General features: G+C 41.6%; 2 protein-coding genes and 1 long non-coding RNA gene across 4 annotated transcripts in view; all 3 read left to right on the forward strand.

Annotated features, from left to right (window-relative positions):
- The first annotated feature begins 21,199 nt into the window (after positions 1-21,199).
- LOC133907742 (uncharacterized) lies at positions 21,200-36,403 on the forward strand. Its single transcript, XM_062349822.1, has 3 exons — positions 21,200-21,774; positions 21,842-21,951; positions 35,913-36,403. The coding sequence occupies exons 1-3, from the start codon at positions 21,501-21,503 to the stop codon at positions 36,090-36,092; spliced, it is 564 nt and encodes a 187-aa protein (XP_062205806.1). The 5' UTR covers positions 21,200-21,500; the 3' UTR covers positions 36,093-36,403.
- An 801-nt stretch (positions 36,404-37,204) lies between these two features.
- On the forward strand, positions 37,205-39,758 carry LOC133907660 (uncharacterized). Its single transcript, XR_009907997.1, has 2 exons — positions 37,205-37,952; positions 39,496-39,758. It is a non-coding gene; the product is annotated as an uncharacterized LOC133907660 (long non-coding RNA).
- Positions 39,759-70,030: 30,272 nt separating this feature from the next.
- The window catches only part of LOC133907438 (F-box/kelch-repeat protein SKIP30-like), a 3,915-nt gene continuing 1,856 nt past the window's right edge, over positions 70,031-72,089 (forward strand). Inside the window, exon 1 of one of the 2 annotated variants that reach the window (XM_062349485.1) lies at positions 70,031-70,349. The gene's annotated coding sequence lies outside the window, so the exon portion shown is untranslated. Of the gene's footprint in view, positions 70,350-70,372; positions 70,817-72,089 lie in introns of those variants that run through there. The other variant, XM_062349486.1, reaches the window with a different exon arrangement.

Raw genomic sequence — 72,089 nt, forward strand, 5'->3', positions numbered from 1 at the left:
TCAACTCATTTAATGGAGCAGTAATGGTGCTGAAATCCCGCACAAATCGCCGATAGAAACTCGCAAGACCATTAAGGCTTCTCACTTGAGTAACAGTCTCAGCGGTTGGCTAGCTCTTTATGGCTTCTATTTTTGCTTCATCCACTTCTATTCCCTGTGGAATAACAACATAGCCAAGAAAAGAAACCCGATCCGTGCAAAAGATGCACTTTTTAAGCTTACCAAACAAATGTGCATCTCTCAAAACGTTAAAAATAGCACGTAAGTGATCAAAGTGTAGTTCATATGACTTACTGTAAATCAAGATGTCATCAAAGTAAACCACTACAAATCTCCCCATGAAAGCATGTAAAACTTCGTTCATTAATCGTATAAAAGTACTAGGTGCATTAGTTAACCCAAAAGATATTACTAACCACTCATACAAGCCAAACTTAGTTTTGAAAGCAGTTTTCCATTCATCTCCAAGTTTCATTCTAATTTGACGGTATCCACTTCGCAAGTCAATTTTAGTGAAAATTATAGAACCACTCAACTCATCAAGCATATCATCTAACCTAGCAATAGGGTGACGATATCTTATAGTAATATTATTGATGGCTCTACAATCAACACACATACGCCAACTACTGCCTTTCTTAGAAACCAAAAGAACAGGAACAACACAAGAGCTAAGACTTCCTCGTACATTCCCGCAGTCCAAAAGGTCTTGGACTTCTCGCTAAATTTTCTTAGTCTCTTCCGGGTTGGTCCTATATGCAGCACGGTTTGGCAAAGTTGCTTCCAAAATCAATCAAATCAATTTGATGTTCAATCCCTTGAATAGGTGGTAATCTTGGGGGTACTTCAACTGGAAATACATCCACAAACTCCTACAAAAGGTTAGCAACAACAAGAGGTAAAGAGCTAGATATATTCTCGAGTGAAACTAAAGCATCTTTGCATATCAAAGCATAGCATGATAGCTCATTATCACAAATTTTAGCAAGATCAGATTTAGTAGTAAACATAACATACCCTTTTAGTCTAATTCCATCGGACTTAGAAGTTGTTGTTGCTTTCTCCTTTTTGGGTGGAAAAACTTTTTCCGCTACTTGCAGATTTTTAGATTCATTCTCAAACTATTTTCTCTTATTTTCAACTATCTCTTATTCACATTTTACAATTTCACCAGGAGTTAAAGGTAGAAAAGTTATTTTCCTTTCTTTATGCATAAGAGTGTACTTATTACTTCTACCATGATGGTTTGTATCAGTATCAAACTCTCATGGTGATCCTAACAAAAGAGAGCATGCTTGCATGGGAACTACATCGAAATCAGGACAATCATGGTGTGAACCAATAGGAAAATGCATCCTAACTGTTTGTATTACCTTCAACTTACTACTGTTGTTGAACCATTGAATATGATACGGGTGAGGATGATTTCTTGTCTGCAAGGTAAGCTTCTTGATCATATCTGAACTTACCAAGTTGTTGCAGCTTTCTCCATCAATAATGACTTGAACACAATAATCTTTGACTATGAGGAACATCTGAAACAAATTGTGGTGTTGTAACTGTTTCACTTACTTCATTTGAGTGCTTAACACTCGCTGCACAATGAGGGTCCGATAATCCTTTGTGGCAATGGCATCGAACATTTCCTCATGGTCGATATCTGTCTCACAACCATCCTCATCACCTGCATGATTAGCTGCAAGAGCATATTCATCATCAACATCACTAGCACTTACATATCAGCCATCTTCTGTTACAATATACGCTCACTGACTTGGACAATCCTTCATAACGTGGCCTATTCCCTTGCATCGGTGGCATACAATTCCGGTCAATCGGGCTGTTGAAGCAACCAAAGAAGAGTTCTCGGTTGGACCCTACACACTTATGGATTTGCTTATCTCGGGAGAGTGCGACAGTGTCGAAGGTACCGTGAATGCGCCCTACTCGAGAAGGGGACAGCAGACTGTGTAGCTGAATGTTGGGCTATTTTAACTTGTCCCAGTGTTGATTTTGAAGTGGTCGTGCTTCCAAAATTGCTTCTTGGCCTCTGTTGACGTCCCTGCAATTCTTTTTCTACCAGACATGCAAATTGGAACAATCTAGGAACACTATTGTATTCTTTGTAATCAACTATGTCCTGAATTTCATGCCTTAACCCTCCATAAAACTATACCATTGTAGTCTCTTCATCCTCAATAATATCACAACGCAACATACTAATTTGTAGCTCCTGATAATATTTTTCTACGGATCTATCACCTTAGTTTAAGCGCTGCAATTTCTTACGCAAATCACGTTTAAAAGAGGGTGGAACAAATCTGTTACGCATAGCAACCTTTAAAGCATTCCATGTGGTAGACGCTAATCCGTCAATGCATACCCTATTCCACCAGATGATTGCAAAAATTTTAAATTCACTAGTGGCTTGCCTAACTCTATACACTTCAGGAACTAAATGAGCATTAAATTTCTATTCTACCATCATCTCCCAATATAAATACCTTTCAACATCATAAGCACCCTCAAAAGATGGTATAGTAAACTTAACCTTAGCAAATAGATCATCATTAATACGTGGATTATGTTGCTGAAAATTATTACCTCTCATACCTTGATGGTTGAAGTTCAATCATTTCCTTTGTCGTTCATCAAAGGCGTCACGTTCTTATCTCAAAATTTCATCATCCGCAATGGACTCCTCTTGTTCATAGGCTGCACCTTGAGGATCCACTCGACCATTGTTTGGTGGTGGATTAACCAATCGATCAAAGTGTGTATTGAGCATTGCAATGCTTTCATTGAGTTGTTGCAATGCGGTATTGGTTCCCGCAAGCTTCTTGTCAATGTTGTCATTAATAGTTTGTCGATGGTCATCCAACAACATTGTGAGTTCTTCCCTCAAAACACATTCTTTCTCATCTGATGCTTCTCCTGCTATAGTTAGTCGAAGATAGAAAATAACGAAAGATAAATTATCCCTATCGACTACTAGATGGTGGAGGTGGAGTCACATACTCTCAAGCATCTTACCACGCTCTTGCAAGTGTTCTTACCAAACACTGTAGTTGGCACAACTGGTAGCTGGTTCGTGATACCTTATCGAGTGTTAGTGAGGTAGTTGCAAGGGGAAAAACTATTCTGATCGAGAGAAGGTGTAGCTTGGACAGATAATATTTAGTATAAAGGAATGACAATAGTTGAAATCAGATTAGCAAAGCTGAATAAAAGTCCACATGTTCTTAGAACTAGCTCAAGCAAGCCAAAACTATAATAGACACAAGCACAATGGAACAAAATTCGCAATGCAAAATGATTATCTTTTTTTAATTCTCTCTCTTTTTTTGCACTCTTTGCTCTCTTTTTTTTCACTCTTTGCTTCTTTTTTTGGTGCTATTTGCTTCTTGCTTGCTTTTCTTTTCCTTTTTTTTCTTTTTTTTTACGAATGTGACACGAACTCAAAACCTCTTCTACCACCTTTTCTAAGACCAGTGAGCTATGTGGATCACAAATTTTTTCCGGATAGCAGGGGTATAAAGGTAATAAAAAGATACTCTCTCTCTATGAATTTTTGTGGGGCAATTTTCTGGACTCTAGGTAATAGAAAACGATGAAACAAAGGGGATAATTGAGATTACCTAACGGGCAACTGAGGATCTAATACCACTTGATACATGTTTGGCCGATCTTCTGAAAGGTAATATGATAAGTCGATTGGTGTAGCTTTGATGTTGATGATCCAAAGGCTCCGAACAGAAAAAATTAAGAACCCTCGCAACCACTACACCATTACTCTGTGGTTATCAACCGTGTCAAGACGCGGTTGACCTTGCCAAAAAAGGCTTTTTCTGCAAGCGAATCGAGAACACAGCAAGAGCAGGTACATGCAATCTGAATATTGCTAATTACCAATGGAGTTCTCGAGTTGGGGTTCAACAAACCGATAAATGACGAAACTATCTAAAACAGAATAATCTAAGCTAAACCAGAGCCTAAACTATGATGGCTACTACGTATATATAGGGGGACATGAGGCGGTTGACCTAGGGTTATGCAGCCGTAGAAAGAGATATGCACAACCTGGACTCCGACTCTGACACGATTACAAGACCCAACTAGGTTCAAAATGGTGGCGTGGCACCTTATTTCTTTGACTCTGACTAAACTATAAGGAATATTTTGTCGAGCTCATATCCATTTGAAAGGGCTCATCGTAAGCTTTACAGAATATCCAAGATTGCCTAAAACCGACTTCGTATGAGAGAGTTATGCCTATTTTACTGTCGTGCTATCCTGGGACTCGACCATGACCACAACTTCGACCACGACTAGAGCTCAGCCTCGAGTCCGAGTAGACTTGGTCTTCGAGGGGTGATATTTGGGTAAGGTTGTGGTGCTTCTCCCACGTTTCTAAGTAATAAAACATCACAAGAATTTAGTAGTAATCCATCCAAGGAAGCATGAACAGCAAGGAACGAGTTCACCTGGTGGTCTAATTGTCGTGCACGTGCCCTTGTAATTTGACATTGTATGATTTGAGGATTATTAGCGGTATTGATCATATCCTAAAGATCAAATCTCCTCAAGTTGAATTATACGTTGACAAGGATGAAACCTCGAGAAGACAGGATGACCTCAATGTTCTCAAGAAAAAAAGGACACAAGTATTGATAAGATCATCACGGTACCAGCAAGCTCTCTGATGCTACCATGACCAAAACATCCGCAAAAGATCTTTTAAACCTAGGGATCTGGTTCAATGACTTGTACAAAGATAAAAAAAATAGCAACAAGCTATCTCCGAAGTGGTAAGGTCCCTATAGGGTGGTTGAATCCAACCAACCAAGGTCGTATAGGTTAGCTATAGAGGATGGTCAAGTCCTTAAAAACTCTTGGAATATTGACCAGCTTCACAAGTTCTATGTGTAGGTATTTATGATATATTTTGTAAATATTAGATGACATATTATCAATATATGGCTTTTACCTAATTTGAGACAATACCTTTAAAAAGGGAGAGCTGAGATAAGCTGCACTCGGATTTATAAGACTGCCAATCTAGAAATCCTTCCCCAATAACCAGTCAGAGGCTTCATGTACACTAGGACAAAACTTGTCGTGCACACCATATTTCCGACAAGAAGGAAAAGTGTTGAGACCGGTTTAAGGAAACAAACCAATCTCTTCTATGTGTTGAGCCCAGGAATCAATCTCAACACATAGTGACTTCATTTATGATAACCATTATTACAATATCCATACATTAATCGAATGAAACTGCCTTACACAAATGACCTTTGAGAGTCAAAGAATCAAATAAACTGCAGCGAAACTACACAAACTATAATTACTCCAATCCTTTAATACTCTTCCACAGCCATTATCAACATAGAAAGCATCTTAGAATGATCCACCTTCAGCGTACTCCTCGATACCTTCTCCAACTGAGTGTTTGGTGATAGCAAGAGTGAGCACATGTCGTACTCAGAAAGTTGTGAAGAAAATAGTATGGATATGAAGGCTTTAACAATAATATGGCTAAATGGCTCTTTTGCATAAAATAGCATTTAAGTAAAGATATTAAAAAAGTGATAACAATTAAGTGAATAACAACCATCTCAGGATTTCATCCACCTTCACTTAACCAACAACTGGCCACCTCAACCAAAGTTCCATCCACTAAAGTTGAACATCCCAATCATAGTTTACTATGATTGATCACCCTCAACTATGATTCCCCCATCATAGTTGACCAACTAACCAAAACATCAAGTTCTAATCACGGTAGGTTTTCAATGCCGCTCGTGACCATGAGCACGGCTGAATATTTAGTTTTAACATTCGGCAGAGGTTGTACTTTACCCACAAGACGTTTCTCCCATTTTGCCAAGCATCCTTTGGCCGACGAAAAACTATTACATCATATTTTATCATATTTTATTACATCATATTTTATCTTCGTTGCATAGGACTATTATCAATTTTGTAGAGAAATTATCAAGACTACCATCCCAAGTTAAGGCTAAGCATCATCTACCCTTCCATAACCCAAAACCATACTATAGCAACAGGGATGATAAGGGAAAACTAGGGTAAACCCAAACTTTTGGGATTCTCAACATATTATTAGCATGCATCTTTGTAAAACAAAAGATTTGTAAAATTAGGATAAATATATTTAAGAACACAACTTGCCTTCACTGAACTCAGTTGGGTCTTCAAATTCTTGATCCTGCAGACCTTCTAACTCCTTCAAAATGTTGGCGTCTACCCGCAACATATGCGGAAAAACAACAACACACAACCACCAAGATCCAAAAAAAAAAAACACACAACAAACATCATCAGATACAAGATCACACTTTTTCGAACAATCTGTGAAAGAACAGGTCAAAACGAAGTTACAATTTACAATTATGATTTTCTAAAGATTAAAACAGGACTAAAAAAATTATCTACAGATGAAATTATTTTTCTAGGAGTTTCTAGAATTTTTTTAAAGCCATATATGATTTTCTAGGATTTTTGGAATTTTCTAGCATTTATTTGAATTATAAAACTATTTAAAACTATTAAACAAAATTAAATAAACCTAATAAACATTATTAAACATTATCAAAAATTAATTTCCTAGTTATTATTATTTTTGGAATTATTTTTACACTGAAAATCCATTTATTGTGCAATATATACTAATTATGACATCAGCATAGAATTAAAATAATTAATAAGAAAAACAACAGTGACTGGGCTGCTCACTCGGCTCTCTATGCTGAGGTAGTGCGACATGTTGGATTCATGCACCTACGTGGCTACCACGTCATCTCTGACTGGGATTAAAAACCGAAGGGGTATAGGCTATCTGATCTCGATCGTTCATCTAGATTGGACGGTTCACATGCGCCGGCACTCGGCTCCATTGAAATAGAGGGTAGCTGCGACCTACCCACAATGGCACGCGATTGAAAACTCACCGGCGAGGCATTCCCACGGTCCAACAACTCCAACGAGCGGTGGAAAAGCATCAGGGAGGCATAGGGAACTCACCTAGGGCACACATCAGCGTCGGCGATGCTCCAAAGGGGTGGGTGACGGCTTTGGGCAGCTTGAAGCTTTGGCTCTCGTCAAAATAGGGCTCCGATCGATGATTTTGCCTCATCGGCAAAAGTTACGGGATGCTCTGAGGAGGGCGTAGGGGCGCATATTTATAGGCGAGCGGCTCTCCTATCTCCAATTCTACTCGGATTTGAAAAGAGAGGTGGTGGTGGGTCCAAACGCGATTCCAGCGATTCAAACAAGCTCAGGCTCCTATCTCTTGTGCAAAAGCTCGCGTAAGCTCCCCGGATTCTTCATCCTTTTACTTCATAGCTTACCTCCAACGCAATCTCACGAATTTGATTGAAATACTATGCGGCTAGCGGACTCCTCGTGAGTTCTTCATGAGTTTGGCTCGAGCTTCGGCAAACCGGCATGGGCTTGTGATTCTAGAAGTCCTTGCAAGTTCATTTTGCTAGTTGGCGCTTGCTCTTCATCTCAGACACGGCAACGTTTACGCGGCGGCGGCCGGCTACTACTGCTGTGCTGCCAAGCAGAGAAGAGAGGGAGATAAGGGATAGCGGGCTAGGCTGGATTAATGAGAAAGAGAGGAGAAAAGAGATGGGTTGGGTTGTCAAGCTGGGCTGGGCTGAAACAGAGAGAAGAGAAGAGAGGAGAGATGGGCTTCGAACTATTTAACTCAAAAAGCTTCTCTATTTCTTTTCCTATTTTCTCTCATGTATATACATATGTATATTTATACATACATCATATATCGGACATATATATATATATATATATATATATATATATATATATATATATTATATTGGCTCACAAAATCAACTAACCAATCAAGCAAACAAATAAACACACATACACACTTAGGATTATTTAGTTTTGCAAAACTCTTTTATTTTCTTTGGATTTTTTTTTAATTTTCTTGGTTCTGAGAATTTGGGCTATTACAAAACCTACCCCCCTTAAGTGAATCTCATTCCTGAGATTCGGACTGATCTTCAAACAGGTGAGGGTACTCTACATTTAGCTCTTCTTCTTTTTCACGGGTTGCTTTATCTTCAGTATAGTGACTCCATTGTACTTTACACATATATATGACCTTTCTCTGAGTCACTCGCTTTGTTGTTTCCAGAATCTTGACCGAGTATTCTGAATAAGTCAAATCCTCTTGTGGGTCCACTTCTTCCAAGGGTAATTGTTCCCCCGGTACTCACAAACACTTCTTTAGTTGCGATATGTGAAATACATTGTGCACGTCTTCCAGCTTGGGTGGCAATTCCAACTGGTAAGCCACTTCTTCACATCTGGCACTCACTTTAAATGGTCAAATGTACCTGGGTGCCAACTTGCCTCTAACCTTAAAACGACGAAGTCCTCTTAGAGGTGAGACCTTGATATACACATAATCTCCTACCTTGAAAGTTAACTCTCGGCATCGGTTATCTACATAGTTCTTTTGTCGTGATTGAGTTGTCTTTAACTTTTCTCGTATTTCCTTGACTTATTCATTTGCTTCCTTGAGTATTTTTTGTCCAAACACTTGACCTTCTCGAGTCTCACTCTAATGCAGAGGTGTTCTACACTTCCTTCCATATAATGCCTCGAATGGGGTCATCTGTGAACTGGACTGATAACTATTGTTGTATAAAAACTCTGCATACAGTAAATTCTTATCCCAACTGTTGTGATTTTGAAGAGCACATGCTCGTAGCATATCCTCAAGTATCTAGTTTATTCTTTCTGTCAGTCCATCTATTTGTGGGTGATATGTCGAGATAAAATTCAACTTTGTGTCCAACGATTCATGAAGTTGCTGCCAAAATCTTGAAGTAAATTGGGTCCTTCGATCTGACACTATTCTCTTTGGAACTTTATGTAAGCATACAATCCTAGATATGTATAGTTCTACTAACTTATCTCCTTTATAGGTTGTTTTAACTGGAATAAAATGAGCTACTTTCATAGACGATCCACAATGACACATATTGAATCAAAGCTTGATTGGGTACTAGGTAACACGATTGTGAAATCTATCCCAATTTCTTCCCACTTCCATTTTGGTATCTTAAGAGGCTATAGCAATCATGCTGGTTTCTGATATTCTGCTTTCACAGCTGACAAACATCACACACTTCCATATACTTGGATATTTCTCGCTTCATACCAGGTCACCAATAGTGGTCCTTCAGATCCTGGTACATCTTGGTACTACCTAGGTGAATAGAATAGGCTGACTCATGAGCTTCCCTTAAGATTATCTCCTTGAGCTCTTTCTGGTCTAGTACACAGATGTGCATGCCAAACCACACTATGCTTTTTTCGTCCTTCGAGAATTTTGGGGTTTTTCCTGCTTTCATATTTTCTTTAATCTCTTTGATGTTTTCCATCTTCTACCTGTCATTTCTAGATGTCCTCAAACAGAGTAGGTTCCACTTCCATGGTTACTGCCTCTAAATCGGCAACAAAACCTAGGTTAAGGCGCCAAAACTCTTCACACAAAGTTGGTTGAGCTTCTTGTAACATAGCCATGGTACTGTATACTTCCCGACTTAACGTGTCTGCAACCACGTTTGCTTTTCCTATGTCTGCAACCACGTTTGCTTTTCCTAGGTGGTAATGGATTCTCACATCGTAATCCTTGATCAATTCTAGCCATCTTTATTGCCTCAAGTTAAGATCTGTTTGTGTGAATATATACTTCAAGCTTTTATGATCCGTATATATCTCACATCTTTTCCCTAGAAGATAATGCCTCTATATTTTTAAAGCATGTGCCACTGTTGCTAATTCCAAATCATGAGTTGAATAATTCTTCTCATGAGTTCTCAATTGAATCGAAGCATAAGCTACCACTTGTCCTTCTTGCATCAAAACACATCCAAGACCTTGTCAAAACACATCACAATATATGTCAAAGTTCTTTTGGATATCCGACAACACTAGCACTAGGGCTGTACTTAACTTTTTCTTAAGCTCATTGAAACTTGCTTCACAAGCGCTTGTCCATTCTTACCACTTTTCCTTCTTTAGCAACTCTATGAGTGGCTTGGCTATCTTCGAGAATCCTTCTATGAAACGACGGTAGCCTGCTAGACAAAGAAAACATCTTACTTCTATAATGTAGGTAGGTGGTTTCCAATTCAACACATCTTTCACCTTACTTGGGTCTACTGTGACTTCTCCGGCAGATACTATATGTCCAAGAAATTACACCTCTGTTAACTAGAACTCACACTTCTTGAGCTTAGCATATAGCTGATGTTCTCTAAGCTTTCCCAAGATTTCTCTTAGATGCTCTTCATGTTCTTTTTCACTCTTAGAGTAAACCAGTATGTCATCGATAAACACCACGACAAACTTATCTAGATACTCCATGAAAACTTTATTCATGAGGTACATGAAGAAGTCGGGGTGTTAGTTAATTCGAATGACATAACCGTAAACTCATATAATTCGTACCAGGTGATGAATGTTGTCTTGGGTATATCCGATTTTCGAATCTTTAGCTGATTATATCCTAACCTTAAGTCTATCTTTGAAAACATTTGAGCTCTGGTAAGTTGGTCGAATAGATCTTCGATTCTGGGTAAGGGATACTAATTCTTTATTGTGACATCATTAAGTGCTCAGTAATCTATGCACATCCTTTAGCTTCCATCTTTCTTTTGCACAAAGAGCACGGGTGCTCCCCATGGTGAGGAACTAGTGCGGACATAACCCTTCTCTAGAAACTCTTGAATTTGCTTCTTTAATTCGGCTAAGTCATTAGCAGGCATCCTATAGGGTCTCTTAGCTATAGGCACAGTTCCAAGCACAAGATCAATTATAACTCAATGTCTTGATCTAGTGACATACCTGGCAATTCATCTGGAAAGACGTCTAGAAACTCACAGACTCCGTATTTGATTCACTGTCGATCCTTCAATATAGTTCACCTTGCATTCCTTTGCTGACGGTGTGTGTCTACCACGAACTCTACCTTGTTGCCTTCTTCGTTTTCCAAAGTGACTGCCCTTCTGGCACACTCTATCACTCCTTTGAACTTTGCTAACCAATTCATTCCAAGAATCACATCAATCCCATCTGATTCTAGGACAATGAGGTTGGCTGGGAACTCTACCCCCCCCCCCCTTAATTTAAGGTTTAACTTAGGGCAGAGAAGATTAACTCTCATTTCTTCACCACGTGAGATAATTAGCATCTTACGTTTCAAAGTTGTTACTGGCAAACTATGCTTGGCCACATACTTAGATGTAATGAACAAATGCGATGCTCTGGAATAAAAAAAAAGATGCAAGGGCTAAGTTGAGAAGGAACATACCAAGTATGACGTCAGGTGCATCCTGAGCTTGTTCTGTAGAGACGTGGTTCACGTGTCCCTTCACGTGGTTCTGCTAGGCTCTATTGGGTAGTGTAGGTGTCTGATACTGATTGCAGTTCTAAGCTGGAGCAGTTCCCTCCTCTTAGGACATTGATTAGCATAGTGTCCAATCTCATGACAGTTGAAACATGTGCATCATGTTGTAGCCTATGGGTTAAGGTTCTTGGTCGAGGCTGGTGTGTTGTGGCTTGTGTTGGAGCGAAGTTGTTGATTCATGGGATGAGGTTTTGCTGCTTGAGTTCTAAACCAAGTGGACAACTGTTGTTGTCCCTGGTGTGGCATGGTGTGTGTGTGAGAGTTACTGCCTGAGTGTTGTCCTTATGAGGCCATTCTTCTCTTGCGAACTTCATCGAGTATATGGCATTTGTCTTTCAATACTAGTACCTTGTTTACCAAATGCTAAAAATCTAGGTAGTCATGGGTGCTTAACTGAGCTTGCATTCCATAAACCAACCCATCCAAGAAACGTCCTATTTCTTCTCATCTGTGTCTACATCCTCTGGTGCATACCTTGAAAGTTGAGTGAACCTGTTGACGTACTCATTCACTGACGTAGACCTTTGCTTTAGGTTGCAAAACTCCTTCATCATAACGATAGTGCCTACCGACGCATGATGGTGACGAAAAGCTTTCTTGAATTCTGTCCAAGTAACTGACTCGTGATCCTCATGGGTGTTATAGAAAGCATCCCACCAGTCAGCGGCAGGATTGATGAGTTGATGTGCACCGTACATAACCTTCTCACGATCATTGAATTTGGCGATCAACAATTTCTTCTTAATTATCTTAAGCCAATCATCTACAACAAGTAGCTCGGTGGTGTGAGAGAATGTAGGTGGCTTGGTCCTCATAAATTCCCCAACTTGGACTGGTTGTGGTAGTGAGGCTGTGGTGGTAGCTGAGTTTGAGTAGTCTGTTGCATGCTCACCATTGTCTAAACCATCCCTTGCAAGATCTGGGTTTGCATAACCATAAGCTGCTCCATGGTCATCGGAGGTGGTGGTGGAGGCGGGGTTTCTGTGCGGTTGTCACTACTTCCAAGGTTGCTCCTGGTGTTTACCATCTGGCAGAGTAGAGTGTAGATAAGATGATAGCACAAGATTCTCATAAGGGGTCTATGTTGTAGAGACTGATTTTACTAGAAAAACTCTTATTATATTTATTAATATCATCAAACCTTACTTCTAGGATGTGGGTGCAGACAGGGTACCTAAGGGAGATACTGCAACTCACATCTGACACTCACAAGCAAAAAGATCCATAAGAACCAAAAACTCTAGAACAACCTAAACGATACTACTAATCGATCTCTATTATTCTAATAGGCGACTCCCTATTTGGTAGGCATGATGGGGTTGTAGGTTCTCCATTCGAGTCACTGTCTGGGTACTCTGATCCTGAGCTAGAGAGAGGTTTGGAGCGAGCTATCTTGCTTGGGGGTGCCACTAGTGTAGGAGTAAAGTCGCGCAAGTGGTGCAGAGTATCATGTTGTCCTCTTTAGCTTCTTCCAAACGATGGTGAACTGCATTCAGTTCTTGCATGGTGCTATCATAGAGTCGATCCAGGGCAACAGTGAGTTGAACTTAAGTTTGGAGTGTGGTATTCTCTTCATCGTAGTAGCATCAAACTCCAGTATTTGGGCTTGAGTTGCCTCGAACAGGGACATAGCAGTATAGTGAATCCTTGGTTATTGCTCCATAGTTCAGGCACACGCGGTAGAGGGCTCAACGGGTGGCGTCTCGTATGCCTTCTTCGAAGCTGTACATCCTTGTCTCCGTAGTGTAGGTGCGTGCAACTTTGAATTCTCCCTTGTGTGTGTGGCGTCCATAGATGAAGACGGTGACGGACAATTCCATGTCATTGGCTTGCCTCGTTCCTTCATACATTGACTTCTTCTGGTGTCCCATGTCGATAAGTAAGGCCCATAATATACTTGGTAAAATTCCTTGGCGTAATTCGTTGGAATGGCGAACTTCGTTGAGATTCGACTCCATCTATAGGTTGAAGCACAAGGGGGGGGGGGGGAGGGGGAGGGTAACTAAACCATACTAGAAGAGAGGAAGGCAAGGGTCTTTGAGCATATATATATAAGTTATGCCCCTATCTAAGGCTGCGTTCTAGTTCGATATGGCTCTAATACTACCTCTGTCGAGACATGTTTAAGGAAACGAACCAATCTTTTCTATGTGCTGAGCCCAAGAATTAATCACAACACATAGTGACTTCATTGATAATAACCATTACAATATCCATACCTTAATCGAATTAAACTATCTTACACAAATGACCTTTGAAGGTCGAAGAACCAAATAAACTGCAGCAAAACTAAATGAACTATAACTACTCTAATACTTTACAACTCTTCCATAGGCATTATTGACGTAGAAAGCATCTTATAACGATTCACCTTCAGCGTACTCCTCGATACCTTCTCCAACCGAGTGTTTGCTGATAGCAAAAGTGAGCACATGTCGGACTCAGCAGGTTGTGAAGGAAATAGTATGCATATGAAGGCTTTAAAAAGAATATGGCTAAATGGCTCTTTTGCATAAAACAACATTTAAGTAAAAACATTCGAAAAGCAATAACAATTAAGTGAATAACAACTAACCACCTCAACCAAAGTTCCATCCACTAAAGTTGAACACCTCAATCATAGTTCTCACCTCTATGATTGATCACTCTCAACTATGATTCCCTCATAACAGTTGACCAACTAACCAAAACATCAAGTTCTAATCATGGTAAATTTTCAATGCCACTCGTGACCGTGGGCACGGCTGAATATTCAGTTTTAACACTCTACAGAGGTCGTACTTTACCCATAAGACGTTTCTTCCCATTTTGCTGAGCATCTGTTAGCCGACAAAAAACTCTTACATACTACCGAAATGTGTGTTAGAAATCCACTACAAAACTATTACAATGCCCCTCTTAGCACTTGTCTACCCGCTAAGGTTTCACTGTCGCGTGACTCCACCTCAACAACGGATGCCCCCTCTTGCGCCTTTCGGATCTAAGGAAGTACATCCTTCCATTCCCCATTCATCTGCTTGGTCTACACTATGCTGAGACTAAAGTAAATTACTTAGCTAGGTTCGTCCCATACAGGCTTGTGGTTGTACTATAAACACAGAAAGGTCACCCCATGAACCGGTACTTAGATTTAAGCAAGACTACCACATTCTCATCCTTACATCTCATATCAGTCTCATCATAACACATGCTCAAATCCCTATGCCATGTTTCTACAAACATTATTCCATCATGTTTTATCATCATTGCATAGGATCATTATCAATTTCGTAGAGCAATTATCATGACTGCCATCATAAGGCAAGGCTAAGCATCATCTACCCTTCTATAACCTAAAACCATACTATAGCGACAGGGATGATAAGGGGAAATTAGGGTAAACCCTAACTTTTGGGATTCTCAACATATTATTAGTATGCATGTTTGTAAAACAAAACATTTGTAAAATTAGGATAAATATGTTTAAGACCACAACCTGCCTTCACTAAACTTAGTTGGGTCTTAAAATCCCAATCCTACAGACCTTCTTGCTCCTCCGAAATGTTGGCGTCTACTCACAACATACGCAAAAATACAACAACACATAAGTATCAAGATCAAAAAATTATATAACAAACATCATCACATACAAGATCACACTTTTTCGAACAATCTAGTCAAAGAATGGGTCAAAACGGAGCTACAATTTACAAATTATGATTTTTAAAGATTAAAATAAGACTAAAAGACTATCTACAGATGAAATTATATTGCTAGGAATTTTCAAGAATTTTTCTAAAGCCATCTATAATTTTCTGGGATTTTTTGGAATTTTCTAGCATTTATTTGAATTATAAAATGATTTAAAACTATAAAACAAAAATTAAATAAACCTAATAAACATTATTAAAAATTAATTTTCTAACTATTAATATTATAGAAATTATTTTTACACTGGAAATCTATCTATTGTGCAATATATATTAATTATAACGTCAGCATAGAATTAAAACAATTAAAAAGAAAAAACGTTGACTGGGCTACTGACTCAAATCTCTAAGCTGAGGTAGCGCGACGTCGGACTCATGCGCCTACATGGCTACCACGTCATCGCTGATTAGGATTCAAAACCAAAGGGGTATGGGCTATCTAATCTCGAACGTTCATCTAGATCGGATGGCTCACACGCTCTGGCACTCTGCTCTGGTGAAATAGAGGGCAACAACAACCTTCCCGTGGCGGGGTGGGACTGAAAACTCACGAGCGAGGCGTTCCTATGGTGGAACAACTCCAGCGAGCGGTGGAAAAGCATCTGGGAGGCACGGGGAACTCACCTAGGGCACACGTCGATGTCGGTGATGCTCTAGAGAGGCAAACGATGGTGTTGGGCGGCTTGAAGCTTCGGCTCTCGTTGGAATAGGGCTCCAGTCAACGATTTTGCCTCGGCTTGATGGGCAAAAGTTGCGGACGCTCTGTGGAGGGCATAGGGGCGCATATTTATAGACGAGCGACTCCCCTCTATATAATTCTACTCAGATTCGAAAAGAAAGGCGGCGGTGGGTCCAAACGCGATTCCGATGATTCAGATGAGCTCGGGATCCTATCTCTTGGGCAAAAGCTTGTGTAAGCTCCCTGGATTCTTCCTCCTTTTACTTCATAGCTTATCTCCACCACAATCTCACAAATTTGATTGAGATACCGTGCGACTGGCAGACCCCTCACGAGTTCTTCATGGGTTTGGCTCGGGCTTCGGCAAAACCGGCGTGGGCTTGAGCTTCTAGAAGTCCTGGCGAGTTCGTTTTGGTAGTTGGTGCTTGCTCTCCGTCTCGAACATGGTGATGTCTATGCGGTGGTGGCTGGTTGTTGTTGTTGTGCTACCGAGCAGAGAAGAGAGGGAGAGAAGGGATAGCAGGCTGGGCTGGATCAGCGAGAAAGAGAGGAGAAAGGAAACAGGCCGGGTTATCAAGGTGGGCTGGGCCAAACAGAGAGAAGAGAAGCGAGGAGAGATGGGCTTCCCTATTTCTTTTCCTATTTTCTCTCATGTATATACACATGTATATTTATATATATAGCATATATACCACATATATATATATATATATATTATATTGGCTCACAAAATCAACCAACCAACCAATCAAACAAACAAATAAAAACATATACACACTTAGGATTATTTAGTTTTGCAAAACTCTTTTTATTTCCTTTGAAAATGTTTTAAATTTTCTTGGTTCTGAGAATTTGGGGTTGTTACACAAAGAATGTCTTTTGGAACCACAGAAAACCTTATCGTTTCCTCGAGGTGCTTAAGAGCTAAAACGTTTTTCACTCGGAGTCTGACATAAGTGATCGCGATGAATATTCCGATAAGAAACCCCAAAAGCTCCCTACTTCCCCTGTATTTGGTAGATCCAGGACATTATATACTCGAAAGAAACAAAAGTCAAACACTTGTTTAATATTTTCCTTGTATTCACGAGAAGATTCACATAAGGCATTGTAGTAGAAATAGGAATATCTCATTTAACAAGATTTTGAGTTCTTTTACAGATAAACTAAGAGAAAGATGATTACAAGTCCTAAGAAATCTACTCGAGGAAGAGATAGGAGAGTTTTCAACCAGCGAAGCTTCATCGACTCAGCAAGAGGAAGGAGAGACTCCCTTGTCTCTCTCCAACCACTAGTGCCAACGGAGGAGACTAGGTTGTCGATGTTCTAGCCCCATGCCAAACTCGCTTGTGTCGTCGCCTGATCATCGACATCTCCTACAACATAGGGTTTGGTAGAGGCATTGCCTCTCAACCCTCATCATCAGTGTCACTGCTCTGACTACTCCCTCCATTCGTCCTTGCCGGAATAACATAGGGACGAAGAGGATGAAGTAGTTGGCATCTTGCTGTCTTTAACCAAGATGCCGCCGGACACCTCCCTCTTATCTTCTTCTACCGCCGCTTTTTCCTCCTTTATTTTCGTCTCCAAAAGGTCCCAGTCCACCTCATCTTGGACCTGAGACGCTCAGGGCTTGCCATCTTTAACAGGGATAACGTGAGTCACCACCCTCTCTTCAGCTTTCTCATCGGAGGAGATGTCGATTACTTCCACCACTGAATTAGATTCGGTGGGAGACAACGACAGAGTAAGGGGTGTGTACTCGGGGAGGAGGGAGCATAGTTAGGAGATGAAGGAGTGTATTCAGGCGAAGGAGGAGGATCCATAGTCGAGTTTGATGAAGCTAAGCTCTAGCACTCGAGGGTTTATATAGGCTAATGGGTCAAGGGACGCATCGCTTCATTTGCCAAATAGTAAAGGCTACACCTTATAGGTCATGGGCGCCCATGCAACGCGGAGTTATAAAGGCTACACCTTTTCAGCTGACTCACATAGACAAAGAGGCGGTCACTGGTGCACCTGTTTATCCACTAGATTTTTCAGTGCTAGGGGTGTAGTCGAAAAAGATGGAACAACAACCTTTTTGTGCTCGTGATAGGGAATCTCTTCACCACTCCGCTGCAATAGTTCAATTTTTGAGCCTGGCCACCAATGAGTCTTACCTCCCTCGTACCTTTGCTGGGACATGATGATTCTTTATATACCGACTAGAAAATCTACCTGGATGGAACACCTTTTTAAGAACTCTCTTAGGGACTCAAAGACGTTCGGAATCCTGAGTAGAAAATCAGAAAACCCAGTTAGATGTTTTACCCTACTCAGAGACTCGAGTCCTACTTAATGATCTGGTCGGATAAAAAGCTTATCTTTACTGGCCATATACTTGATCCATTCGAGCCTTATTTTAAGTACTGATGAGGGGCTTGATGATGAATAATGGACAGTTACCATATTCAATTATCTTAGGGTTTTTTCTGTAATTTTTGGGACATGTCTTTATCTCTAGGAAGTGAATCCTTGGAAGAAAGGAACCACCCATAGATATCCAAAACGTCCCGTAAACAGGAAAGTTTATCTTCAAAGATAGGAAGGAGGAGTCCAGAAAACATACGGCACCCTCATATATATATATATAGAGCCAAGGGGGCCCTCTAGAGAACAAGACCAAACAAGTCAAAACAAGCAACAAAAATCATTAGAAGCTACTATAAGCCAACGTAAGCCAAGAAGGAAGTCGTTGACTAGATTTAGATCCATCTATGTTAGACACACCCCCTTGTAATAGACTCAGATCAATACAAGACAAATTTGACATAGGATTATGCTCAGGAAGATCTGAACCTGTCTAAAAACTTTTGTATGTTCCCTTGTGATTCGTCTACTTCAAGCATCCTCTATATGTTTGTTAGATCGGTGGTTCACCAATCGTCGACACGAGGTATCTCCATCTATTCTATAAATTCGTAAGATCGATGGTTCACCAATCGACACAATCCTATAGGTTGCTGTAGAGGGTGACCATTTGGGTATGTTAAGCCATGCATATATGCAGGTTATTCGTCCCTTTAGTCCCATCTTTGTCGAGACATGCTCTGGAAGGTGTGGCGTGAATTTTATTCATATGTGACTCTTGTATTATATATTTAGGCCCTCTCGAAATCTGTTATGTGGATCCAAAGATCTTTTAGGCGAATTTAATACTTATAGTTGCTTTGAAAGTGTGGTTCGACAGGGTTTGCAACCCTACCAGCGTTGTATACTGTGATCAGCTATTAAAATCCTATGAATCGCTCTATAGAAGCTAGTAACAGCTGAAAAATGTTCAGAACCAAACCAACAGCGACTATGCTTTGCCCGATCCCTTCTCTAGGTATCGTAACAAAGGGAGCTCTATTTCATTTGTGACTGTGACTTCCTTGAATCATGGATACCCCTCAACTTTAAACAGAGGCCGCACTAAAAAAATTTAACAACAAATCTATCAACTTAGGACCTATAAGCCAACCAAAATATGGCTTTGAATTCAAACCGTGGACTATAGTTGAACCGTCGATTTTACAAATTTGTAGAAATAGTAGAGTATGTTTCGAGTAAATGAATCACAGAACACACAGAGAGTTTTTATACAGATTCTGGCCACCCTTAAGATAATAGCTCTACATCTTGTTTCTTTTGCATTATTCTCTAATACTGTTATATACAAAGGGATGTATGGCTATCATAGATGTATCTAAACCTAGTCAGATGACTCCCTTACGTGTAGTCGGGGAGAGATGCTAATACAGATCTAATTGCAAAAAACTTAGAGGGTCAGGGCTTCCGTAGTCTTTAGTGGTATGTATGGACTTCTATATGCTTGAGTCAACTTGTCCTCCGCAGGGTCCACTAACTCTGTATATATAGAGGGGTCTTCGTACGGCCTCTGAAGAAGGAATAAAGTCCTTCATTCTTGTTTTTAAAGATAAACCTACCTATTTACGAGAATCTTAGTATTTGCAAGTAGTTTTCACGTATATAGAGATTTTCTTTGTGAGGATAGAGATATTCCCCAACAAAGACGGAAAACCCTAAGATATCCAGATATGATAATTCTATACTACTCATCATCACAAACAAATCGTAACTTTGAACATCTAATTCTCACTTTGTAACCTCAAAATCTCAACTCAACTAAAAGACAGTGGGGGATTTGGACACAAAGTTATCAACCTTGAACTCCAACACTCAACTCTGAACTGCAGCAAAACGGGACTTACCATGCAATTGTGACCTTTTTTACACAAAATTTATACATTGAAACATCGATTTGCCTTCCATTTGATGCCTTTTAAAGGCAAGGATTTTGGTGGAATAAATTGGACGGCCCCTTCGGCTACATACATTTCTTCCATTAGCAATGGGTACCCAAATGTATGAGCGAAATTGATCTCTAAAATATTCTTACGCTGCTGTCCTTGGATCAAAAGGCAGCGAAAACCAGTTGAAATTGAAGGTGTTTCCATTCCTTGCACGCGAAAAACACAGATTTGTTCTCTCGCATAACGCTGTCCAAAGTGATTTGTTGGGAAAAAGTACTAAGGATCATAACTAGGCAGTTGAGACTATAGCTTTGTTTGGCACAACTTCAGATTCAAAGAATTTTTTAGCTGATCAAACATAACTCTAAGAAATCTTATATCTAGAGCTTTAGATGGATTAAAGGTATTTAGTTGAGCCATCTAATTTTTATTTTTAAACTAAAAATAAAAATTTAAACCATTTTATTTTATCATACACATATCAGCTGTTTTCCGGTTGGAAAGTGCTGCCGGTACCACGCCACTGAAGTGATTTACACGAACGCACGCTGGCCGACAGTTGCATCATGTCCGAATGCTGACAAATTCATAGATATATAGATAACGCATATCCATCCATGGGACCTTATCGCCATGTTTGGGTTGCGAGCCACATTTTGAGGCTCGGCAGGTGGACGGTAAGCGCATCCAGCATCCCTCTATGCAAGCGAAGGGCCAGACCAATTCCCAACTACCGCGAAGGCGTCTCAAGTGAGAGCAATCACACAACTACCGCAAGGAGAACACGCCGTTAATTGATACAGAAATGTGCTCGAGAGCATGTGCGATGTAGTGAAAGGTCTGGGTCCTTTGGGACGTGCATTGTCGTCATGGCAAAAACAAATTGTGTAGTGATGCATGCATGATTCAGATCGCCGGTCGGTGAGGATCGAGCCCTGGAAGGATAGGATTGTGTTTTTCAGTGAAACTCTGAAATCTCAATATGCCTTGCCTCACCCGAGAGTGAATCCGGACCGTCTCTTCCGTTTGATTGCTTTTATTTATTTGTAGCAGAGCATGTCTCACCGGCAAGCTACATATGCTGCCGTAGATGATCGAGCAACTGCCCAGCCCACGATGAGATGCGCGTGGCCGGCCTCGTAACACGTGCCCCAGAATTTAAAGCTATCGCCGTCGTCCTACCCCTACCTCTCGAGTCTCGCTTAGCTGCTTCTTCACCGGCCCGCGCTCTCATGTCTCGCGTATAAAAAAATCACTGTTCCATTCGTCCCGCCACGAGCACTCGCCGACCTCCCTCCTCCGGCCATCCATCTTCTCGAGCGAGCGAGCGATAGATAGCTACACCGGCCGGCGGGCCGACCATGGGTAACTGCCAGGCGGCCGAGGCGGCGGCCGTGGTGATTCAGCACCCACCCGGCGCAGGGGCGGGCGCCGGCCGCGTCGAGCGCGCGCACGGCGCGATCTCCGTGGCCGCCGTCATGGCCGCCAATCCCGGCCACTACGTCGCTGCGGCCATCCCCGCCTCGTCCGCCGCGCTGCCACAGCTGGCGGCGAAGGCGAAGCCGCCGCTGAAGCTGCTCCGGCCCGACGACAGGCTTGCTCTCGGCGGCGTGTACCGCCTCGTCAGCTTCGAAGGTACATGCAAATATATATCACCATCAATGATTCGAGGAATTAATATGGATCAACGGCGGTCGCGCAGAGGTGCTGAGGGAGTTCGTGTCCAAGCGGCACCCCACGCTGAGCCGCGTGGTCGTCGCCACCGACGACGATGGTGCTCGCCGGCGGGATCGGGACTGCTCACTTGCCAAGGTACGTGTATGGCTCTCTCCATTACTACAGATGAATGGATGGATTGCACCTGCCGAACCAAACTCGCGCTACTTCCTCTGGGACCGTATTCATTATACGCGCGAGTTGGCGACATGAGCATGTCTTGTTTACCTTTTCATGATGACGACATATCAGACTGCAGGACTGCACGTAGTATTACACGTCACTAGGAGCATTTTAGGGGTCCTTTATAGAGGAAAGGGGACTAGCCCGACTTATATTGAATGCCAAGTCCTTCCAGGAGTTTAGACAAGAACAAAGGCACCCATTTTAGGTAGGACTGTTCATTCGGATTCTTCGTTTTTTTTAGGGAAGTACGGCATATCGGTAAATAGGGGTGCTTCTTTAATGTATGGTGTTGTTTTGGTTAATACCAATTTAGTTTGGTACGGTTTTAGAAAATACCATATTTATTAAATTTGAAACGAATTGTAAACACGACACATCATAAGATAGCGATACCAAGACACTAGTTACCAATATCCACTTAAAAGGCTGGTGTCCTTGGCATGGGAACAACAGTTGCTAGTCCGAGCGAACAAAAGGCCAGCTGCAGGCCAAGGGCCCAAACGCAGAAGGCAGCAAGGGTTAGGCCCATCTTGGAAAAAAATTCAAAATCAGACAACATATGTAGTCGTATTTATTAAAATAAATAGTATATCATCATATTTATAATTTTAGCATCCGTATTCGATCCTTTATTTACGAAAAATTAACTTTTAGTACACCTTACGTCGAAAAAACGCTAGTCCGGCCATATTCGGCACCTCATATACCGAATATCAGGTGTATTCGGCATATGAGGTGCCGAATATGGGCTACAGTGCCATATTCGGCACACGAGGTGCCGAATATGGCATGTACCGACTGTGGGCACTTTGATGCTATCATTTTATGCCGGGAAGTGCTGCGTCACGTAACACTTCGTGTTTGTTATTTTATGTCGGGATCGGCTACGTCATGTAACATCCGTCGACAGAGACCGAAACGGGCGTGTTGTCATTTCATGTTTGAAGCTCTGTCATGTGGTCACTTCGTGTATAAAGATAGAGTCAGGATAGAGATGTTGTCATTTTATGCTTAAAGCTCTGATCATTTTTTGTCTAAAGGCTGAGTCAAAATATAGGTATGAACATATGTCATAGTTTGTACCTAAGCACATTAATGTTATCAATTGCTAACTATCGACAAAATTAGAAATTATTTGCTAATTTAAATGTACATTTCAAAATTCCTAATTCACCATGTAGTCTCAAAGACTATGAGCAACCTTAACACTTAACTATGTTTAAAGATGCATAATTTAAAATGTAGTAGTGACAATATTCCCATTGTATCATTAATCTCAAGATGCATAGTGCATAGATGTTGATTATCTAGACCTCTCAAGATAGCGGTGGAAAGTGGCGACGTAAATTAGTGAAAGATTGCCAGTTGTATCAGTTCATGCTATCAGGGTAAGATGGTTGTCGTCGCCGAGTAGGTGATTGGAAGTTGTAAGGATGGGTAGAAGCAAATCCACCATAATCTTCAGGGTCCTCAGTGTCCTCCGGAGATGGAGACCTCAGAGGGAGGGGTCATTGTGGCATGAAATCATTGTCCTCGTCATCATCTTGAGCTATCACGATAGGAGCACGGCCTATTTCCTTGTTGGTTGTACGTCATATCGATGTGGTGCATGAACGTACTCTTGCAGTGTTCTTTGAACATTCTCCTATATTGCTGTTGGAATGTCAAGGTATTGGTAGTATGAAACCATCATCCTCATAGGCCTCGTCATTTTCTGGTTGAATAGTAGAGGGCACCCTTGTACCCCTTAGGTTCGCTGATCTTCATCGTCTTCTACGCGAGCAAGGCATCACACCCCCGCAAAAGAGCATATAAATCACCAAGAAGTTTGAGATTTCTTTCCTGATCAACTCAGCGTCTTCCGAGAACGCCTAACGCAAAAGAGAAGCATTCGAATCAATAGAAAAAAAGATAAGCAGGATGACCAAATAGAAAATGACGAACTTGGATGTGGGATGCATATTGGTTGGGCAACATCGTCATCCTTCTTTGCCTTAGAGAAACCTAGCACAGAAAGATGGTCAGCTAGTTCGCACACAATGAGATACATTTGACATCGCTCATGCAAGAGGGCCCAAAGGTCATCGGTGGTTACATGGTGGAATGGAGCGGTTAATGTGGAACAAAAGGGTCTTGCATGCAATTTAGACACGGCTTGGATTAGGTTGTTCTCCTTGAAGGGATCATCCTTCCCTCCAAGCACAACCTGCAATGAGGCATTTAATGCTATATCGATCGTTATAGTTATCCATGAAAAGCATGTACTAGAAAGTCCCATCATAGATTTATTGCTCCTTGACTACAATGTTTTGGCTCTACACCAAAGCACGAATCCTTCATTATTTAAAAAACATTATATAATTATTAAATATAATAATTAATATGTAACAATGCGTCATAAATAAGTAATAAATAAAGTTATGTGTCATAATTATTTGACAAACATTAAATAAATTAAAAATAATTACATTAACAATACAATGAATAAGACATAATAGAGATGACTACGAAAATAAAGTGAATAATACATGTGTCATGAATAAGTACAAGTGCATTGCCTACTCAATGACGATGATGCCGCACGCAATCCCTAGGAGCGTAAGTGTCTAGCGGGTGTGTGGCCCTCATCCCAGCAGCATGTGTTGCCCCCTGCCACGTGTGCCCTTATTCGTCATCGTCATCGTCCTGTCCTGTTGGACTCTCACTGAATGTGTATCCAAACCCGCTAACTCAGCCCTACATGTAACATGATGAAGGATCCTCATGCAGAAGTGTGGACGCCTGTAGTACGTGCTCCGATGGAATCCGGTGTGCCAAAGTCTCACCATGCTGGTACCACTGTTAACTCCTAGGTGTATCAGGATATTGGGGGTACTGGCTGCTTAGAAGCTCAGCAAAACTACCGGACTGCATTGCAGCAGCCCAATCAAAATCATGTGGGCTGCTCCAGTTAGGCGTCTGCTGTGTGGAGTCAATGATGTCCTTGTGATGAGTCGATGCTACAGACAGAGATGTCATCGTAGTCTGAGGAGGTTATGTCCACTGCGGGGGCTGCGAACCCAGTGTACACTGCTCAGGCTCAGGAGCCTCCGTGCACTCCTCGGCTTCAGCACCAGAACGTGACACATGATGCTCCGTAGCTGAAGGTGCCTCTCATGAATGTGCCCGAAAGGGTTCCTCACATGCATTGGACGAGCGCCTGCTGTGGGAGGCACGGGACATGTCCATAGCTGGTAGGTCGTACCCCCTTGAACACAAGGCAGAACCATCTAGACTACGTAACGCAGACAGCAAGCGAGACTCTCTCGTCCTCATGTAGTCCCGAAGAGGGTTCCAATCTCTTCGTGTTGATGACCCGCTTGCTTCCCCACAAGCTTGCTCCGCTTGCATATGCATTTTGTATGCCGCTTCGGTCTGTATAAGATGAGGGTCACCTTTTTTGCTCTAAGGTAAGGTCCTTCAAGAACAGCATTGCAGTCGCAACAAGATGTCAGTAATACGTAGGTTTAACTAATGAAAATCGTTAGAAGTATCATATCACTTACCACAACATGAAGAAGGCGGGCACAATCCTCGTGGAAGGGTCTAGGGGGTAGGCTCTACAAGTCCGCTGAGTAAGGTGGCACGCGTGTGGGAATGGTACCACGAAAGGTACTCCCAGTACATGCCATTGTCGTATTGTCCAGTATGAATGATGACATCCACCACGGCTGACTTCGTCCACCTGTTTATGTGCTCGGCATTAATAGATGACCAGTCCTGCATGTTTGTTGTCCCTTGTGCACTCTTCCTGTACATGACATAAACAATTATAATTTCTTAACATGTATCACTTAAGGTAATAATGGTACGTACAATAACACACTTACTCGTGCGCCCATCTAGCATCTCATGGGGGAGGTACTGGAACCAACTATAGGTACCTGAAATGCCTCTATACACGCTCAGGAGAATAAACTTCCATGTTGTTCATATACAACAAAAATCATATGGTCATCCATAAGTGTGAGTCACACAAACAAGAGGATGCGATGAGGCCACTAGTCGCAATTTCGGCCACTCGTGCCATACGCTATAGATCCCACTCCACGATAACGGCGCTGAGGATGTCTAGATCACTGATTACCCGAGAGTAGTTACCATGGTCTTGCTACTGACTCCATCTCAGTCTGGTATGAATCCACCGATACCCCATCATAGGCCTCATATCGTCTACAACGCTATCGAAGATGGGGACATGATAATAGCTCTTGCTCACCTAAGGTCCAAAAATCAGGAGGTATTCCCAGCTCCATAGCTGTAACAGGTGTAGGCAGCCTGAAACAAATCCCTTCTCCTTTGACCGCTGGGTTGCGACACACAATCCTTTATACGTAGCAGCTAGCACAGCCGATCCCCAACTGTAAGATGTTGGCTCATAAGGATGTAACGCGAGCTGACGTGCTAACCATATAATAGAGGGATGACATAATCGTCTGTCGTGTTACAGTACATGATACCTCCCAGCAAGACGTACAAGTACACCTCATAATGCTGTATAACTGTAGCATCGTCCATATTCTGTGGGCATGGACCAAACTATAGCATACCCTGAATCCAGGACATGGAGAAGCCAACATCCTTTATGTCGTATTACACACCAAACCTATAAAATGCAGAGGGTCAGTGAAGCATGAATAGCACTAGAACATATGAAGTGCATTACATAAAAAATAATTACCTGCCCTGAACGTAAGTCTTTCACTGCTCCTTTATTGGTCACAAAACTACTAACGGGGCACCCCTGATCAGCAGCCCGGTCAACATGGCCACGTCCCTCAATGTTACAGTCATCTCGCCAAAAGGAAAGTGGAACGCGTGTGTCTCAGGATGCCACCGATCCACGAGAGCTATGAGCAGTGACTCCTATATCGGCGGGAGAGGTGTCCTGCCACCACCCACCATGGCAGCTCCAGCCATCATGAGAGTGAACAGTAGTAGTCCTACTCGTGCGAGTGGCTCGTGGAATCGAGGGTCTAACTCCTTAATCGTGTGCACACTTCTGGCACGCAACGAAACCAACTGCAAAGGTATCAAATACATGTACTGAGTAAGTAACTAGTTATCATGGCAATTCAAAAGCACATATAATCGTTGTACCTACTGCCTTGTGAAAATCATCAATGGTTCTCGTCATACCGCAGCTGAAGAAGCTTGGGAAGATAACTGTGAGCCATGCCAATGATTTCAAGCTCCATGGTTTAATAAAAAAACAACATTAGACAACAACTATTATGTGAATAACAATAATACCAATACCATATAATATATTACATGAACACGTATGTAATGCCAATACCATTATAATATATTATAAAATAGGTAGTACAATTAATAGGTGAATGACAATTTAGAATACAAACCATGTCTACGATCAACTTCATAAAACAAACTAAATTGTAACAACTCTAATACAATACAGTTTAATCGTGGCTTGATAGTTTACTGCCGGGTCGGGCAAGTTCTCCTGTCATGGCCAGGTTATTTGTAAATTTTGCACCTGCGTAGGCCGTCAACAACATCTGTTGCATTCATATCACCTTGCAGTCTCGTGGCTCTAGGCCTTCTAGGATCCGTGCGTCGTGCTCGGGGATAAGGTACCCACTTAGGCCCCTCGATCGCTTTGTAGTTGCTTCCGATGTTGAAGGAACACATCTTTGGAAGCTATGTGCTCCTCACTGCATCGATCGTGAAGTATGGTGATACATACTGTGGCTGACTAGCAACGTGGTTATCCAACTTCACTGCCTCATCTATTTCTGCGTATGAAATCCTTCGTTACTGATCATATCCCTGCAAGCGGCGAAGGAATAGGAGCATGGGATATGGTGCAGTTATGGATTATTGCATGTGCACTTCACCTCGTGATGACCAATTTGACATTGTTGCATGGTGTCCCCCGCACTATACCCTGAAGCATAGCTGTGGCGGCACATGACCTCAAATTCATTGTTGGCTAGGTCGTAGATCCTAGTCCGATGAAACTGTATCTTGTTCCACCTTAGGTGCAAACCGTGTGCTGCACTCCATAGCAGCTATACCATGATCTTGAAAGTAGTCTGCCGTTCTATAGAATGTGAGCTCAATGATGGCACACAATGGGAGACCACGTACACCCTTTAGGACATTGTTGACCGCCTCTGCTATGTTCATTGTCATGATGGTGTACCTAACATGGGAGACAATAATTTTACAAGGGATATTTGCATAACAAGGGGTAAAATACGATCATTAAAATGTTATGCGCTAACTTGGCACCGAGAGTGTCATGGATTAGGACCCAACGCTCCGCCGGCTTTCCCGCTACCCACTGGCTAAATGTAGCACGTGAACAACTAACAATAGTTTGGCCCCCCACCATTTGTGTCCGCAGATAGTCCTCCTGTGCTTCCTGCTCTGCCATCATCTTGCGAGTAGTCTCATTTAACTCTCTCCATATCTCGTTAAACTTCGCCTGCTGGTTCTGAAGACACAACCCTTTGAACCTCTTTACAAGAGCCTTATTGTGGTACCTTGTATACAGGTTTACGCCCAAGTGTCATATGCACCACATTCTCTCCACATCAGGCCATGCAATGGAGTAGTTTGTGCTATCATGCAGCACGTCCAATGCATGCAGAAGGCACTTGTTGCAGTCTGAGATGATGTAAACACGTTCCCTATTGATCACGACACGTGTTCTCACTAAGGTGAGGAACCACAGCCAGTTATCATTGTTCTCACTCTCAATCATTGCAAACGCGGGAGAAATGATCTGATTGTTTGCATCCGCCGCTATTGCTGTCATAAGGTTACCATGATACTTGCCGCTAAGAAATGTGGCATCCATGCATAAAATCAGCTTGCAAAGTCTGAAACCTTTGATGCACTATCCAAAGGATCAGAAAAATCTAATGAGGTATTGGTCAGTGGTGTTGTATGACCCATCCTCCAGCTTGATCGGCTCATCAGTCATGTACCACTGAGTCCCTGGATTCATCATGGCAATCTTTTATAGCAGCCTCAGAGCATAGTTGTAAGACTCTTTGAAGCTTCCAAACAACATCTTCAACACCTTCTGCTTTTCTCGCCACGCGGAGTGGTAATTGATCAGCATACCCATCTTAGTCTACACCTCCTGCATAATAGATTTTAGCGATAAACATTTGTTCATGCCAACAAGGGTGATGAGGAGTTAGGTTATGAACCTTGCATCAATGGTGTGGCTCACATTCCTAATAGTCTCTTCGTTGCGTGTATGTGGGGTGTGCCTACTAAGCACAAAAAGTTCTCATATTTTGGCTTATGTGCTCGTACGAAGTAAGGATAATTCGGGTGCTTGATACACTTGACCTCATACTCTATAGGGTTAGACTGGCCACACGTGTGGTCCCTTCTTGTAGTTACATCATAGTTGCTAATAAAGTGGATGATCTCCTCCTTGTTACGAAACCGTTGTCCGACCTAGATGTCGCTATTCTAGTATCCCCAGTTGGACAGAGTGTTATACTCAACGACGGTACAATTCAGTAGCCTAGCACCACGAAAGTACTGGATCGCCAACGTCGGATCATCATTGTCAGTAGCTTCTTCATCCCCGCTACCACCGGATTCATCATCCATGCATCATGCATCTACCTCAAAAGGGTTCACTCCAGCTCCCTCTGTATCGGAACTGCCCTCCCCGACATACCCTCCCTCCTCTTCATGCATCACATGCTGGCCTGAACCTTCCACGCTAGTCACTGTATCACCTTGCACCAGTCGTGACACTATGTTTATATACACCCCCATTTCAAAGTTTTCCTCCAATGCCATGAGTACAAAGCCCATACATTGTTCCTTCTCATCTCGATCAACGTATGGACAACGATCGAGCTGTTTAGAACAAGTCGTGGCCGTACACCCTCAACGACAACATTATAGGACTGTTGGTTCATACATATAAGGCTCATAACATGTGATTTTAGACCATCTAGATCAATAGGTACCTCAACCATACTCTCTATATACTGACAGTTCTAAATTTATACGAGCCTCCCATGCAAAACAGCGGGACATTCTCCATAATAAATATGGATAGTCATAGCGTATCTACTAAACAAACGTACATGTAATAAATATGGACGTTCTATTCTATTAATGTTTAGTAGATATTGGTGTAATTTATCCGTACAAATAGTTGATCTTAGAATTTTGTACCGAGGGATTGGCTCAGATTACTATTGCAGTTGCTCTTAAATGTGTTTTTTTTTACGGTGAAACTATGGGGAATGACCCCACAACAAGCTCTTAACTATGTTATAAGAAATATGTGACCTTCATGGATTGAAATTCTGATTCTCTCTAAGGTTTCATCATTTGGGGATTGGGGCCAATGTTGGGAGCACTGCGAAGACTAGTACGTAAGTGGCAACGGTTTAAGGTAGCAGTTTGCATGCCGCTAACCTTATTCGAGTTGAATAATTATTTGGACGTGAACTATCAAATATTAGGACGTGAACTAATTACTCCGATTAATTATATAACTCTAATAACTCTGATTAAATTATGTAAATACTCTAATTATACTGTTTAATGACACGCATACAATTATACTAATGAAATAATCTAATTACACTGATTAAACTAAGTCAATAATATATTTACACTGACTAATTAAATTCATATAATCAAACTGTTTAAATAATCTAAATACTCTAATTTATCAACTTAATATAACTTAACAAATGTAATTTAACAAATTAATCAATCTACTTACTCCAATTACTATTACTAATCTAAGTATTAATTACATACATAATATAAGTAATCTAATTTATCAACTTAATATAATTTATCAAATCTAATTAATCGGCTTAAACAATCTACTTACTCTAATTATTATTACTAATATATATTAATTACCTACATAATCTAAGTACTTATTATAATTGATCTCATGTTGCTGCTTCTCCTCTCCTTGCGTTGCGCTGCTACTCCTCCTCGCCTTGCGCTGTGCTGCTGCTCCTCACCTCGCGCTCTGCTGCTGCTCCTCTGCTGCTCCTCCTCACTTCTCATTTTGTAGCGGGCTGCAGGCGACGCACTGAAAGCACCGACAGCAACAAAACGATGCACCAACGCGCAAAAGAAAGCAACATGCATGTATGCTGTCCATTCGCGCCGAAAGCAAAGTACCAAAGCTACGACGACACGACAAAAGTAGAACGTGACCGTATGCACTGAAGTGACATGCCATATTCAACACATGAGGTGCCAAATAAGGTGCCGAATATACCTGATATTGGGGATATGAGGTGTTGAATATGAGCTACAGTGTTATATTTAGCACCTCGTGTGCCGAATATGACCGAGCCTGTATTTTTTTGTATACGGTGTACCAAAAGTCAGGTTTTGGTAAATGAGGTGCCGAATACGGATGCTAAAATTCTAAATACGATGATATGTTGTCTATTTCGGCAAATACGAGCGTGTATGTTGTCTAATTTTGGATTTTTTCCGCCCATCTTTGTGTCCCAACCTCTGTTCACTCGCACCGAGACTAGGCTGGTGCAGGACTCCCGCTCTATCGGTTAGATCTGTAAATATGGTTTACATCAGTTTTACTGAAAAGACCGAACTACAAAAATCCCATTTTTTTTAGAACCGAACCATACACTGAAAACCGGTCAAATCGAGTTGACCAGTTCGATTCGGCTTTTTCGGATCGGTTTTTTGGTTCGATGTCGAAAATGCACTATCCTAATTTTAGGGTGCTTTTCCAACCGATTTCTCCATTCCCATGCGCCACTACCCGCCACTCTCCGCCATACCTCCTTCGTTGACTTTGGCGAGCTTCTCCACCGCCATCTCTCCCTCGCCCGCCCTACTTCCTCCTCTCTCGTGGCTCTCGCCTTCGGAACTGCCGTTGTCTTCCTTCACCCCATCCTTGATAGCCGAGCGATTAGTCAACCATGCCCTGACCCTAGACCCGAGCTGTCCTCTACCACACCCGGTGCAAGAGTCCCCACCGCCTCTCCCACCAACCTTTGCTAGCACCCTGCAGGCCTACTTCCACAAGCATCTCTAGCTATAAGCCCACCAGCCTTTAGTGACCCCAACCACAAAACCTAAAGGCATTGCTTGAGATAGGAAAGAAGGAGGACCGGCTAGAAACACGAACGGAGGAGCACACCACATGGACAATAAAAAATCGACTGTTCATACCCTCATGAAACACTAGAGTAAGATTTAGGAAGTATGTAATTGCATTTTAAAGTATTATGAAAGGATATCATGTTTTAGTTAGTAGAAGTAGTCTTATATATGATCCTACTATGGTATTGCAATGGCCAAGTTGCACACTCGTTACTTGCACTACTACAGAATATGCTATCAGTGGTGGTTCAAATTCGCCATCAGTGGCAGGTATTAAACCATCACTAATTACTTAGCACTGATAAGCAGTGACTATCAGTGCTGATTCTGGAACCGACACAGAAACTCACCATCACTGCTGGTTCGAGCCATAAACCGGCAATGATAGGTGGATCGGGAGCCAAAAAAAGGAAACGAGCCTGCTCGAGCTGGCTCACCTACCAGTACTGCCTATGCGCACAATCAAATCAACTCACCTCATCTATATACTCATCTCAAACATAAGCACACAATCAAATTGACTCATCTCATCCATATACGAACACAAGAATACTACACTGCAGTGGCTGCTTGCACAGTCGCACTAACTCAACACAACAAAACCGAATGGGAAGAATACCAAGGCCAGTTAACCCAATCAATTTTGGAAACTTCACAAGCACTCCATTCACTCGACGAAATGCCACCTAGCCAACTTGGGAGACATTACCACTACCACCAATCGAACCACGCAATCATCTACACACCGGCATCCAGACTGCATGAAGTGGAGAGAGCGACGCGAAGTTCGCTCACCTGCCCGACAACGATGACCAAGGGGAAGTACTCCCTCCTGTACCTACACCTTGCGCCGCTCTTTGCGATGGGGATGGCACATTGGTGGAGTTAAGGACCTTGGAGGCCGCCGAGGCTATGGCCACGAGGCGGGCCTCTCTCCTCCGGGTAGCGTGGGGCAGAAGGGAGATGGTAGTGGAGGCCCACATCCCGCCGCTCAGAGGCCGCACCCATGCCACGCGCCGCTTGAAGGTCAGCCCCGCACCCGCACTGCTTAGAGGCCCTGCCATGGTAGACCTCACCTGCGTTGCTCGGAGGCCACGGCACCCCGCGCCGCTCAGAGGCCGTGCCCACCCCGCGCGCTGCTTAGTGTCCGCTTGTGGAGGAAAGGAAAGAGATAAGGGAGAGAGAGAGAGGCACTTAAGAGCACCTAGAAGAGATACGTATGTATCTGTGAGTTGAGCCGGACGTTTGGACCGAGAACCAAAGTTGCATTGAAAATAAAATTCGGGTTCGGTACTGTAACAACCATCAGTGGCAGTTCGTGCCTAAAACTGGCACTTATAGTCGGTATCAGTACCGGTTCTTAGCAATTCCACAATGATTCGAGCGTGGGAGATTAAGAACATCAATGACATATTTGCACTACCGGTTCTTGCACAAGTGCAGTGAGGAGTTGTCATTTATGGCAGTTCTATAGTAGTGTTAAACTATTGCAGATTGTGCAATGGAACCCTCAATGTCTTCTCCTGCGATCAGTTCATTTAAATCAGATTTGTTGATTTGAGTTCCTCTACTGCTTGATTTTATCAATTGATATAGTTTTACACAATAGGCATAGAGAAACTAGAGATATGTTTCATTACTGAATAGCGAAAACTACATATAAATTATCCGAAGTTACTATAGTGAAGATACGTTATAGTCATCTAAGAACGGGCCAGTGGTAGTATGTTGGTGAAATGGCCCTTCCCCATTGGATCCGCCACTATCAGTGAGTTAAGATCAATCTACAAAGGGTCTCAACAAGTGTCACACATTTGGAGTGTCCTTCCAAGCGATCAATTTTCTCATTAAAAAAAGGCTTTTACATATTGCATATATGCGAAAACTAGAATTCCTATCTCGATACGTAGGGTTGGGATAGTTTAATTAAGACCAATTTTACGATGGTGTCAGAATAATTTGGGCTATCCATTTTTTTATCGGATGGTCCAGATCAGTTAGAATATTTTTATTGTCCAGATGTAGTATAGATAGTATATAGAAGTAGTATAAAGAGTATAAAGATATTTTTGAGAAAATATGGGAGCAGTATAGGAAGTATATGAGAGTTGTTCGCCATGCCGACCATTGAGAACTGGCCATTCCCGCCGAAATCCGGTGGGATGATCCCGAAGAAGAGGTTGTCGAAGGCGATGAGCCCGAGGAGCTTCGGCAGCCGGGCGAGTCCGGCCAGCAGATCACCCTCCAGCATGTTGGTGCTTATGGACAGCTTCTGCAGCGCCGTCAAGTTCCTGAACTCGTCGGGCAGCTGGGCGGTGAGCTTATTGTCATACAGCCGCCGCGTCTTGAGGCTTGTGAGGTTGCCGATCGCGCGGGGGATGGCACCGGAGAGCTCGTTCTCGGCGAGGTCCAAGAGCTTGAGGTTTGCCAGCATTCTGATAACCGGCGGGATCACGTCGAAGAGGTTGTTGGTCGCCAAGGAGAGGAACTCTAGCCTCGACGCCATGCCAACTTCCATGGGGATCTCGCCGGTGAAACGGTTGCTGTCTTCCTGAAACACCTCAAGATTGGTCCAGGCGGTGAAGTAATCCGGCAAGATCTCCCTGGAGAGCATGTTCTTGGAGACGTTGAACTCCCATACTTTCGTCAGCCTCGCCAGCGCCACTGGCAATTTCCCGGTGAGCTTGTTTCCGGCGAGGCCGATAAGATGCAGTAACCAAAGCCAGAAATAAAGAATAAAGCAATGTTTGCGTTTTTCTTTCTAAAATGAGAAAATAGGGGGGCGGGGGGATCTCCTATCCTACCTACAGGTGGTATGAAGCACCGTACGTAAAAATTCTCTTAATTAAAGGTCTCGTGTCTTGCTGAATAAACAGAGGGAAGACCTTCATAGAAGGGGAGAGATAGCGAAAGCCAAACGTCGTTTAGGTTTAAAAGCAGTAGATGGGCGATTCTCCATCACCAGCAAAAGATGGAGATGGGTCACTTAAATATGTTTTTTAGAATTGATCACTTAAACATTAAACATAGGAGTTTGCAGAGCACAAGCAAGATAGGGAGCGAGCCTTGCTTGAAGGTGAGCTATATTGCCTTCAGCTAGCTTAATCACACAGTGCTATCTATGCAAAATCATGCTTCTTTGCAAACACAACTCGTTAACATGGCTAGTCGATGATTTAGTCGTGAGACTTGACAAACATATGCTAAATCATGACTCCAGCACAAAGGATAGGCCCGAATAAGGAAGTAGAGGAGCGTAGCGAAAAGGCGAGAATATCGATATGAAATAATACAATAGGCTAATCCCATTAGAGAAATTAATAAAATAATAATGTAAAGAAGCAATTTTCTTTTTCAGTCGCTAGTGCTGTTGGTAAGGCACCGAGGGTGAGCCTATCGGTTAGGGATTCGAACCCTGACACCCACACACCTTTAATAAAGACATATTTTTATTTAATAAAAAATGCAATACAGATAAATATAGCCAGATGTCACAATCAAATGGTGCGTAAAACCCACAATTAGTCTGTCAAGAAAAGTGAAAAGTACTAAAAAAATATATACTGTAACATCTATCGTGCTGGTCTATCAGTCAAAATTGCCGACATGAAAAAAAGAACTAAAACAACTCAAGATTCATCATGAAACCATCCCTTAATCCAGAGCTGCGTTCGTATGATCTGTCCATTTCTAATTTAACTCGCAATCATTTTCAGGCCCCGCTGCCCCGCCCTGCCCAGGAGGAGCCCGCATCCGATTCCGATGCGACCACAGGTCCAGAGCCAGACTTCGGCGCGGCAGCCATGATGCTCGGCGGGCAGCTCGGCCTCGCACGGCCGCACGGGCAGTGGCGCCCTGCGCTGCCGAGCATTGCAGAAGGGCGTGTCCTGTGCTGAGGGCTTGGCTGATTAATCTTGGTGATGTGATGTTACCAGTGACCGCGTTCTAATTTGAAGGGCTCTTTGTGCTCGTGGTGACCTTTGTGCTTGGATGTCATGTGAGGACGACTTCTATAGTAGTATATTTTCCATCTCAAGGCATGTCTACATGAACGGATCGCTCTGGGAATATTTGGGATTTAGTTGAAGCTTAAACTAAATTCTAAGGATTTGGATCCTGTGTATTGAGGCAAAGACATTAAACCATTAATTCGTTATTGAAATCAGACCCAGACGTTGTAAGTGGCATAATTGGATTTCAACAAGTAAACGGGACAATGCTTGGTTAATCAAGTAAAACGGGTGATTTATGGCGAAAACGCCCGATTATCCAAGGTACATCCCCTCTGACTAGACTATACGCAATGATTTACCTGTTTCCAACGAACAATTCAACCTAAATTACTATTTTTCCTTGGTAACACTCCTAATCCAAATGTAGCTAGGTCATAATTGTCTGAGCTAACCCTAAACCCTAAACCCTAAATTCAGCCTAGTTTATAACAAACCAAACCTCCCCATGAAAAAAAGTAAATAATGAAAAATTATTGGTTTCATATAAGTTTAACAGAAATTGCTTCTAAAGTCACTAGTGAGTGATATTTTGTCACAGCCCAATTTTTTAAGTTATGTCACTAAGCATGCATGAGCATCATGGGCATCATGCTTGAATTTTTTTAGCATCATTTGAATGCATTTGAATTTGAATTAAAATTGAAGAATTATGTGAGTAATAATGCATTGTGAAGCAACTCTAAAATTTATCATACAACTTAGGTCTGGGAACAATTTTAGAAATTACTAGAACCATAAATTATTATGGTGAATCTTTCTAGATTTTTGGGAATTGTTTGAAGGCATTAAAATTCAGGGAAAGTTTAAAGAAATCAACTTTGATAAATTTTTATTTAAAATATATACAACATATTTTTGAGTGAAACCAGTTAAAATGAGTCCTTATGAATGGTTCTATCAGCACAAGATTTGGCAAAAGCTTTGAGACCTTGTAGAAGCCCTAGATCAACAGAATAAGAGAGGGGAGATAAATGGGCTGATTTCTTTATTCCCACGGGTCCCATTTGTCATCGGCTTCCTCTGCCTCCTTCCTCTCGATTGAGTAACTGGGACGGTGCTCTCCACATCGCTGCCGCCGATTGCCGGGCATGGGCGGCCGCACCAGCAGCTAGCTCCTCGGCCATAGCCCTTCCCCTGCCCCTCTCCTGCTCTCCTTCTCTCCCTGATTTCTTCACTCAGCCACAAGGAGCAGCAGGCTCCTTTTCCCCCTCAGGTTTTCCTCTCTGAACAACACAGCAGCAGCAGCCAATCCGCCCAAATCCATCACCCAGGTGAGCCCTATCTCGATTACTTTGCCAAGGTGTTCTTCATCTCTTGTGATCCTTTGTGACCTTTTCTTGGCGTGAATACGCAGCCTCACTAGACGGATTTGAAGCTTTTCCCGCCGCTGGTCTCCATTGCCACTGCCGAGGATCTCTCCATCGACCACCTCGTCCAACCCTCCTCCACTCAGAAGAGCAGCGAGAAGAGCTTCAGAACGTGAAGGTGAATCTCCCCGGCCCCTTCAGCTGCCTCACTCTCTCTGCGCCACGCGCAGCCGAGCGCCGCCGCCGCCATGGATGCCGCTGGCCGCGTTCCAGCCACTGCATGCTACCGCAGTTGCTTCAAACCGACTCTCTGCGCCATGCTGCAGCTCCCTAGACCCTCCTACCGCCGATCCCCGCAGCCGTTCACCGCCGGTAAAGCTCGCCAATGCCGCCACCACGCCATGGCTGGCAAGCTTTAGGGATCAAAAACGGAACGGTAAAATTCCTAACAGACAGATATCGTTTTCTGGATTTTCCCGATTGTTTTCAACTTCTCTAGAACTTATATAAATTTGGATCAATTCCGAACCGACGAATATGAAAATAAAATAAAAACAATCTAGCTTCATTCTGATCGTATTTTTAAAATACCATATTCCAGAAATTTTCAAATAAATTCCGAATAATTTCTGTTTTTTCAGACTCAGATCGTTCTAATTTTTATAGGCCTCGACTCTATACAGGTAAAAGGCGTTAAAATAGTAAGATGTCTAACTACACCCTAGTCATTTTATAATTTTTTACATAATAGATGGGTTTTTTATAATTTTTATGTTGTAGTACATTTTGCGATACTTATGGAGTAGTTTTGCATTATGGCATCAATATATTGAATGGATTATAAATTATTTAATGTGAATATATTGTATTTTATATGATCAAGTTAAGATTTATTCGAGTACTCAAGTTAAGACTAGTGTCGTATGATCGAATTAAGATTTAAATATATTTCGACAATTTATTAGACACTTGTCCTTTGAGTTATGTTCTACTGGGCAGTGTTTTTATTTAAACTATCGGTTCTTAACCATAATCGACATGTTTACATTTTGATGGCTTTATTTTCGAAATTTTCAATGTCATAATTATTTCCAATTTCAATTTCGACAACAAATATGAAAGTGAAAGAGATTTAGAACATTTTCCGATCATCCCTAACCGTTTTCATCCCTACCAAGCTTGAGTCATCATGGTCAACTGACTTGAGTCAATGTGGGTCCGAGATCCACCTACATGACTGTGGGCCTGTGGCTGGATATATCTTAGTATAAATAGGATTTAGTATATTTAGGGTTTTCAGGAAACACAGAAAAATGAGAAAAGAGTTATTGTTTAACTATTAAACAGGCTGATTGTTGTAAAATGCATAGAACATTGAATGTTGCTACAAAAATTCTGAGACCAACTTTGTTAGTTTTGTAATGTTGTTCTCTATAGGTTAAAAATATGTTCACTTTTGAAAGTACTGATGGAATTTGTTTATTTAGTTAAATGTGTTGTAAATGGTTAAATTCATAAATAAATCATGATTTTCCAAAAATTGTGAAATCATTTTTTTAGTTTCCTTATGACATAATACTTTCTCATATGAAAATCGTGTTTAACATGCCTTTTCATACAATACTTAGGGATGGTCTTGAAACTTGCAAAATTTCTACAGAAATCAATAAAAATCCAATTAAAATAAAATCACTTCTAAAAATCTTTTTTATCTACACCATATACATTAAAAATAATCACAAGCATGAAAAAGTTTTTCTTAATCCAAGCTTTTTTTCTCATTTAAGCTATAAGCAACCTTCTGGACATACATGCACTAAAAAGTTTATACCATGATGTACGGACTCCAAATTTAGTAATTATTTTTTACTGTGTTCATTACTCACTTTAGTTCATCTCCAACGATTTTCATGCATTTTGGAGCATTTTTAATAATATTTCATTCATACTCATTGTAATACATGTGTTTCATTATTTAGAAAACAAAGAGTCGAAGAGCAACATGGGTGTGATCAAGGGTGAACTTGAGCTTGTGATTGAGGAGGAAGAATCAGTGACTCAAGGCAAGCATCATCATATTACACACTATTTTTGAATGAATTGTTGATGAATCAAATGACTATTATTTGTATGAGTAGCATGCATATAGTTATGTCTATGTATACCGTTATGGTCATAGCTCCTAATTGTTGCATTTACCATTTATTGATATTTGTATACCTTGTTCCTTGACACCTACCAATTGGGGCATTTTCATATCATTGGTTGTGATTAAATTGCTTAGCCATGTTTATTTCCTAATAGAAGTGGAATGATGGAAGGGCACCATCATTTGCGAGCTTTAGGGTTGGTTGGGATTTAGGATATATCCGGTTATAGTAAATGGTATTAATGATGTTAAAATGTGAATGTGAGACTTGGGCTGGTGATAGGTGTGCTAGCTCCACTTGAGTCGATTAAGCATCGATCGTTGATGTCGTTATCTTAAGCACTTTCCGTACTTCCTCATATTCAAACATGGTACGAATGAGACAATTATATCATGTTATACCGGTGTTTGACTCATGACTCTATGGTGTGTGTGTGTGTGAAAAAGTGTTGTGTGGTGAAATTGTGGAGGCGATGAGCTTAGTGGGTGCCCTGAGGGGAGCTAGGTGATCCTCGGCATCATGGGGATGGTGAAGGTGCATCTAGCGTTTAAGTGTGTTTTTGTTAATTTATGATAATACCTATGGACTAACAATTATATTGAGAATTGTTTGTAGATTGTTCTATAGATCATGCATGAATAATAAAGTATGGATTCATTGAGGAATGCTATGTGATCAAAAGAGATGTATCAAAATAAATGAGTTCTAAGTGGTGATCAGGTAAGTAATGATAGTACCTATGAACTAACAATTATGTTAAGAACTATTAGTAGGTTATTTCATAGATGATGCATAAGTGATAAAACATGAATTCGCTAAGGAGTGCTATGAGATCAAAAAGATATATTGAAGTCATTGAGCTCTAAGTGACGCTCATGTGATGAAGAAGAAGCTAAAGTGAAAGGAGACCTTAGAGATTGAGAGTGGACTCAAGAAGATTGACGATACGCATGAAGGCTAAGTCTCTACTATATAAAGCAAGAGTTAGTTCATGCGTCACCCCTCCCACCTCCCATTCCCCACTCCACCCAATAAAAAATAGGGAAAAACCCCACAAAACCGCGTCTGTCTCCTTTTCGAACCACCCAAAAAACTGCAAAACTGCCCCCGGCATCCTTCTCCAACCACCCGCCCTCCACGCCCCATTTGTTATGTTATCCATCCATCTCCCTCGCTACTCGCCGCATATCTTCCTCTCCTCTCCTCGCCCCCACGCACGTGTGCATGCACGTCGATGAGGCTAGCAGCTGCATAGGCCATAGAGTCGAGCCTTCCGAGGGATCCATTGAAGCCCATCACTCTTCCACGTCTGTCAAATAGAAGCAAAAAATTACGTTGGCTTTTGCGATTCCAGAAAAAAGGAAATCAATAAGTGGGAGACTCAAGACCGTGGAGGTGACAGCGATGTGGAGGGAAAGGAGTGAAGCGGAGTCAGAGCAGTAATGCGCCCAACAAGGAGGCGCCGGAGAATACACTATATCCAATTGCGCGCATGCAATCAACAATGACCGAGTGGGTCAAAGTAGGCAACAGGGGGAGGGAGTAGTTGGGGAGGTAGCGAACGAACAGCCCGCACGTTGCTAGCGCACCCTACGGTGACAATGCGGGAACGAACAAGTGACGTGGGGCGGCGGCAATGAAAGGAGAGGGTCGCATACGGCGTGAAGCTATGAGCGGCCAGAGACGCTGTGACAAGGCATGGCCATGCAGACATCAGTGGCTGGGCATGTGGGTCCTGCCCGGTCCCTGCAAGGCAGGACCCCGCTCTATCAAGGGGTTCTTTTCAGGTTAGGTCAGGTGGAACCGTGGACAGTCTTGGCTGACTCTTGAGGCAAAGCAGAGCGGCATTTCAGGTTGACAGGTTGGAGGCGGAAGGGACCTGCTGCTGATGTCTTGGTGCATGGCATGAATTTTCCTTTTGTTTTTGTCATGGATGTTGTGGTGGCGTTAGGTGAAGATGTGTGCAGCTGATTCAAGATACAAACAGAGCATGTGTACAATGACAGAGAAAGGGAATGTGATGCAGAGGGAGGGAGGAGGAGGGCAGTTTGATCTGAAGACCGCCTCTCGTCAGTTGAGAGTACAACGTGGCCAGTGAATGGTCACATGGGGCAAGCATTGAACAACAACAGTGCATGGGACTTTTTTTTCTCTCTTGTTCCTTCTTTCCTGATGGAAGGATCAATGCGAGCATTTTGAGTTTAGAGAGAAATGCTGGCTGCTCCAGGAGGCATGTTTTTTACACATTTGAAGTCATCACAGCTCATATGCATATGACGCACGTTCAAGTAGGATTTGCTCCCAGTAGCGATTAATACCACAGACCCTGGATTGGTTATTCTTATAAAGGCCTGATAGGAGAAAGTAACATAAATTGTAAAATATGTCGTTCGACTTCTGCGTTACTGGAAACATTATGGATATTCAGTCATATAGTATCTTCCATAAATGCATTGATGTTTTGATTGTTCCAATTCTGATCTTCATGTTTATTAAGAGAAGATTGTACCATAATGCAAACCATTGTAATATAATTTCACTAATGCAAACAGAAAGGATGTATGTCATGTCTCATTGATTTTATTTCACTATCATCTGTCATGTATTAGGTGGATGTGTAATTCTTAGGAACATGCATTTAATAAACTAAATATATAATTTCAATTTTCGTTGAGGTTCAAGTCTCGTAGATGTGTTTTGTAATAGTACGATACGTCACTTTGTTATTTGGGGTGAAATAATTGATAATATCGCTATGATTTATTATCATTAACTAAGGTATATTTGCACACCACTTTCTTTTGTTCAAGTGATATATGCTATTGTAATAGTAGGAGATGCGTTCGACATATTTTGATACCACTGCAACGTACAGCCACTTGCTTAACACCGAGTTTGTTTTACTCTTATAAAATGAAAATTTGACACTTGGCACACAAGGAGTATTGAGGTTTGAGAAACTAGGAGGACCAATATGTTGTAAACTGCCAATTCTTACTGGTTGAAGCTCCTTTCCAGTAGATACAAAAGATTACTTCCCCCTTGAAATTTTCCCTGGATGACTGATGTGCCCAGCTCTATGCTTCTGCAGATCTTATGCTTCAGTTTGATTGTCTTCATCGGTTAGTGAAGAGCCATGGTTCTTGTGCTCTGGCTGCAAGCCCCTTTGAGATTGCTGGGGTGGAAGGTATAAATACATCTTTTGCTTGGATCCCAACAATTGATATATGTAGCTATTGAGGTTATTTGCAATGCTCTAGGATTTTGTGCTTCACAGATAGTCATCTGCCTATTGAGCTCCTCTCTGCTGCTGCCTTCAGTTTTTTTGTTTCCCTTTATTTTCATATTGCATTCTTTATTCTCATTACTGATGTCCATCCAAGAGACATGTCTACTCTGAAGCCAATGTTAATTCTACTATACATGATTTTTGGTACACATATCTCATCACGTTATATTCTCGTTGCTCACCTTTTTCATAGATCTGACTTTATTGCTTGCTTTTATGCTAGCTATATCTTCACATAATGATAGAATAGGAAGAGTTCTAATTAGACTAGGATTTGCCAAAATGTGCCTTATTATGTGATGTTGAATAGCCAAATCGACACTTCTATTGTTGTAAAAATTGCCCTTGCAATAAAGAAGTTAGTAAAAGTTCATATCTCTAAAACTACAAGCTATGAAGCTTGCAAATTTTGGTCTCTATATTCCAATTAGGATCATAAGATGTGAACAACTCTTCTATGTCATGTAGGGGCTAATTCAAGCAACTAGGGTGCTCGCACAAATAAACTTTAAGATCTTTACTTAATCATATTGACACAAATTACATATAGTTAACGTTGATTAATTTGGCATGGAGGCATTTTTGATTTTCCCTAGGACAGTTGGAGGGATCGGTGACGTACTAGAGGGGTTAATTAGGACACATAAAGTTAATTGGTTTCAAATACTTCACAAGATAAATATATATCAATTACTATCTAAATCTGCTCTATCCTTATCTAGTATGTATACTCTACTGCTTAAAAGGATTTGCAACTTATAGCCAATCCTAACAAACTACTATAGAAAGGTAAATTGCAAGTATGTAAATGCAGAAACGTAAATGAGATAGAGAGTGCTAACTCGGTACAAGGCTCCACCAAGGATATGCTCTTGGTCGCCAAGGCTCTTCCGGTCATAGCTCTTGAGCCACTAAGTCACAAAGGCAAGACTCACATCAAGCTTCTTTTCCGGTCACTTGTCATCATCTTTACTTCGGAGCTTGAGCCACTAAGGCAAGGATCTCCGCATCCCCTTACAAGCTTCTTACCACCGCTCCACACCAAGTTCGAGGATCAACAAGTTTGAGCCACCAAGGCTCAAATTACTGGTAAGTCACCAAGACTCCAAAGTGTCTGCGTACCACTTGGTACATATAGGATCACTCATTGATCCACTCTCTAACTAGCAACAACTCTCTTTAGGTCTATTAGCACTAATCACTCACTGCTTAATCATCTTGTATGATAACTTTAAGCACTTTGTTGGCTTAGATATCTTCTCAAGTGTTTATGAGCTTCACTGGACTACAACACACTCAAATGGCCGAGTGAGGGGGTATTTATAGACTCAACCCCACAAACTAGCCGTTTCCCTAATGGTTCAAACAAATTATGAACATCGGATGATCGGTGATAAAAGCAGTACAAAACTGGTCCATCTGGTATAAACAACAGTACAAACTAGCCGTTGGAACCCTACTCAAACTCGTTTGTGAACACCGGATGTTCCGGTATATTTTTGGACTCTATCACCGGACTATCCGGTGTGTTGACTTGAGCCAAACCGAACCACTTCACTTTGTACAAAACACTCCGGTGTGTACAACTCATTTTCTTTGAAGATTTGCACAAGTCTTGGAAAACACTCTAGTGTGACATTATCAAAAACAAATCTTCAACACTATATACTCTATAGTTAGATATTTCTCATGTGTATATATACTATAGTTAGATATTTGATAGTAGCCCCCTAACTCTACTCAGCAGGGAGGATTTCTGCAAGCGCCTACTCGAATACTGCCAAGTCTTAACTTGTTCAAGTAAGGGTAGATCAACTCGTAGTCGAAAGAATTGAGTAAGAAGATGCCCTGTTCCGAGTATCAAGTGGAAATGCTTTTGGGTTGGGCTCCCTGCCGTTATCTGCACTCGAGACTCGAGAAAGGCTTAAAGATTTGACTTCTTGACATCCGTCTCTGAGTAGAGTTAAAAAGATCTCCGAAATTTGAAACGTTGGGTATAGGCGCATTTAATGCATTCAGATGGGCGTGCAGCGATTCACATGACGCCATCATCATGTCTTTCATGTCGAATGAGGCACCACCGTTTGCATCTGAGTTTTACACTGAGGCAAAGCCTATTTATTCATCTAAGGAGAGAACTCCATAGTCCTATCCTTGTTGCCTCCGCTGCAAACCTGTCCTTCAAATTTATCCACTATGACGTTTTCCCAACAGCATTGCTCGCGTTCTATAAAAAACTTCATCTTTCATCTCAGATCTCATGGCGGAAACTCCCAACTGGGTGACTTTGCCTTTAGTGGTGCTCGACATCATCTCCAACAAGCTACCACATCTAGAGGATTTCACCTTCTTCCGCTGTGTCAGCACCTTATGAAGTGAAGTGCGTAGGACGGTGGAATTCACACCTTGGATCCTAAAAGGGCCGTTCGTGCAGGAGGATGGTATGGTGGAGGTACATTGCTCGGGGAGTGAAGCGATTTTTGACCTTTGCTTTCGACGTTTAGTTGGGGATGGCTGGGAGATGATTTGGGCCTCGAGCGGGCTATTGGTAGTTGTTGAGCGAGGATGTTAGATCTCTAGGATAATCAACTCAGTCACAGGATGGTTTTCTGACCTTCCCCTGCTTTCTTATGATGCATTCTGGGTAAATCTGGAAGGATGCGTGGTGCGAAGGAATGAGATGCTGTTCATCATTGTTGTTCTGAGGATGCCATGCTTTCATCTTCAGATGACAAAGGGAGTGCACGTTTGACTCATCAATGGACCATTGCGGTGGTTCCAGATTTCTAGTAGCAAGTTCTGGTGGCGCGTCGTGGATTTTCTAGATGGAATTGCCTCAGTAGATCCATCGGGAGCTATAGCAGCATCGGAACAATCAATGCCTGAATTCGAGATCTGGCAACTTGGTTTGGGGGGTTCTCGATTGCTTTTGGATGAGACTCACGCTTTTTTCCTAAAATTGGCAACCATATTAACGATCTAGTTGAACACAATGCATTGATGTCAGTTTCCCTTCACGCATTTGGCGATGATATTTGAGAACCACTAGAATGGGAGGCCGTCCCTTGGGTGAAGGAAAAATCAATTCTGCTAGGCATGACATCTGAAGCGGTAGCACTAGTACCCGAAGTTACTAGCCGTGGCCAAATTTTTAGCTTTCGTCAAATGAATTCTGCCTGCGACTAGGATGACTATGAAGTGCTTGAAGTTTCCTATTATGATGAAGTTTACATAACTACAAAATCCTTTGAGGGGAATTTTAAGTGGCGTTCTTATAAATGGATATCACCGAAGCTTTCTCCTTAGTCGAGTAGTAGGCTTCTTGGTAGGCTTTTTATCTGGTGGTGAAAGTGTTACTGATATTTTTCTTGTCTAATATGCAATTACCACTATTTCCTTGTCGATGAGATAGTGTTAGCATGAGTAGATGCAATCTTGACCAAAAGATGTTTGGACTATCCTCGAGACTTCCTATTTGAATATCCATTGATTTATGAAAACTCAACTAGATAGATGATTAGATGCATTGACCCTTGAGTAATCACTCGAAGCAACCATAATAATAAGAAAAAGACTAGTATAAAACTAGAAACAAGAATAACGTGATAATCTTTTTGCAATTTTTTTGCCAGCTTGCGCATTTGACTGGCATGTGAGCATGAACTTGACAGAGAACACACATGGGATCGATTAGAACTTCAGAACCTTGTTAGCCATTAGGCGTGAGATGTCTGACAATCTCTTGTGCCCCTATGCCTTGTTAGTTACAGTTGTCTGTCATCGACCTAACACATGCCTCTGCTGGTTCTATCTAAAGCAGTTGACGCAAAGACAGATAAACTTTTGCAAAAAGTACATATTTACAGAAAACCATTATTGCTACGCAGCCCCTGACTCTCTGGCCAAGGGAAAAGAATTTCATCATCGGTGAATATTAATGAAACATACATGTACCATAAAAAATATATGATGTAGCCCCCAACTCTCTGTTCGATGACTAGATCGAGTGGAGCGTAAAGCCGTAGCATCGAAACTATGTGATGTAGCCCCCGACTCTCTATTTGATGTGACAATCAAAACAGAGAGTAGAGCATTTGCACCAAAATATACCCGACGTGGTCCCTGATTCTTCGCTCAATAATTATGTTCAAGTAGAAAGCAGAGCATAAGTACTGACATTAAACGATGTAACTCCCAGCTCTCTGGTTAACAAGATGGCTACAGAAAGTGAAGCATAAGCATCGAAAATATATGATGTAGTCCCCGACTCTCTATTCGATGACTGGATTGAGTGGAGGGTAGAGCATAAGCATCGACTCATTACCCTCAACCACATGCCCGATGGTGGCAGCCTCGAGAACATGGCTGTGATTTCACCATAGTCATCAAGTGAATTCGAACCATTGGCTAGGTGAGCATTAAAAACCCACTCCAATTCGTGCTTATTTTCACCGCAAGCTTTGACATGATGCGTCATAATGACATAGAATCCCTCTTTGCAGTGAATGGTCATGTCATACTCGCTGACGCCTCAGCTTCCGCCAAACGCACCACGCGATTGAGGCTACCTCGTTATTGGATCTTGACAATTCTGTCTCCACAGTAGGACCCATTTCCATAGCTATAAATAACGAAATTTGAGGTCGTCTGTTCTCACGTTGTCTCCCTCTTTTCTTCATGCACATTGCCTAGTAGAACTCGTAGAGCTTGAAACCATGGCCTCCACTCCATCATCATCTCCCGAGCCAAGTCCAGAAATTGGAGGAGTAGGATCTCTCGCCGCAAGGCCCCTCACCATGGTTCCTCCCGGTGTTATCATCGTTTCCTCCTTCGACGAGGAATCGAGTGAGAGGCCTAAAGGGTAGTGTGCAAAGTGTTCATCGGAGGTCACCGTCCCTTCACTTGACACATCTGACGCTCCTTTGACATCGACGCCACAAGGCGCGCTGCGCAAGAGGAAAATGAAGATGATGATGATCTTGACGAGATCATCGACCCGGTCACCGATGAGGTTTTAGGCGATGAAGCCCCTGAATCTCCAACGGTGAAGAGAGCACGATCATCTTCTCTGTTAACAACCACCAAATCATCTCCGTGCCCCGTAGAGAACCACTCGGCATCACTGGCGTCAGCCAGCAGCTCTAGTAGGGTTTCCGCGTCGGCCACTCTCCCTCGTCCTTATACTGGTCGGTGGCTTGTTCCTGCGGCGATCAACTGCCATCCCAAAGAGGAGCAGAAAAGGTTCCTCGACTTGTTCAAGGGCAAATAGGGGTCCACATACTTCTAAACTCTTAGAGGTGGTAGATCTTCACTATTTGCAAGAGCTAAGTGGATCCTTCCTGTCAACTTTGCTCTAGCTATGCATGTCAGAGGGAAAAGAAAATGTATGTAATTGAGTAGCTAGTCGAACCAAATGTAATCTACCTACCTTTGATTTACCTTGTTTATGAATGAAACTTTCGGAGTTGATCAATGTTCCACAAGTGTTCAAGTATCTCACTGTTTGAAGTAGATAACTATACCGATATAGGTTGAGTAACTTCGACTACTATATAGGGTCCTCCTCACTTAGGTGATAACTTATGGTGCTAGGCCTATTTTTGCACCTTCTGTAGAACAAGGTCCCTAGTATCCTGGGTTGGATTTTCTGACTATGGTATCTACACAATGCTTGCTGATACTTTGCTGCTCGAATGGATGCTTGATCTCGGTACTCCTCGAGTAGATTGATGTCGTTCGCTCATAACTGCTCTTGTCCCTCTTCTGAGTAACTTTCCACTTGTGGTGATCCAAACCATAATTCAGTCGGAAGCACTGCTTCTGCCCTGTAGACTAAAAAGAATGGAGTTTCACCGGTGGCCCTGTTAGTTGAGGTACAAACGAACCATACTACCGAGGGAAGATCTTTTACTCAGCATTTTGAGTAAGCTTTTAGCCTGTTGAAAACCATAGTTTTGATACCCTGCAAGACTATACCATTGGCGCGCTCAACCTGACCGTTACTTTGAGGGTGAGCGAGTGAGGCGAAACAAGTTTTGATGCCATATTTTTTGCATAACACAGTAAAGGTCTCACTTCTGAACTATATACCGTTATCAGTAATTACCTGATACAGAATGCCGAATCAAGTAATTACGCTCCTCATGAAATTCCTAGCCACTTCTGCGGTTATCTTTCAAATGGGTTCGTCCTCTATCCACTTGATGAACGTGTCGATAGGCACAAATAGAATTTTGAAACCACCGTGGGCCCTTGAGAACGGTCCCAGGATATCCAAGCCCCAAACGAAGAAAGACTAAGAAAGAGAAATTATTTGCAGAGGTTGGGATGGTCGAGTGGTCTGCCTTCTGAAAAATTGGCAGCTCTCGCACTTTTTGACCAGCTCGAAAGCATCTTGGAGGGCAGCCGGCCAATAGAATCCCTGGCGAAAAACTTTCCCGACCAAGGTGCGATAAGACGCATGATTACCAAACATGCCTCCATAGATATTAAGAAATATTTTATTGCTCTCTTCCTGATTGATGCACTTCATCAAGATTCCCTTACTCTCTTTTTGGTAGAGCTTGCTGTTTACCAAAGCGTAGAGCTTGGATTTACGAGCAATTTTCTCTACCAACGCATCATCGTCAGGGATGTCTCAACCTTCGAGATATGCTTGGTATGGAGTCATCCAAGTCAGTTCACATTTGAGTAGTGCAACATCTATGTCTGCGAGTTCTGCCACGTTGATTGGACCAAACTGCTGGTCAAGTTGGGTAGCATCCGTTCGCTGAATTATCGGGATAGATGATTTAAGGAGTTTCTCAACAAAGGCTCCTGTGGGTGTCAGTGAATGAGAAGAAGCGAGTCTAGAGTTATCGCTCCTTCTTATGTGTGTGACTTCTAGCCCTTCGACCTTTTCCTCGAGCTTACACACCTCATTTAGATAAGCTGTGATATTCTCGTCTAAGCACTGATACTCCTTTTGCACTTGATTTACGACTAGCTATGAGTCCCCTTTCACGAGTAATCACCTGATTCTAAGCGATATAGCTATGCAGAGCCCATTTTTCAGTCCTTCATATTCTGCAACATTGTTAGAAGCTTTAATTTTCTAATTGAATAGCGTACATGAGTTCATCACCCATTGGAGATTTGTGCATAATACCAGTCCCGGAGCCTTGAAGTGTGAGCGATCTATTAAAGAAAAGTGTCTAGTGGTTCTCGATCATGTTTTGCTTGGTTTCCTCAACATTTGTCCACTCGACGATGAATTCTACTAGAATCCCTAACTTAACGCTGGTGCATGGTGTGTAGTTCATGTCGAAGTCGTTGAGCTCGACCGCCCATTGGGAAATTCATCCAGTAGACTCCCTATTGCGTATAACATCCTTCAACGGATATGTCGTTACAATGGTGATCTTGTGCGCTTGGAAGTAATGTCGTAGCTTTTGGGAAATCATCAGGATTGCGTAAAGCAACTTCTGCACTTGTGGGTATCATAATTTAGCATCATGTAAGACCTCGCTCACGTAGTAAATTGGCTTATGAATCTTGGCCTTCTTCTTGGGACATTCCCTTTCGACCACTAGGACCGTGCTTATAATTTATGGGATAACTGTAATATACAACAAGAACTAACGGAGACAATAAATACATTTTTAAGTCTTGAAAGGCATGCTCCGTTTCTTTCGTCCATTCGAACCGGTCGTGCTTCTTTAACAACTTGAAGAAAGACATCCCTCGCTCACCCATCCTAGATATGAATCGACTAAGGGCTGCTATGGACCCCGTTAGTTTTTGAACCTCCTTTAGTGTTTGAGGTGACAGCATCTGGCCAAGAGCCTCAATTTTGCCCGGATTGGCCTCAATGTCACGACTAGGCACTAGGAACCCGAGAAGCTTGCTAGACGGAACACTGAATGTGCACTTCTCAGGATTAAGCATCATACGATACTTTCTAAGATTGTCGAATGTTTCCTTGAGGGCAGCAATTAATGCATCCTTGGTTCTAGATTTGACTACAATATCATCGACATAGGCTTTAACGTTGCCCTCAATTTTGGGATGTAAACAGTTTTGAATACACCATTGATAAGTAGCACCAGCATTCTTTAAATCGAAAGGCATCTTTACATAGCAAAATACATCGAAAGGAGTGGTAAAAGCAGTTTTTCCCTCATCCTCTATTCTCATGCTAATTTGGTGATACCCCAAATAGGCATCTAGAAAATACAATAACTCACAACCTATTGTAGAGTCAACAATTTGGTTGATGCGAGGAAGAGGAAAAGGATCTTTGGGACAATCTTTGTTTAGGTCAGTGAAATCGACACACATTCTCCATCTGTCGTTGGATTTCTTTACAAGGACAAGGTTTGTGAGCCACGTGCGATGATGAACCTCTCGAATGAAGCCCACCTTTAGGAGTTTACTGACCTCCTCTTGGATGGCTTGCTTTCTATCCGCCGTAAATCTTTGCTGCTTCTGCACCACAGGTTGGGCATCGAGTTTTATAGCCAGTCGATGCTCGATCACTTCCCTAGGGACTCCGGGCATATCAGACGGTTGTCACGCAAACACATCTTGGTTCACCCAGAGGAAAGTGATGAGCTCGAGTTCCTATTTGGGATCAAGGTTGACCCCTATCTTGACCGTCTTGGCCGGTTCATATAGGTCAAGGGGCACTACCTTGATTCCACCACCACCAGCCTTCTTGTCCTCAGCATCATCATTGTTTTTACTCTTAGCGATGTCGTTGGACTTGAAGGTGTCTACAAGGCTCACATGCTTGAAATCCTTGACCTTGGTGGCAGCTTGATGTTTTTGGTGCTTGGACTCCATGTCCCTCGAGGTAGCTACTTCTTGGAAGAAGTGTTCAACCATGTCTAGGCTCTGCTTGTCACACTTGACCACGACACATTGATCTCCCTTGATGGTTATGACCCCCTTGGGGCCTGTGATCTTGAGTGTCTGGTATGCATAGTGCACTCGGCCATGAACCTATCGAGCATTGGGTGGCCTAGGATCACATTATAAGCTGTCATGAAGTCTGCAACATCGAAGGTTAGCTTTTCTATGCGGAAGTTGTTAGGCTCGCCAAACGTGATCGGAAACTCGATCTAGCCAAGGGGCATGGTCAATGAGTCCGTAGTTATACTGTGGAAAGGCTCGACTCCTATTTTGAGCTCTGAACTTTTGATCCCCATCTTATCTAGTGTCTTGGCAAAGATGAGGTTGAGCGTGCTACCCCCGTCAACCAAGGTTCGAGAAACTTTGATGTTGATGATGGTTGGCTAGACCACAACTAGATATCGACCCGGGTGTGGAACTGCAGCTGGATGGTCAGTTTTATCAAAGGTGATCTTAACCTCCGTCCACTTGAGGTATCGGGGAGGCCTAGTCAGAGCTAAATTGACCTCCCTTTCGACCGCCTTACACTATCTGTTAGACTTATATGAGGTGGATCCTCCAAAAATGTGTGCCAAACTTTGATCGACCTGTGGAATTCAGGCTTGTCATCTTTGGTGTCTGGCTTCGCTTGTTTGTTGTGATACTCAACAACAACAGCCTTGAGCTTATCATCGACTTTCTTCTTGATTATGTGGCATGCGTCAAAGTTGTGTTGGTTGGTCCGATAGACGAGACACCACTTTCTGCCACCACAGCTCAGACCCTTGTTGTCCCCAGTGTTGCGCAACTTGCTCCTGTGGATCGCATCTATGGTCATATCTGAACCCTTGCACTTGTCACCAGGATTTTTCTTCTTCTTCTCATTCTTTGAAGACTCGGGCTTGTCCTTGCTAGATTGAGGGTTCTTGACATGTGCCTGGGTTTCAGCACGCTTTGCACACTTGTGGGCCAACTCGAAAAGCTCTTTGACCGTATGAATCTTTTGAGTAGCCAGTTTCCCAAGCAGATCTGTGTCTTTGACGCCTCGCTTGAAGGCGATGATGACTGATTCCTCGGAGATGTCTGGGATCGTATTGCAACTGTCACTGAATCTAAGGATAAAATCATGAAGAGAATCGTCCTTACCTTGGTTTAGCTGATGAAGGTCGTTTTCTATCCCTGGGCGCTTGAACGTACCCTGGAAGTTGGAGATGAACTGAGCCTTAAGCTCTGCCCACGATCAAATCGAGTTGGATAGCAAGTTTAGCAACTAGAATCTCGCAGGTCCATCAAGGGTGGTTAATAGATAATTGGCCATCACCTTGTTGTCACCACCAGCTGCTCGAATAACAGTGGTATATATCTGTAACCACTCGTTGGGGTTGATCTTCCCATCATACTTCTGGATTAGACTCGCTTTGAACTTCTCAAGTCATTGAATCGTTCGAAGCTCACGTACGGAGGCTTCGTAGCCTCCGTCAAATTCCTCATTAGGAGGTGGAGGAGGACTATCGCGCCTGTTCCTTTGAATAGGGTAGTCGCATCGACCATCTCATCCCAGTGATTTTGCGGTCATAATAATGATGATCATCCTCATGACGCTCCTCACGGTGATTGTCTATCACTCTCCGTGAGGTATGTGATTCCTCTGGTCTTCCTAGTTTCCACGCCTATGGATAGGGCAGTTATAGTTTGACCCGCAGGACTATGCTGGAGTTCGACCTCCCGAGCTCCCCATTTGCGATGCTGTAACTCGAGGATGATTGTGTCCTTGGCTACTCGATCATGTGCCTTGCCAGCTAGGGTGCCTAGAATTGCTAGGATTGTTCACTCAGGCAGTCTGAATCTGAGCCGCATTGAGCAAAGTCTTAACTTGGTTTACCATAGGGGTCAAGGGGTTTGATGTGTCTAATTGTTGGGAAACTAGTAGGCTACGCTATCATAAAACAATTTTCTCTACCGCGTTCAACCAAGGAACCATGTGAGTAGGGGACCATAGATCGTTACCACTAGACGCACAGCACAGCAAAAGAAGAGTTGGAGTAGACCGATCCAATTTCGTGTGCATCCTCGTCCATCCCCGACTACATGCACCACGTCCTCGACCAGCTCTGACCACATGCACCGCGTCTTTAACTAGCTCCGACCATGTGCACCGCATCCTCGACCAGCTTCAACCACGTGCACCACGTCCTCAACCAGCTCCGAGCAGTACCGTGTGTTCCTCGACCACCTTTGTGACCACGAAGTGGATGTAGTTGATCACCTCTGCAACCATGTAGAGGAAGTAGTCGATCACGTCGCGCACCTCGTCGACCATGAGCAGGAAGACTCGACCACGTCCTCGTGTCCTTATCGGACATATAGGGATGGAACGTTGTACACCGGTGTGTTATCACCGCACGCCCGACTTGGGTTTCATAGGGAGTTCAGAAAGAGATGGCGGCCAGGGTTTTTGTGGTGGAGTTAACTCATGTGCTCACGACTCCTACCTCCTCTTACATAGAGTACGCTAATGAGCCTTTAATCATATTAAAGCCCATTATGACTCTAAACCCTAATGGACATTTAATCATATTAAATCCCATTCGCATATCTAATCTGCATAAATGATCGCTTCTAGGGCATATCACCAACAATCTCCCACTCGCACTAGAGTCGATTCATGCTAGTTTTAAATTCCATTCCTTTAAGTGTGTGACCCGTTAGGTTCATGTGTAAACGGCCACTACCCGGAAACCCTTTCCGAATTGCAAGTCAATAGTGGTATCTAGTAGGACATATTGACTCCCGAATGCATACAAAGATCATATCGGCCGAACCATGACATACTCATGCACCAATCCCTTTACCACCCGGTACCAATCAAGCTCAAGGCGAGATTCGTGCCACTCTTGTGATAGTTTGACTATTCACTCGATCCAGTAGTGGATTCATCATAATTAAACTCTTCAATCATATTGGCATGGCTATATATTTTCTCAATCCAACTACCTTGAAGGGTCCAGAGATATTTTTCCCATTATATAGGAGGGGCAAATTTTATTTTGATCGCTCACATCCCACGTCATGTTTCATAACATACCCAAAAACAACCTTTATGACTACTCAGTTACGAATTGGTGTTTGGAAGCTTCTAAATGTGTTACTACTCATTCTGGAATCAATGACGATCTAAGGTCAAAGGATTCTACAGGTACACCATTCGAGACTACAACTGATGGTAAAAAAAAATAACATCCCAACAATGTCTCAAGATGGGTCAATCAAACACCATGTTCTTTAACATGTGTCCACATTACTAATTTGATATCTCTATATCTATGATATATGAAACATGATCATCAGTCAATATGCTAATCTATAAGTCATTATTGTCCCACATAATGATATGAGATTAGAGATCATTTAAAATAACATCACAATAAAGCAAAGAGTTTCACAAACAAGTCACATACTTGCGGATCAATGTAAATAATAATTATTCAAGAGACCAGATAAACAATTATCTGAAAGCACATTAACATAGACATGACACATTCTCTCACATGCACTAAACACAATTATGCAAGTATCTAATACCCATAGAGCTCACGTGTGCCTCATGCTTGGGCTATGAGAGAGGCTTCATCAGCGGATCTGCAATATTCAAATCCGTGTGCACCTCTATCTATGATATCTCGGATGTGGTGATAGCGCCGCAGTATGTGCTTGGACTTCTGATTCAACTTAGGTTCTTTGGCTTGTGCAATGGCTCTACTATTATCACAATAGAGATCTATTGGACTAGAAGCACTAAGTACCACACCTAACTCATATACAAATTTTCTGATCCAAAACAGCTTCCTTTGCAGCTTCAGAAGCTGCAATATACTCGGCCACTGTCGTATAATCAGCCACCGTTTCTTGCTTGAAACTCTTCCAACTCACTGCTCCTCCATTGAGGCAAAACACAAAACTAGATTGCGATCTTGAATCGTCCTTGTTAGTTTAGAAGCTAGCATCGGTGTAACCATTTACAACAAGCTCATTCTCATCTCCATAGGCTAGGAACATATCTATAGTTCTTCTTAAGTACTTTAGGATATTCTTTATTGTTACCCAGTAAACTTCACCCAAGTTTGATTGTTATCTACTCGTAACACTTAGAGCATAGGAAACATTTGGACGTGTACAAAGCATGACAAATATGATGGACCCGATAGCGGAAGCATACAAGATCACACTGGCATTGGCAAGAAATATTTCTTGAAATCCTGCATATTGAACCTTTTTAATACCTTGTCGATGTATGTACTCTGGCTTAATCCGATTAGCCTTCTTGACCCATCTTGTTAGATCTTTATGCCCAACATGTATGTTGCCTCTCCAAGATCTTTCATTGAGAAACTCTTTCAGAACGAAGATTTGACAGCATCAAGCATTGGAATATCATTTCTGTTCAATAATATGTCATCTACATATAAGACCAGAAACACAAGTACGCTTCCACTAGCCTTTTTGTAAACATAAGGCTCTTCTTCATTCTCGATGAAACCAAACCCTTTGATCACTTCATCAAAACAAAGATTCCAACTCTGAGAGGCTTGCTTTAGCCCATAGATGGACTTTTGTAGCTTGCATATCTTTCTAGCATTTTTTATTGACAAAACCTTCATGTATGTCATGTACAAATCCTCACTTAGGTTTCCATTGAGGAAAGCCATTTTGATATCCATTTGCCATATCTCATAGTCATAATATGCGGCAATTGCTAGGATGATCTGGATAGACTTTAGCATTACGATGAGCGAAAATATTTCATCATAATCAACGCTTTGAATTTGCCTGAAACCTATCACCACAAATCGTGCCTTATAGAAATGAATATTTCCATCAACGTCTATCTTTTTCTTAAAAACCCATTTGCACTCAACTGCTTTAACACCGTCAGGTGGATCAACCAAGTTCCAAAACTTTATTATCATGCATGGATTCTATCTCAGATCCCATGGCTCCAAGCCATCTCTCAGAGTTCGGTCGCACCATTGCTTATGAGTAGGTCTTAGGTTCATCATTGTCTAACAATAATATGTCGCACTGCTCTATGGTTATGAACATAAATCTCTCAGGTGCACGACTGACTCTTTTTTATCGACGTGGGGCTAATGTCTCTACAACATGTTCTGCAACATCCAGTTGTGATTCAGCAGGAGCTGAAATGTTTTCTGATGGTTCTCGAATCTCTTCGAGTTGTACCATGCTCCCACTAACTTTTTTTTTTAGAGAAACTCTTTCTCTAGAAAAATACCATTCTGGGCAACAAACACTTTGCCTTTTTCCTGGTTATAGAAATAATATTCTTTGGTTTCCCCAGGATACCCCACAAAGAAGCACTTATCTGATTTTGGAGTGAGCTCATCAGACATCAAATATTTTATATAGGCCTCACAACCCCATATCTTAAAGAAAGACAATCCGAGATGCTTTTCGATCCATATCTCATATGGTGTCTTCTCTACAACTTTAGATGGAACCCTGTTTAAAGTGAACGTAGCACTTTCTAGGGCGTATCTTGGAAGGACAGTGGAAGATTAGATTGACTCATCATTGACCGGACCATGTCTAACAAGGTTCGGTTCCTCCATTCAGATACCCCATTCCATTGAGGCATTCCTGGTGGAGTCCAATGTGGAACGATTCCACATTGCTTTAGATTATCACCAAACTCATGGCTCAAATATTCACCTACAAGATCTGACCATAGAAATTTAATTTTTCTTGCCTATTTAATTTTGTACCTCATTTTAGAACTCCTTGAACTTTTCAAAGGATTCAGACTTGTGCCTCAAAGGTTTAGTTTATACACATGAAGAAGAGATAATGTTCTTGCCCAAGGCAGGAATGTAATAACAATTATTTAATTCCAAAACTAAACCTAAGGGTAGCGATAAGGAATAAACACTGACGGCCAACGCAACAACTTTTGCACCATTGCCGACACGAGCATGCATCCATCATGCCTCTCACACACTTCATAGTCCTTATCAGTCCCTGCAATGATTTGCAAGTATGAATCATTGATCCGATATCAAATACCCATGTATCATTAGGAAGAGTAGTAAGATTAATTTAAATAACATATATACCTGAAGTGGAAATCTTACTTCCCTTCTTCTTCTTGAGTTCTTCCAAGTATAGCTTGTAGTTCCTCCGCCAATGGCCAGTCTTATGGCAGTAGTGGAAAGCATTAGAAGCAATAGGGCCAGCCTTGGACTTTCCAATAGGTTTAGGCTTAGAGCTTGAGATCTCATCTGAAGTTTCTGCCTTGGGCTTGCGTTTTGTCTTCTTACTATCCTTCTGAACCATCATCACATGACTATAGCTTTTTTTAATACTTTCCTCAGCAGTCTTTAGCATCCCATGCAATTTAGCCATGCTTTTCTCCATGCTATTCATATGAAAATTCAAAATGAATGGCTCGAAGCTCGCAGGGAGTGACTGAAGAATCACATCCGTAGCCAACTCAACTTAGGGCTAAGGGGAAAACCAAGTTTTTCTAGGCTCTCAATGTAACCAATCATTTTAATCACATGAGGACTGACTGAACTACCTTCTGCTAACCTGCACGCAAATAAGGACTTTGAGGTGTTGAATCACTCAGCTCTAGCTTAGTTCTCAAACATGCCATGGAGTCCCACAATCATATTATAAGCATCCATATTCTCAAATTGCTTCTGAAGCTCAGAGTTCATTGTGGCAAGCATAAGACAGCTAACATCAAGTACATCATTAGTGTGCTTCTCATAAGCACGCTTTTCTACGGCATATGCATTGTCAGCTGGTTCATCAGGATAGGGAACTTCTAGAACACATTCCTTTTTCTCTTGTTTGAGAACAATTATCAGATTTCTATATCAATCAATAAAGTTTATTCAAGAAAACTTCTCTTTTTCAAGAATTAATCGCAAGTTAAAACTAAAAGTGTTACTAGCGGTAGGTGCCATGATCTACAACGAAAATAAACATGCAAATTCAGCACTATATTTATGTGAATCTTCTATTAAACAATTTAATAAAAGACTCTCCACTATATGTTTTACAACCATTTTCCTTCTAACGACATAGTGAATCAAGATCCATATTCAACTAAGTTTTAGTGAGCTTTGGCATCACTGCCAGAAACCTAGTGACATAGGTAAGCTCATGACTCTCTTATTGCTCATGAAAACAACAAAACTAAAGTAGATATGAGTATATCTTGCAATATTCTAGATGATATATCTATCTTATCTCTTATGAATACATCTACCTTTCATGATTACTTGCTTACTTAGCCTAAAGATATATCTTGCAATGATGCTTTAATTATTAATGAAAATAACAAGTTAAAGGAAAAGGTTGAAAAACTAATCAATGATCTAGCAATATGCTATGTTAGAGAATCCAAAATTAAACAAGTTTTGGGTAGTCAAAGTTTCTCCATCAAGAAGGAAGGTCTTGGGTATGTTCCTAAGAAGGGTAAGAAAGCATTTATCCATCACAAAACCACTTTTGTGAAGGGTAGTGGCTATTGCATAAAATGCAAGAATATCAGACGTGTTGAAAAAGATTGCAAAAATGTTATGGATAATTTATATGCACCTTTTGATTCATGTTATGTTCTTATGAGATGTTCTAATAGTAGTGTTGAAGTTAGATTTGTTGGTACTCCTATAATTGATTCTAAAAAGAATGTCATTTGGGTGCCTAAAGCCTTGGTAACTAAAATCCAATACCCAAACAAATTTGGGTACATAAAAGAGCTTAAATTTGTTTTATAGGTAAACTACAAGTCTGGTGGGTGATATTGGGTGCTAGATAGTGGATGCACTTAACACATGACCGGAAATCAAAAGATGTTAACCTCTGTAAGCAATGATGGATTGGAATATGACAAAATCACGTTTGGAGATAATAGGAAAGGAATAGTAAAAGGTTTAGGTAAATTTTTTATCTCAAATAATTTGTCTACTTCAAATATCATGCTAGTTGAATCTTTGAATTTTAATTTATTATCCATTTCTCAATTATGTGATCTTGGTCTTTCATGCACTTTCTCTCCAAATGATGTGATGATATCTAGCATTAAGGATAATAGTGTAGTTTTCAAAGGCTTTAGACATGGTAATCTTCATCTAGTTGATTTCTCTTCAAATGATGCAAGCCCAAGCATATGTTTATTTACAAAGTTATCGAAAGATGGATTTGGCATAGTGAAAGTGCATCTAGGCCCTCTAAGTGGGTTTTGGCTTATTGATGACAAAACAATTAAGGATCTAATATGTTTATCTAAGTCATGAACAAGTTTAAGTTTAAGTTGAGAAGACATATGACGTTTGACGCCCTTAGAAAAGAAAGGAGAAGAAACTAAGAGCACTCAATAGGATTTAAATTCTTTTATTTTTGAAATTGATTCTAGGATAGCTGCTCTATTAAGAGGGTTGCATTTGATTGCTTGATTAGTGTCTCAATGCTCAAGATATCCTTTAGAACCAACAAGTTGAGAGACACACTCACCCACGGACACCGGGTTAGTTTTGCAAAGTTCACTGAGTCCGGAATCTCCGGTGTTCACCGGATACTCCGGTACTCAGTATTTAGTCTGGAGTCTCCGAGGTTCACCGGATACTCCGGTAGTTGGTGAATTTTAAGGCCGGAGTCTCCGAGGGAGACTCCGCCAGAGGTTAGTCGGTTAAGTCTTTATTTTTATTGAAAAAGACCGGAGTCTCCGGTGTTCATCGGATACTCCGGTAGGAGAAAATGTTTTAACCGGAGTCTCCGAGGGAGACTCCGGCAGGGGTGTCTTAGTTAGCATTTATTCTTTTTGATAAAAAGACCGGAGTGTCCGGTGTTCACGGATACTCCGGTACCTGGAGAGGCCGGAGGGTCTGGCAAGTCTCCGAACTTAGTATATTCGATAGCCCTGTCAGGACCGGAGACTCCGGTATTCACCGGAGACTCCAGTAACTTAACAGAATTGTAACGGCTAGTTCTGACACGTTCTGTGACCGTTCTGACGCCGTTTTTGGATTTGGGACCGGATACTCCGGTGTTCACTCGATACTCCGGTCAGGCCTGACAGAACAGTAACGGCTAGTTTTTGAGAGAGGGCTATAAATACTCCCACACACCATGGCATTAAATGCTTGCTATTGCTGGTGAACTCTAGACTCCTTGAACATTCTAAGAGCATTCAAAGTCCCTCCAACCACCTCTAGTGCAAAGTTTGCAAAATTTAGTGAGTTTGGGTTTGGAGTGGGATTAAGCCACTTGAGCATTGAGTTCTTTCTCGAGCATTCGCTGTGATCTTTACTCTTGAAGCTTTGTGCTTCTAGACGGCAAGACGTCGCCCGTAGAGCACCCAATCTTTGTGGAGTGCCATGGGAAGTTTGTAATCGACTTCAAATTGAGTAAGGAAATTCTAGCTTGATCTTTGTGGTCGCTAGAAGAGGATAGGGTTGGAAAAGTCCCAGCTCTTTGTAGCTCCTCAACGGAGACGTAGGCACTTCTTTGTGAGGTGGCCGAACTCTGGGATAAATCTCTCACATTCTTATTTGTGCAATTTACTTAATCGTGTGAATTTGTGAATTTACATATAAGTTGCCTTAGTGATTATCTTGCTAGTATTAACTGTGGTTTTAGCTCTGTGATAACTAGTAGATGTAGCTACTCTTTTAGATTCTAGCTGCTCGCTTTAATTCATAGTTGTTCTTGATTTCCTGTATAGACCGGAGACTCCGAACTAGACTGGATACTCCGGACCAGACCGGAGTATCCGACAGTTTTAATCCGCTGTTTTAGTTTTAATTTTCAGAAAAGCCTATTCACCCCCCCCCCCTCTAGGCACTTTCACATAGAAGGCTTGGTCATATTGGTATGAATCAACTAAGTTGTTTGTTAAAATATGATCTTCTAGTAGGGTTAAAGGATATGAAATTTGAGAAGAGCAAGCTACGTAGCGCTTGTTAAGCCAGAAAGCAAGTTGGAAATTCACATCCATACAAAAGTTCCATGTCAACCTCGAGTACATATGGATCTTTTTTGCCCAACTACATATGTAAATATTGAAGGTAATAGCTATTGTCTTGTCATTGTTGATGATTTTTCTAGATACACTTGGGTATTTTTTTACATGATAAGACTATTGTGTTTAACACTTTTAAAAGTTTTGTTAAGACGGTCGAAAATGAATTGGAGTTCAAGATCAAGAAAGTGAGAAGTGACAATAGCTTTGAATTCAAGAACACAAAGGTTGAGGATTCTGTGAAGAAAAGGGTATAAAACATGAATTCTCAGCCAAATACACTCCAGAACAATATGGAGTAATTGAAAGAAAGAATCGAACCCTTATTGTTATGGCAAGATCAATACTTTCGGAATATAATATTTCAGATAATTTTTGGGCAGATGCTATTAATATCGCTTGCCACTTATCAAATAGGTTGCTTTGTCATCGTTTATTGAAAAAGACTCCAGATGAGCTCCTTATTGAAAGAAAACCAAACATCTTATATTTTTGGGTATTTGGATGCAAATGCTACATTCTAAAGAAAGGTACTCATTTATCAAAATTCCGAAGAAAATGTGATCGGTGATGTTCTAAGATGAGGGAGGGTGAATCAGCTCCAAATGCTTCACAAGATAAATATATATCAATTTCTATCTATATGTGCTCGAGTCTTATCTTGTGTGTCTACTCTACCGCTCAAAAGGATTTGCAACTTGTCACACCCGGTTTTAAAGGACAAATCAGGATATTCAAGACACATAAGAACGTCACAGGTGAAGTATCAAAAGCAATACTTTTATAAAATAAACTTTTAACTCTTACAACAATTGACATATATTGTCTTCTATGTAGATATCTACAACGGAATAGAAACACTGGTGCTCAACAACACCGCAGAGAATCGATCGGGAGACACGTGCCTAGAACGTCACAACCTCGTCTTGATAGTCTTCAACACCTTCACTCACTGAGCAGCACCACACATGTCACATGGCATATGAAAAATAGCATGTGTGAGCACATGACGCACTCAGCAAGTGTACATGAGAATAATGATATGCATGCTTATATCAAAAATAGGCTAACACATGATATATTTATGTAAATGCAAGTAATGAAAAAAAAAATTGGACTCAAAAGCATTAAACAATTATTTAATGTGAGTAACCCAATTATTCCAACCATTTACCAAAACCAGGGTTAGCTACCCTGCTAACCACAACCATCCAGTATCACTAAAATCATAACCAAACCCACATTCATAACCAACTAATCATATGAGGATCTAAGTCTCCCATAATCATGAGCACGACTGTTATAATAGTTTTTACACTCTGCAAATGTTGCCCAGCTTTCTCACGAGTCAGTGAATTCCATGTTGCCGTGTTCGCGTAACACTTAACACACGCTAGTAGTGTGTCACTAAGAAATCACTGTATGACATTTTCCACTAACCAAAGCCTAATCCAGTATGCATCTACCCACTAGGTTTCATCGCCAGGGTTTACGTGAGTCTAACTCCTACCCAGAAGCCCCCTTTTGTGCTGACATAACACACACTAAATAGACTCTAACTGGTGTGTCACGCTTTACCCACATCAGCCTCATGGTTGGTATGTTACTTCTTGGGTTATCGCTCCACGAACCGATCTTTACTTAGGTTACTTGAGCAAACACTAAACCAACAACATAACCATGACAATCATCAAAACCACTTTGCTCAAGGCCTAATGTTCCATGTTGCTAGACCATTAACACATTAACGACCATTATTGCATAAGTTCATTAATCAAGTATATGACACTTCCCAACACCCCGAAAGCATGACTAAGCACTTCTACCCATAAAAGACACCTAATCATAATCCATCTAGGTTCCAAGAGATGATAAGGCAAAAACTAGAGAAAATCCTAACATAGGTGACTACCCATCACATTGACAGACATTGCATGCAAGTTGTAAAATAAAACAGTTTAAAACATAGGTTCAAGATGATCAAGAAGTACACTTGCCTTTTACCCAATGCTGCTCAGTGTTATCGAAATCTTGGTTTTGAAATCTCTCGAACAGATCCGAAGCGTTGTCGACTAATCGCACAATTATAGGCAAAGTACATAAACAAAATATAAGAACAGAGCACAAAACAAAAGAACAACAAGGCAAAACCTATCTAGAAAGATAGAGCTCTGAGAAACGAATCTAATATCGTAAAAACCACTTCAAACGAAGCTATGATGAAAAAGTTATGAAGCTTTTACTAAATAGGGGCTTTTCTGCAAAAAGGTTAGGGTTAAACCTAAATTACTAAAGTCCAGGCAGTTTTTTTAAAAAGATAGGACCTAAAACTAATATTTAAAAAGTCTAAGGGGTTTACTGCAAGAACTCAGGGCCTAAACTTAATTATTTATGACTCTAGGGTGTTTATTGTAAAACTCATGATCTAGATCTAATTATTTAACTAGCTAAGGGTCTAGTTGCAAAATTGAAGTTGATAGGCTCGGGTGGCTTGCGTGGCGCACACGTGGCTTGCTGACTGGGACTTTAATGCTGAGATGGATTAAGGTGGACATGTGGCAACACGTGACTGGTAGATGAAGGGGTATGGTGGGTTCTAATCCTGGCCGTGGTTATTGGATCGGACGGCCGGTGCTCACCTCGTTCTCCTCCAATGAACAAAGCAATGGCGCGGCTTGGGTGCGGCGGCAGGCGCCCGGATTCTCACCAGAATCGAGCACTGACGAGTGTGGAGCTTTGGCGAGCGGCAGAACAGAGACGTGGGGGCTTGGGCAACTCGTACACGGCTTCTTCAGGAGCGGAGGACCAACGGAGCGGCTTGGCGACATGCAGCGGCAACTTCGGGCGTCAGAGCTTTGGTGTGAGTGCTCTCCGGCGGTGCAAACTCCTCGGCGAGTTGGGGAAAATGCTCGACAACTTTGGAGGATGGCATATGGGTGACTATTTATAGGCGGAGAGGCTCTAGGAGACTAGGGCGAGCTCAATTTGGACTCTTGGTGGTGGCGGCTCAAAACCAAACTCAAATTCCCTGTTTAAGTAATGATTCGTTAAAGATAAGGCTGGCAAGGGATAGAGGGCTCACGAGGCAAGCTTCTAGATGGTTTGCTCCTCAGATTAGGCTTGAATTTGGTGGGATTCGAAGGCCGACACAATTCATGTTGAACTCAGACTCCAGCCCGAGATGGAAGATAGCCCTGACAGGTGGGGCCCACGTGGTAGCGGCTCGGAGGCAAGGCGGAAATGGCTAGGCGCTTGTGGCGACGGGAGGCGGACTGGTGGCTGCTGGCAGGCTGCGGCACTTGCGGCTCAGGCGCGCGCTGGCTGGGCCGGCGTGGGCTGAAGCAGGAGAGAACTGGAGGAGGGGAGAGGTGGCCAAGAGGGAGTGGGCCGGTTGGCTGGGCTGGCTTTGGCTGGCCCAGGGAGAGGAGGAGAGGGAGGGGTTGGCTTTGGTTGGGCCTGGATTTTGGGCTGGATCTAGATAGGTTGGGCTTTAGATTTAATATTTTCTTTTGTTTTGGAAATTCTAGAAAAGAAGAAAACAAATGAAATCCAAATAAAATATCAAATGAAGCCTACAAAAATTCTAGAAAAAATCCACCAAGCTTTTGAAATCATTTTATAAGCTGAATAAAATATTTTGAACTTATCAAACCATTTTAGAACTTTTGAAATTTTTAATAACTCAAAAGAATTCAAATAAACTCTAAAGAAGCTCAAATAAAATCTAGAGAAAATCAACAACTCAAAATAAAACCTAAATGCCTATTTTCAGCATGAATGCATTCAAACAAATAATAATCCTAATTCAAATTTGAATTTGAATATAGTAAATAGAGCTTTTCCTATTCTAATTATTTAATTTATAATCTAATCTTGGAAAATTTTAGAAATTTGAAAATCAGGTGTGACACAACTTATAGCAATCCTAGCAAACTACTCTAGGAAGGAAAATTGCAAGTATGTAAATGCAGAAATGTAAATGAGGTAGAGAGTGCAAACTCGCGGAGATTTTTATCTTGTGGTATCAATAGCATAAACACCACCCTTAGTCAACGTTGGAGCTCTATCAACGATATGCTCCCAATCACCAAGGCTCTTCCGGTCACAGCTCTTGAGCCACTAAGCCGCAAAGGTAAGGCTCACACCAAGCCTCTCTTCCTGTCACTTGGCGCTATCTTCACTTAAGAGCTTGATCCACCAAGGCAAGAGTTTCCACGTCCCTGTACAAGCTTCTTATTGTCGCTCCACACTAAGTCCAAGGGTCAATAAGCTTGAGCCATTAAAGCCAAAGTTGTCGGCAAATCACCAAGACTCTAAGGTGTTGGCGTACCACTTGGTACACAATAGGATCACTCCTTGATCCACTCTCTAGGCAACAACACATAGCTACAACTCTCTCTAGACCTATTAGCACTAATCACTCACTAATCTTGTGCTTAATCGTCTTGGATGATAACTTTAAGTACTTTGTTGGCTTGGATGTCTTCTTAAGTATCTTTGAGCTTCCTTAGACTCTAGCACACTCAAATGACCAAGTGGGGGCGATATTTATAGCCTCAACCCCGTGAGCTAGCCGTTGCCCTAATGGCTCAAAGAAACTATGAACACCGGATAATCCAGTGACAATAGCAGTACAAACACCGAACCATCTAGTGCGTACAGTAGTAGAAACTAGCCGTTAGAACCCTACTCAAACTCATTTGTGGATACTGGATGTTCTGGTGTATTATTAAACTCCATCACTGGACTATCCGATGTGTAGACTTAAGCCAAACTGAGCCACTTCTCTCTATTTAGAACACTCCGATGTGTTGATCTTCTGATCAATGGGCCATCCGGTGTGTACAACTCCTTTTCTCTGAAGATTTGCATAAGTCTTGGAAAACACTACGGTGTGCACATTGCACCAACACCGGATCATCCGGTGTGTTCTTCATTTTCACCTTCATCTGAGAATGCTCCAGTGTGTACACATTACTGAGCACCGGACCATCTGGTGTATACAATCACTTAACCTTCTTCTGATAATACTCTGGTGTGTACATCTCACTGACCGCCGAACCATCCGGTGAGTTCATTTCACTGTGCACCGGACCATCCAGCGAGTGTATTTTTCCTAGGACTTCTCTAATTCAATTAATCTTTGTCCCGACTGTAGTGGCTTCTTCATATATTATATCCACGAGACCTACTAAAGCATATACTTGACAAGCATGTTAGTCCCATTGACTAGGTTGTCATTGATCATCAAAATCACATAAATACCCTACAAGGGCCATGTTCGCTATAACAGTACCTCATGCTAACATCATCTTGTGTGGGGGCAAGTCTTAGGTGAGTGTTGGATGTTGCTTTGCTAGTTCTAGAAAATGCTTGAGAGGTGTAGTAACTTGGTATTCTACCTTTGAGTGCTCCCCTCTTTTCTCTCTTAAGTTTGCTTTGTGATTTCCAAGGGTTGTGTGTTGAGCACTTGGCTTAGTGTGAAGAGTGCTTCTGAGAGTTTGTTACTGTTGGAGACCACTATTTTCAAGACGGCTTGGTAGTGGATTGTCGGTGATCTTCTTAAGTGAAGATTATAAGGATGCCTAGAAGTGGTAATGGAACTCACTATCTCCGGAGTGGAGGAAGAGTTAGCCATAGTGGAGATGAGGAGTGCATGTGCAACCTCGTGAGAAAAATGGTTAAAAGAAACCCGGCTCAAGTGTGACCGAGCTTTCTCAATGATGACGTAGGATATTTGTGGATATCCAAATTTTGATAGCAAATAATTTGTCTCCATATCTCCTTACTCTTGTGCATTACATTGATTTAATTGTATGTATGCTTATTTGTATTCACATTGAGTTAATTCTGTGATATTCAATCTAACTGTTTTTACCTATATTGGAATATCCGATCAATAGGATTAGAACATCCGATTAGGCTATTCTGCATACCTCGCTATAATTGAATAATATTTATCACCCAAGGATTGTAATCCTTCATAATTGTTTTTTGGTCTTTGTCTACTTGAGCCTAGCACATTTAGGTTTTTTACTTGTAAAAAATATGTTAGTTTAGTTTCGCCATTACTTTAGGCCAACTATTAAAAAAGGGATAAAGTTTTTAAAATGCATATTCACCCCCTCTAGACGACATCAAGATCTCCTTTTAGATGGGTCAACCATGCAAGAATAGGTGGGAGAAAGGTTATCATAGGAGCCAAGTGGATGGACTCATATCATGTGGGTAAAGATGTACTCCCCTGCAGAGTGTAAAAACTATTTGAATAGTCGTGCTCTCGATCATGAGTATGCTGCTTAAAGTGTATTAGATATCATCGTAAAGTTTCGAGTTACACTTGTGTTAAATATCATGTCTTAATTGTTTAATTCATGATGAATGATTTTAGCACTTGAGAAAAAGGTTACGGGCTGTCCATGCATGTTTAAATGTTGTCTCAAGTTGGGTATTTGGGATAGGGTAGCTGCTGTCCTAAGGTTACTGTTGTGGTCAAAGTTCATACACTTGTTGTCTACGATTGATTAGACATGGTCTTTATGTAAAAATCACTTACCTTTTAGCCTATTACTCTTTCCTAATTACATACGCATTCTGCTTGTACTATATTTGTGTAAATCTTGTAAATACCTTTATACTCATAGTACTATTTTTTAGGTGAGGATAAAGCCACGTTCAGCTACTTTTACCTCGTCGATGCCAGCAAAGGCATGGGTAGAGGTTGTACTAGAGAGCTAACCCCGGCGATGTCTTATGTGCAATGACATCGCTGGCCTTTTGTTTATTTTGCTAATACCTCCGTTGCGCTATCTATGTTTTTTGCTATGAATGAATTTGATATGTAACTTAAGTATCTAGCACTTGCTTTAATTCGAAGGAGAGCTTTCAAACTTGTTAATGGCAAACTCTCAAGTTAAATATTAGAACCTATCACTTGTCATTTGAAACTTGTAAGATATTTAGAGACTTATAATCTAAGTTAATATTTATACTCTCTTTTATGCTTGTGATGAATGAAATATTTGTGATGAAAATGATGATATGTGTGTGATCTTAGGCAAGTGGATGACATATCAGAGACTATCGGAATTGTCTTTGCTTTAATTGAGAGTTAGCTGCCATGGCATGGGTTTTAGATGTGGTTTAACATTTCACTCGCGTCATTGTGAGCTTATGTTAGGTCTCAACTAAATAGACATCCGACCCGCTCAATTAAATCAATGACGATTTGAATGGTTGTCACATATTTTTAATATTGACATGATATTTAGAACCCAACATCAACAACAATATTAAAATACAACTTTGACTGGTAACTCTTACCGAGTATGTTCTTGAAACAGTAACTTTGACAATATGAAAGTGATTTTCGATACAAATATACAAGCCAATTCCATATCTGAATTCTCATAGAAATAATTTCGAACAATCACAATTCTGTACCTGATATCCATTTACAGTTTCTTTTTAGAAAACAATATTCATTTACAGTGAAATATACTAATTGTCAACTCCATTTACAGTTTCTTTTTAGGAAACAATATTCATTTACAGTGGAATATACTAATGGTCAACGTTACCTTTGGCCAGGCCCAGCATTTCTTTTCATTTTCCGATGTAAAATTTGTCGTGGCAGGCTATCCATCTGTGCTACTATCAAACATAAGTATCTATCAAACGTTTGCAATTATATTTGAGCCACTAGTCGTAGAGTACAACTGAACTTGTAAGTGTATGCTTCTGAACTGTGAGCGGCATCGACAAACTTGTAAATATGTAAAACCACTTGTAACTAGAACCTAACCAAATCAGGGTTGTTTGGTTCTCGCCTTTAAAAAATCAAGCTAAAATTTGATTATGCTAAAACTAGAATCATATTAAATAAGCAATAGAGTAGTGTTGGTTTGAGATTAAATTAAAATTTTGATAGGCTAAAAATCGCGGCAGCCATTTTAGACCTAAAATCAGATCTAGCTCTGCTTAAAGTACATCAAATTTTAGTCTTAATCTAAACAAAAATTAAATTTTCTAGATATATCCCAGTTTTGTCTTTGACTTCTTGAAGGCCAGAACAAACAGCCCCCCACCAACGCTTGCATAGTCCTGGTGCCGTGAATGAGAGGGCCCACCAGTCAGCGTCCTGAGTCAGCTGCCTGCAACCATTGCCGTGAAGCCCGAATCCCCATCTGAAGCGAGCGTCTCTCTCTCCCGGCCTCCCGGGTTGCTTCTCCTCACGCCTCATCCTCCTCTTTCCCCTGCAACCTCCTTCCCATCCCAAATCCACCCACCGAAACCCTAAATCGGCTATCGACTTGTGCGATTCTGGCCTCCGGGCACCTCGTCGGCTCCAAGGAGAGCTTTTCAAGGAGCCATCGTCGCCGTACACCGCTGCCACCGCCATCTCCGCTCAACCGGAGCGACCGGGGGGGGGGGGGCGGCTGAGATCCATCCGGACTCGATTGATTTCCTCTTTTGTTGGTAAGGAACCCTAGCCTGCCTGGACGGATTGTTCGAATGAGTTGTTCTCGTTCTGGGTGATCGTATCTTTTCCTGCGAGCAATCGAATCCGAATATTCTTTTATTCTCTCGCGCTGTTCGGCGCGGTGTGCTGGCTGAATCCATCCATTTCGGTTCGACTGAGTCGTTTCTTCATCAGCTCGCGCGGGATCGATCTCAGTAAACCCCAAAGGAGAGCGCGGGATCCATTTCGGTTCGATTGTCGTTTCGTTTATTGGCATCGAAACTGCACTTGCGACCGAGAATTTTAGGAAGATCCTCCTGTTGGATTCTGTGGATTGTTTTAACGATGGATGGATGAAAGAGGACTTCTTGCGTGTATAGACTTTCTGTTACCGAATTTTGCTTCGTGTACAGGGTGGACGACGGCAGTCGGTACACCTTCGCAGCTTGCATTCAACTGTGTGTTTGCTGTCTGGGTTATTTAGGTATTTCTTGGTTGTTCTCCTGACATAAACGTTACTGTCTCCTAGAAGTGCATCATTTGCATCCTTGGTACCTAAAACGCACTAACAACATTATATTAGCAAAGCGGCGGCCTCATTTCCTGCTGCAGTTAGTTTATGCCAGGGAGAGTAGTATTTTGCCCATTTTTGCTATATCTCAGTGAGGGTAGCCTATTTCTTACGCTCCTTAGATTTAAAAGCACGAAATAAAAGTAAACAATGACAGGTGATTATGGCTTCTACAAAATTCTGAACAGTAATTATATTGTCCATCAGATTTTGCCAATATTCTGTTTTTAGATTAATGGTGGCCAATATTCTTGGTAAGCTTCAAATTTGTTTCATCCATTTCCTCATTTCGTGGAGCAATCTTTCTCTGTGATTGTAGCCAATTTCGCCAGTGCTTGGATTTTGTTAGGTTTGATTAGTTGTGAATTTCATGGTACTCATCCACAGAGATTTTCAGGTCCTTGGATGCCTAGATTTGATTACTTCCTTGCATTAGAGATACATATTGATAATTTGTTGGGTACGCAGAATGGACAGAAATGAGTTACATGTAGCCTTATAGTTCCCTTTAAGCCTACATTTCTTTGTCATAGATAGCCTTATGGCTAATGCCTCATTTTACTGGGTTACATGCCTCTGATTGTTCCATGCATAGTTTTTTTTGTGATACTTCGTAATTTAGAATTTTGTTCAAATGAATAGTATTGCTTTTATGGATGGAAAATGGTAAAATGTATTGCTTGCACAACCCTTTCGTGGTGGCCACTTCAAGAAATACTTGTAAATTGCATCATGTTGATAGAAATCTGTGCCCGTTTAGTGTAGCTTATGTTTTTTCTGTTGTTCCTCATAGCAACTTGGATATAACCTAGTTAACCATAAAAATAGATCCCACTATATATACCTCTAAAGACTTACAAGCCCCTTAGCTATGTCTTACCCTATAACTTCCCAAGTGAAACTTACAAGCCCCTTTTCTACCTGGTAACTAATGAGTTTTGTTCCTTGATATTATATTTATTATCAAATACTTGTATGTTCAGAAATTTTAGGAACACAAAGCTGTCAGGTAGCTTAAGAAATGAAGCCTATGCTGTTTCTTTCATGCTTGATGTAATAATAATATGATTCAACCTCAGACCCTTTTAAATTTAGTAGATAACAGTGGAGCTTGAAAATTGATTTGTATTCGAGTCATAGGAGCTGCTGGAAATCAGCGATATGCTCATATTGGTGATGTTATTGT

The sequence above is a fragment of the Phragmites australis genome, chromosome 24, assembly GCF_958298935.1.
Source record: "Phragmites australis chromosome 24, lpPhrAust1.1, whole genome shotgun sequence".
NCBI classification, from domain to species: domain Eukaryota; kingdom Viridiplantae; phylum Streptophyta; class Magnoliopsida; order Poales; family Poaceae; genus Phragmites; species Phragmites australis.

Coding starts and splice junctions, on each gene's coding strand:
- LOC133907742 (XM_062349822.1), top strand. CDS start 21,501: ATGGGTAACTGCCAGGCGGCCGAGGCGGCGGCCGTGGTGATTCAGCAC. Junction 21,775..21,841: donor CCGCCTCGTCAGCTTCGAAG/GTACATGCAAAT, acceptor GCGGTCGCGCAG/AGGTGCTGAGGGAGTTCGTG. Junction 21,952..35,912: donor GGGACTGCTCACTTGCCAAG/GTACGTGTATGG, acceptor AATCATTTTCAG/GCCCCGCTGCCCCGCCCTGC.